The sequence below is a fragment of the Carlito syrichta genome, unplaced genomic scaffold, assembly GCF_000164805.1.
Source record: "Carlito syrichta isolate Samal-C Ts95f unplaced genomic scaffold, Tarsius_syrichta-2.0.1 Scaffold311995, whole genome shotgun sequence".
Lineage (NCBI taxonomy): Eukaryota > Metazoa > Chordata > Mammalia > Primates > Tarsiidae > Carlito > Carlito syrichta.
In genome coordinates this window covers 316,267-388,355 of record NW_007256091.1, presented here as the reverse complement: position 1 = coordinate 388,355, position 72,089 = coordinate 316,267, and positions in this window count along the sequence as shown.

Below are 72,089 nucleotides of genomic sequence, written 5' to 3'. Positions count from 1 at the left end.
TATTTAGAACCTACATTTGAAACCCCTGTTTGGCAAGTAGAGGTGTTGAATGGGATACGTGGTTAAATGAGCCAGAAATTCTGGGAATGCATTGGGACTGGACAGAAAAAATCAGGATACCATCGCCATATGGATTACTTACATCTGTGAGAGTGAATGAGTTTACTCGGGTGAGTGTAAATAATGAGGGGAGACTCCAGGGCTGGACACTGAAACACTCCCAAATTTAAAAATAAGCAGGAAAAGGAAGCATCAGCAAAGGAGACAAGAGAAGCAGAGGCCAATCATGGAGGAGGAAAATCAGAAGAGTGTGTGTCCCAGAAGCCAGACGAAGAACAAGTTCCAAAAAGAGCAAAGTGATGACCTGTGTCTGACACTGCTGATAGGGCTACTGAGGATGTGACCTGAAATCTGACATTGGATTTAGCACTGACGTGGCCACTGGAGACTCCAACAAGATCAGTTTTACTGGAGGGAGAAGGACCCATGAATATTTCATGGCCATTCTGGTGAAGTGTCCCAGTTCATTTGGGGCTTTGGATTTTCTCCCTATTATTATTAATAGTACCACAAAAATAGCTCACTGGAAAGAAAACTCAATCTTTCAGATTGCAGGTTTCTGTCCTCTGTAAAAGAAGTCCATCCAGTTTTAATTATTGTGCCTTTTTTTATTAGATGTTTGTGTTTGTGTTCGTGTGTTCCTGCGTATACATGCATATGTGTGTTTTCTTTTCCAAGCCAGAGCTGCTTTGATCCTAGGAAGCAGTATACTCAGCATTCCATCCCGATGAGGACTGCTGCTAAGTCCCATATTTGCTTTTCTCCTCCCCTGCTAGCTCAAATTCTAGGGAGGCCAATTAAACAGCCTACACCAGCATCAAACACAACATACACTATCTCGACACATAGGTGATTATAAACACCCGACGATGTTTTAGAATAAGTACTGAGCTGTGCATGGGGTGTTTTCACTTTACATGAACTGTCTTTTGAGTAGAAACACATTGTAACTTGCAGTGCACTCATTCTCAGGGGTCTTGCCGTTAACTACAGGAAGACACCTGCACTGAGCTTCCTCCTCATAATTAGTGAGGTCAAATCATTCTCATTGTATGAGTTTTTCAGTTCTTGTCCATTTTCTGAGGCTCGATGATTAAGTTTGATGCATGACTCATTCACTAAAGTCATTATAAGAAAAGTAAATAAAACATTTTAGCAATGCCTGAAAACTCAGAGGAAAGCAATTCCTGCTAGGGGGAAAAATTAAGGCAAGAAAGCTCTTAAGAGAATGGTTGTATACCTCACAGGAATACTTGTCTCAACCTAGTCTGAACAAACATATTGAAAAATTATGTTTTCATTGAAAAATTGCCTCTATTTAAAATGCTGAAAATGACTAGTGTGTTAAATAAGAAAATCATATTATTCCCAAGTTAATAAATCTGCATTACTTTTTTCCTTTGTGATTTAGAAAAAAAAATATGTTGACCTGATATATATGCAAAAATTGGCATGAAGGAATTCGAAAAGCATGCTAGTAACTAACCAGGAGACAATAACAGACTGAGGCGATGCTGCTTATTTTCTCAGCCTGGTAATATATTTGTTAGTTGGGTCATGATAATAGAGTGCTGGTGGCCATAAAGAAAGCCAAACAGTCCTCTTTTCCCTACTTTTTGCAAGTGAAAATTAGATAATCTGATCAATTAGAAAGAGAAATCGTGTTAATGATGTGTTATTGGGTGATAATATGTGCTTCGAAGAAGGCTACAGCAACCTCAGATATTACCTCTAGTCCAGGCAACATAGTGCATTCAAACAATAGTTTCTTGAAGAATAGCTGCTCATTTATTGATTCCTTGGTTTATTTTCTTTCTCAACTCCTATGCACTGAACACTGCTATACACCAAGAACTGTATTTGTTTATCTCCAACAGAAGGAATAGAGACCGTTTCAGAGCAGACAGAATGGGGGAAGGTAGATGCCATGACAGGCCAGATGGGAGGGACAATTTAAACCCTTCCACTGTTTCCACTCACCATGGGCAGCCGTGGGGATACATGTATGCAGATCACAAACAAGTCCAGTTTTACCAGTTCTTACCCCAAATGTCACTTCTTCCCTAACACCCCTAAATTGTTTACCCTGATATTTCTTCTCGATTCTCTATAATGATCTTTCATAGAATTATCATATGCTATTACTTTTATATAATGTTGTACATTAATATGTTAAATCAGTGTCTCCCTAGAGGTTCACATCCATGAGGGTAGATAGCTAATGAGACTTGGTCACAACTATATATTCTGTACAAAGCATGGCGTTAGCATAGACGTTCAATTAACTGAATGTTCTTAACGAGTATTAGTCACAAATACAGCAAAATTCATTTCTAGGAATCACCTCTTGATTGCTAGAAAATTTTAAGTATCTTTATCTCCTATAGCTCCCCAAATCTATTTTCTATTCATTTGTTTTTTATTCTAAATAATTTGTATTGTCTTAATTTTTTTCTACTCCATCCAAATTTCCAATGCACTCCTGAGTTTAGATTTCTAGAGCTGGTTTTTGTTTGTTTGTTTGTTTGTTTTTGGTACTTCTTATTATATCCTGCTATAGTTCCAGGTGCAAAGTCTCTTAAATGTCTGAGTTAGGAAAATATGAGGTGGAAGTACCTTTATTTAAACTGTTCAGAACTGATATTTGTATCCTCATGCCATTAAACTTCTACACAGAGCAGAAGGTTTGATTCAAGTCACATCAGTACCTTTTATGCATCTTTCAGTTTTCTTCTCCCTACAAGAGCTTTGAGACCCAGCCTTACTTTGTTTTGCCTCATTACTATGTATCCTTTTTGCCATCCAAAGTTACATTATAACATCCCCCACTTTTATTTCACCTGCTGCTTGGCCGTCTTCTGAAATACAATGCCCAGTTGACTTGCTTTCCAATGATTCCCACTGGTCATTCTCATTTCACAATTCTTGCATACTAATGTTAAAATTCAAATGGCTGCAGGAAAAGTATACGTAACTAAATGTGTTTATTTGAATTTGATTCATGGTCAAATTAGATTTCTAACAGATGATGAGAACTGTATGCCATATATTAGCAAATTATGAACTCATTCAGTACCCTTTCAAAAATACTAGTTCTTTCTTATTACTTATTTGGACAACTGTAACTTATTATCACAGTAGTAACTGAGTATCTACTAGGTGCCAGGCACTAGAATAGACAGTTTAGGATTGATGCAATGAGTGGCAGCAATCGTCAGTTTTTCTGATACGTCACTGCCTTGGTCTTTCTCCTACTATTTGCTGCTTTCTATCTATTTTAACTGCCCTCTAAATATTTAGTAGTTTCGGGGTTGTCCCTATGCCCTCTTCTATATTTTTCTCTTTCCCCAGATGATTTCCATCAGACCAATGACTTTAAATTCAGTATAATGTCAAAGTATGTATCGTCAGCCCTTAAATCTAGACTTTGAGCTGCAACTGCCTAGAATGCTTCTCCAACTGTATATCCAATAAACATCTCAAAGTTATCATGACTGAACTGTTCTTTCCTTAGTATTTGCCATATCTCCTGAGGTATTACCAACCCTCCAGTAGGCTCAAACCAAAAATGTCCAAGCGATCTTCCTCCCTTTCCCTCACTTCCTGTACCTAGCCATTAGCAAATTTTATTTCAAATTGCGTCTTGAATGTGCCCACCTTCTCCAACTTACATCCAACCACCATAATATGCCTGGCCACTGTCTCAACTGTAATATCATGAAGTCTACCAAATTAGGCTCCTGTTTCCACTATTGGTCTCCAGAATCTATTCTCCATGCAGGTAGCTACATAGATCTTATTTAAAAAGAGAAAGCATATATTCCCTTGAATATGGCCCATCAGGTGCTCTCCATTTAAAAAAAAATTTAGATCTAAACACCTTGCTGAGGTTTACAAAGCACCAGGGGATCTGGCCCTTCCTGCATTCCTCACCTCACCTGCTATTCTCTCCCGACCTCACTGCACTCCGGGTCCCTGGCCTCACTCCAGTTCCTTGAGTATGTCAAGGTCTGTTCTCCTCTCAGGGTTGACAAGATGCTGAAGGTGAACAATTCAGTCTTGCTGTAGCAAAATGCCTCAAAGATTAAAACAGACTTAAACTTAGCGTTGAACTTGAAGGCCTGTTTCCTTAGCCTGTATATTTTTGTGTCTCATGTATAACAAGTATTTGCTTCTGTGTTTTCCTCTGATACCAGAGCTTCATCAGAGTCAGAATTTGTGTCTTCTTGCTCTCTATCCCCCAGTGGCACCTCGAAAGTTTATTAGATGAATGAGTAAACAAATAGTGAATGAATCAATACAGAGTGCCTAAGCACCCATTTATCAGGACTTTCCCTGCTCTTAAAGGAAATATAAGCATCATTTGCTATCCTTCCCCCACCACTCTTACTTAGTAGTACTGAAATAAGAATCATTAGACCTGGATTCTCGCTACTATCTTCATAATCTTAAAAGCTCCATCTCTTGAAGCCTTGAATCCTCAATTGTAAAATGAAGGATTTGGAGTAGATTGGTGGTTTTCCAACTTTCTAAATGAAAGAAAACTTAAAAATTAAATTATATAATGAGTTTTAAGTGCATGAATCATTTTTAAAAGATGCTGGGCCAGGCACGGTGGCTCATGTCTGTAATACCAGCTTCCTGGGAGATTGAGATGGGAGGATCAGTTGAAGACAGGAGCTCAAGGTGCAGTGTGCTATGATTGTGCCACTATACTCCAGCCTGGGTGTCAGAGCAAGACTTCATCTCTTAAAATAAAATAAAATAAAATAAAATAAGATAGAATAAGATAAAATAAAATAATGCAACACTGATGGAATGGGCTGGTGCTCTTGGAACTCTACCAATTAGCAAACCTATCTGTCCCTGCTTTTGGGGACCCCTGAGGCACCTCCATAGATTGCCAGGACTCTGCAAAGCCCAGTTCAAAAACCACTGGACTCAAAAGTCTCTACGGCCCCTGGTAGATCTAACATTTCATGATTCCAACTCTGAAATAAACAACAGATGTTGCCAACGAAAGCCGAATGAAATTTATTCATGTACTCCTTTAAAAATTAAATGGAAGACTTTTCTCCCCCTTAAAACCAAGCAAAATTCATTGCTTGGAATTCTGACAGAGTATACAAAGAGCCTTTTAAATACTAAAGAACATTCATAAATGACTTTGTCACAAAGTGTTATAAGATTTTGCAAAATTGAGCTTATGTAGTTTTTTTGCTGACTTGAAGTGTTATTGATTAGAAAATACCTTCTACCCTCGGGGCCATGTGTGCCTCAGAAGGTTTCAGATCCAGGAACTCGAGTCGGCTCACCTATGTACTGGAAAGGTCAACCCACCATGGAAACCCATTAAAACACACACGCACATTTGCTCAGCTTGGAGGTTCAGAGTGGCGGATCCAATCTCACCCAGAACCACATTGCAGCCTCCAGGAGGCTGATGTAATTCTCCTGCGAGTCTGTGGTTTAAATGGAATTGATTATTTAAAAATATTAGATATGGTATTGCTTGCTTTTTCACGTTGCATTAAGTCTTAGCATACATGGAACTAGAAACTAAGGAGACACATACAGTTGTGTATATTGTCTCCCTCTCATAAATATGTATGTGCACACACCTGCACATGGCTGCACATATATGAAGAGAAGATAACAATATTAATAGTTTGCATATGTGTAAGGATTTGCAATTATAAAGCACCTGAATACATAGAAGTTTATTCAGTTCTCCTAAGAACTCTGTAAGCAAGATGTTTTTAAAATTTTTATTAATATATAATAGTTTTATCTATTTGGGGGATGAATGTAGTATTTTAATATCTGCATATAATGTGTAAAGATCCGATCAGGGTATTTGGAACATCCGTCACATCAAATATTTTCTTTTTCTTTTTCTTTTTTTTTTTTTGAGTTGGGGCCTCACTCTTGTCGCCCAGATTGGAGAAGTGCAGTAGCACACTAACAGCCACCACAGCCTCAACCAGCTGGGCTCTGGTGATCCTTCCGCCTCACCCTTCCAAGTAGCTGGAACTACAAACACACGCCGCCATGCCCGGCTCCTTTTTGTGATTTATTGTAGAGACGAGGTCTCACCAAGTTGCCCAGGCTGCTCTTGAACCCACGGGCTCAGGCCATCCTCTCACTTCGGTCTCCCAAAGTGCTAGGATTACAGACTGAGCCATTGTGCCTGGCCAACATTTTATTTTTTGTTGTCGTTGTTTTAGAACCATACAGTTCTTTTCCTCTAGCTATTTTGAAAAGTGTGATAAATTATTGTTAACTATAATATGCTCACTCTATCAAAAACTAGCATTTATTCCTTCTATCTAACTGCACTTTTGAACTCCTATAAGCTAAGCATTTAAAATGAGCTACTAAGTAAAAAAATTGCACTAAATTATTTTCATGCATATATCTCATTTAATTTTCTCTATATTTCAAATGAGAACATGGGGGCTCTGAGAATTTAAGTAGCTCATTCAGTCTCATGATGTCAATGGGCAGATTTGTGAATGGAAGCTAGTATTATTGGTTGTTGAGGCAGCATCATTCCTCTATAACACAGTTGCAACTAATCCCAAAATAGAATGCAAGTTGTCTTTTGTATCAAAGTGTGCTTTGCCAGAGCCACTTCTGCTAAAACAAATATTCTGGATTTCTTTTCTAACATTAGAGCTAGATTTTTATAAATTCACACAAGTTCAATAGCCAGGATCTCTCTTGTGCCGGGCTTTACCAATTATGTCAAGCTGGATGGAGTCAGAGCTGTGAATTGGTCACCTAAGGTTCAACTTAGGGTCTTGACTTCCTTCATTCTAGTGTTAATTCATAGTAAGATGTTTTTGGTCAGAGATATATCACTGGAGCCATAGCATGCATTCTCCAAGCATCCCACCTTCTCAATAGGATGGCAACCTCAATTTCTTGCTTTCACCCCTTTTTTTTTCATTGCCAGTTACATTTTTTCCCCATCAGGGTGGTAGATATATGATCTACCATGTCTCTTTCATTTACAGCTGGCAGAATTAGCAGACTAGTTTTGTAAAAATGAGAAATGTGATGATTAGCTTTAGTGGTTTAGGAACTTTATGCTGCTGGGTCTCATTAACAGGACATCAGCCAAGAAATTTCATTCACATAGAGCTTAAGCATGTTGTGCAAAATCTCAAGAGCCTGCCACAACTGGAAGTTGTGCAAACGATCCTGGATTAAGCTGTTCAGTGAAGAAGGAATGAGAATAGCCTAAGATAAACTACCAGCCCTGTAACGAAATGGTACAGAGCTTCTAGGGGAGAAAAAAAGATAAATTATTTCCTTGATTACAAATCTCTTGCTTTTGCAGAAAGCATATTCCCAAACTCCAAGACCATGTTACTGGAGGAGCTCCATCTGCCACTGGCTCAATTCTAATGAAGAAAGAGTTCAATATAATAGTGATGGATTCTCTCAATGGCCCCATTCATCCTGGGGGAAGCCATTCTGACCAGTGCATGCAACTGCATCTCTGTCTCCCCCCTGCTACTGCTGTTGGTGTGTGAGAATGGTGATTTTTTTCCTTCAAAATAAGAGAAAGGAGGGAATCAAAAGATGTAATGCCTCCATTCGGCCATTAGCCTCACAACTTATTATGTAGCTCTTGAACATACCTATTCCCCTTCAGTCTCAATTTATCCATAAAGTTCACACTAGTCACCCAGCAGTTCTTGGTACAAAGTTTAATGTGTAGTGGCTACAAACACCTGTGCATTCCTAGAAGAATATAATACTATTATCGTAGTTCTCCCTAAGAAAGATGCCTTCTGGTATTCAATTCTTTTTGTTGAAAGAGAAGAATAAACACAGTATTGACTTCTAAAGGGAGTTTGAAACCTGCATTCATTACCTAGACAGGGACGCACACCTCGGTGGGATAACTACTGGGACGTACTTTCTAGGTGAATTTATACCTTGTACGCATGTCACTTACCATTGTTCACATTGTGTAGCTAACCCTTCTTTAGTAGCTCTAATACCTATAATTTCTCAGCCTAAGTCGTGAAGGTATCTAGCCAATTTCAGGTCATCATTTCAACAGAGGTAAGCAAAATCCTTGTAGTAGAAAAAGAAAGTGGTGACCAGAAAGTGCAAAAGCCGAGAAGGGGGAAAGGGGAAGCAAAGATTAAAGGTACCATGAGGGAGCAAGATTAAAGGTGCCGTGAAAACAGCAGAAACACCTTGAGAAAGAAAATTATGATTCATCTTTCTCCATTGGCCTGGAAACAAGCACATTCAATCATGGTTACGGCGAACACATTTTCCATACCAAAAACTGTTGGAACAAATAGTATGACCAGGAATCTTTGTGCCACTTATGAGAGTGAAATATGATATTAGATATACAATTTGAGTCCTGAAATATGAGTGTCCACAACACATCGATAGATTTGGAGTTAACAGTAGAGTAGACTTAAAAGCGACACTGTCCACAAAGAGATATATGTTCACTGAAGTCATGCTCTCAACATAAAATTACTATTTTTTTATCGATTCAGTAGTGGGTAGAACTGACTGAAAGACCTTGAACACTCAATCTCTCCAGGCATCAGCTTCCTCGAGTGTAAATTGAAAGGGTTGTATTAGGTAATCTCAAAGGCCCTTTCTGCACAAATATTCTATAATTATATAATGTATTCTCTCAGCTGTAAATGTCCTGCTTCAAAAACAGTGTGCACATTCATACACCTACACACACAGTCATTCACACAAGCTTAGCATTTGCCATTACTCACTAGTTTTCTCCCCCCCATTTGTTCTTTCAATCAGAAACATATCTACAGTTTTTTTTTCCCAATGAGATAATAACATGTAAATATTTGACAAATAACCAGGTTTACAGTCCCTTACAGTTCCCAGTTTCTCTGGTCATCACAATTCTCGTATTCCATGTCAGTTTCTAACCCCATCACAAAACAACAACAGCTGTTCTCAGCCAATGCCTGCTTACACCACCTTCTTCTCACTTTCTGGAAATGAGAAGAATAACAGTATCACATTTGGGGACCAATAAATTAATATCCAACAGCCAGATAGCTCTTCTTCAAGTTCCTTTACTTCTCTATACCTCAGTTCTCCAATTGTAAAAAGGTATAATAATAGTATCTACCTCATAAAAGTGTTGTGAGAAACAAATAAAATAATTAAGATAAAATATAGTATCTAGTGCAGACTTAATTCTCCTATGCTATAAATTAAGCCCAAGACTCTGAGAGCAGCCTCTGCTATCGAGAAGAGTTGACGTTCATATCAACTTATTCTCAGTCAGTCTCTGGCTACCTATTCTTGAATGCCCTGGTTCCATGCCAATTAGGAACTCATGACTGTGTAGAAAATGGCTTAAGTAGAGAAAGATAGAATAAAGCTGTCATGAATGGAATTTATACCACAGATATAGATCATTTCAGATGTCACAGTGTCTTCATAGCTAGTATATATATTTTTGATAACTGAACCAGTGATTCCGCTTCTCGTAATGTAATAAAATCATCAAATATGTGGATAGGGAACTGTTTACCTGGACAAATGTTGGCATTTATTTCAAATATAAAAACCAGGATATAGGACAACTTATAAGAAATGTGATTGTTGTTTTTATATGTCAACTTGGCTAGGCAATTATGCTTAGTTACTTGGTCTAACATCAGGCTAGATGTTACAGTGATCTATTTCTTAGACGTGATTAACACTTAAATCACTAGACTTTGAGTCCAGATTACCCTCCAAAATATAGATGTGCTTCATCCAACTAGTTAAAGTCCATAGAAGCAAAAGCTGGGGTTGATTGAAGAAGAAGCAATTCTGTCTCAAGAGTGCAACATAGAAACCTTGTAGACTTTGGACTTAAGACTACAACATCAACTCTTCTTGAATTTCCAGTTCTAAGATTTTACACTCACTATCCCCCACAATACATGAGTCAATTCCTTAGTCTGTCTCTCTCACTTTCTCTCCATACACACACACACACACAGACACACACACACACACGCATACATTTATGTATATACAGATGTGTGCACATGCACATATGTGTGTGTGTGTGTGTGTGTGTATATATATATATATATATGGAAATGGATATGGATCTATCTCCTATTAGTTCCTAATACAAGAAATGATCATGAATATAAGGTTGAACTATATAAAATTGCTGTCTTTATAGCTCAAAAAGCAATTGGCTACTTGTATTTCACGTAGTTTGACTAATAAACACACCTACACATAAATGCTAAAGTTAAAAAAATTGAGTTGTTTACATTCAATTTGTGAGATTATTAGTGATTTTTTAAATAATTTTCTTCATTTTTTAATTGCCTGAAATTAGTATGTAACATTTTTAAATCAAAGGAATAAATTTAAATAGTCACACTAAAATCACTTCTTCCCCAGGGCCATAAAGCCCAAAATAATTTAAGCCATCCTAAATTTTGAAAGACCTCATCCTAAAGATGACTGCAATATGGTAGCCATTTTATTTATTAACACCTTTGTAAAACCACACACTTTCAGGAATGTGAGAATATGAGACAGACTAGAAAACATTAGTGAGTAAAGAAATGGTGAAAAACTATCCTGAGAATAACATTTTTCCTTGAGGAAGGCAGTTTTAGGAAGGCATTGCAGTAGAACATGCAGAAAAGGAATGTGCAGGTCTACAAGGAGAGGGTAAGAAGAAAGAAGACGTGGCACTGGAAGGAAGACAGATTTGAAATACCATACTGCCTAGAAAAAGCCATGCCCTGGTGGCAAACATAATGTGGTTCTGGTGTCAGATTCCCAGGAAACAAAGGCAGCAGATAATAACTTCCCTCAAACTCACCTGACTTGGTTTGATTTGGTTTGGTTTTCTAAACAGAACAAACCCCAAAACCAATGTGAGGAAAAGAAAAATAACACTTTCAACAGAATTCTTAAAAGTCAATTAATTATTGCAGTTTTTGCTAGGCATTACAGTGTTATGTCAATAATAGCAAACATTTGCCTAGATTTTAAAACTACCGTAATTTCTCTACAATGATAAAAATACATGAAGATTTTTGTTCTTAATGGAAACATCTGTCAAAAGCTATGAATGTTTATTGTATATCATAAGAACTATAATTCTGGGAGATTATGAGAAATGGTCAAATGATTTGGTTTAAGGTATTCTGTCATAAGACCTTACAATTTCTTTAGCTTCTAATTACTGCTTCTTGTCTCTACCACCTCTCTTATATGAAGCCATCCACTGAAGTACCCTTTCACGCCTGTCTTGCTTTGTATGGACTAGCTGCATTTATAGTCCCAAGGTTGCACATTTCCCTTTGCAGTGCTCTTTTGGACTTGGCCATGAGACTCACCCTGACCAACAGGATATCTGTAAACTTGATACAAAGACTTACATATCCTTGTTTCTTATATTTTGCATCTCTATATTCATCTTGAGATCATGTTGAAGGAGAAGATACATAGAATAAACACACGTCTCATTCTTGCTGAAGGAGAAGATACATGTAATAAACACGTTTCATTCCTCCTAGCTTAGGTACAGACATAAGAAAGAGGACAGACAAGGTCAACAAAGTCATCTAACCACCTGTAGTCTTGGGAGCAAAAATAAATAACTATAGTTCATTCCCACTGGAGTGTTGTGGTTGTTGGTTATGCAGCATTATTGTGGCCTTAGAAAACGGATACATCAAGGCCTAAGTAAGACCGTATGCTTAGTCTTTTCCTAGTTCCTTACTTCTCACCCAGACCTACCAGTTTTAAGCTTTGTTCTGTCAAAGTCTGGCTTGATATGAGGTAATTTATATTGTGCATGTGTGTGTGTTAAGAGTAGATAAAGTTATGCCATTTTTAGTTGCTTTATTAGGAATTTCAGTAACATCAGGAGGACAGAATGTTTTTCACTTGTGACATATTAATACAGGAGTTGGTAGGTAGAAAGAATTCCCACCCCACCCCCGACAAAAGAAGTGGCCCAGTTAAGCTTTTGAGGGTCACGTCTCAGATAAGAGCTGGTGTCAGGGAGGCCAACCTGGAGGGACAGGTGTCCTGAGAGGTAAACGTGTACTGTATAGTTCCAAGATCTAAGTGCAAACTATCTCCACAGTTCTGAGGTTGACAGCATCACAAAGAATGAAAAGAAGTAAAGAGACTGTTTTTCCAGAAATACTGTCCCAAATAAAAGCACGTTCTAATCACCAATTGCAAAGAGATCAGATACAGAGACTCAGTTTTTAAGGCTACAAAAGAGGGAAAATTTAGCTTTAATGGGAATCTTATTAGCATCAAGGCAGAAACTAACTAATTATAAAACTAATGAAAAAGCTGTCTGGCCAGAGAGAAAGAGTTGGACAGAGAGAGAGAGAAAGAGAGAAAGAGACCAACAGAGAGACAGACAGAGAGACAGAGAGAGAGAAAGATAGAATAAGGTAGATTTAATGCAGAGCATTGCGAGTATTGAAATCAAGTGACTTCTCTTTATTTTGCCTTTGTAAGCTTTGAGGCATTAAAAAAATTATAGAAACTTAGGTTTCTTGTCCTGGACTTAAAAATGTAAATCAGTATGCAAGTCCAGTATGATTTAGATAATAAATCTATCTTTTAACATTAAATACTATTTATTCTAAATGCCTACCAGATTTGTAAGCAAAATTAAATCTGCATGCGAATTAAAACATTTTCTAAATTGTATGTAACTTAAAATGGTACTTATACAGGCAAAGTGTGAAGAAAGTTAAAACAATTATTCAGAAAATTCAGACTCTTAAAAAAACTTTAATTAATTAAAATGAAGTTATGTTTTGGCCTGAATTCTTCCAGAATGAGTCTATAATGATCAAATTCGTCAATCATTGTTCAACTTTATACTTCATTTTGCCTATGTACAACCAAAATCTTCCTAATGGTTACTCTAATTATAGGCAATGTGCTTTAAAAACTAGCTCTAAAGTCTTGGCACGCAGATCTTAATCATTTAATACCCTCAAGCCTTCCAAAAGTGGAGGCAAATTTAAATCTAAAGTAAAAGCATAGCTCCCAGTAGACTTCAACTGCCAGACCAGTGTGTATGCGTATGTGTTGTTGTGTGTGCCTGCTCTAATGCAATTTATTACAATAGGTATAGACAGTATACTTTGCATAAAAATTCCCTGAAAACCATACATCTGATTTGTAATTAGTTTTCCTTCCCAAACCAGGTTGTAGATTAATCTAATTATATTGCCATGCATTTGGATATTAGCCTTTATTTGCTTCTGTTTGTTTTACTCCAAAGTCTCAAACACATTTGTCAGCTTTATCTGCTGCAGCCAGGTAGAACTTGAGGCAATCACTCAGCGGTTTAGAATGCAAGAGAAGCCAAGCCTAAGCTTACTAATATAGATGAGAGTAACAAAATCAGAGAAAGTTTTCTTCATTCCATAGGAAAAATTATATTTGAGCTTCCCTTGCATTTTTTAGGCCAATATTTTTTTTTCTATGAAATTATAGGAAGGCTCAAGGAGAATCTAATGCCATATGTTCTAGAATGGACAACATGGAATCCGGAGAATCACTTCTTCCATTGAAATTTGTAGTGAAGGATTTTTGTTGTTGTTGCTCTTACCTTTCATGTAGGCAGATTGAGTGTACATTAGTGGAACAAATATTATTTGGGCTAGGTAAATTAAATTCAGTTGTTCATTAAATAAAATTTCTGTGGTAACACATAATATTCATATGTGGTATAGGCAAAATCAGCCTCGTCCATAGTTATACTCTTGTGTCCAATGCCCCTTGTGCCTTAAGAAGCCATACCACCGAAAAACTTCCAAGCTGCTGATGATCTCAACTTCCATTTTCACCTGCAGTTCTAAAGTCATGCTGTGGTCAGCCTTCTTCAGCTTGGACTTTTGCATTTTGTATCTGGTGATACCTTCCTGGACATGGACTGAATGAGCTGGCTCTTTGTTATTAAATTTTGACTACCAACTCACAAAGCCTGTGCTTGGGCTTTTTAAATTTTCACTTTCCCCATGCTAACTCCCTTTTAACTATCAACATACAATGCTACCAACATCATTTAGGGAACTGTTCTGATTGCTTCATAGGAATCAAAGCTAGCAGGTGTCTGGAACCTTGAGCAAGACACAGTTTGAAACAACACCAAACCCCCAAAATATTTACAACTGAGAAATCAAGTCTGAATGGAGTGAAGGAAAAGTAAGGAAAAAATGACAAAATAATCACACAATACCCAGGACAGTCAGAGGTGGGTGTGTGTTGTGGTGTGTGTGTGTGTGAAGGCAGTGGGGCAATATACCACATTTGCCTTAGAGACTACAGCATATGATATGTCTATATGAATCAAGAGACTCTACAGAAGTCATTTAAAAACTCATATCCCAAAGCAATTAGTCACATCTAAAATTTCGTGAAGGAGCTGGGCTCGGTGGCTCAGCCTGTAATCCCGCGCCTTTGGGAGGCTGAGGTGAGTGGATGGCCTGAGCCCGCGGGTTCGAGACCCGCCTGGGCAGCAAGACCTCACCTCTACAATAAATCAAAAAATCAGCCGGGCGTGGTAGCGCATGCCTGTAATTCCAGCTACGTGGAAGGCTGAGGCGGAAGGATCGCCGGAGCCCAGCAGGCGAGGCTGCGGTGGCCGGGAGCGGCCACTGCACTCCAGTCTGGGCGACCAAGTGAGACTCCGACTCAAAAAAAAAAAAAAAAATTTCGTGAAGGTGTCACAATTGCAACCCAGCATTTTGCAAAAGGTGGCACATAGTATATGCCCAATAAATATTTGTTGAATTAGTCTTTCCCTTTAGAAGAACCATCATCATCAACTGATATATACATGTCTTTTGAGCTTGATAGGTTTTTTTCTGTGCACTCTTTGGAACTAAAGTCTACTGTTTTGTTTTTCTTATTAGAAAAGTAGTGTCACTTTATTACCATACACTTACCAAAAAAAAAAAAAGGTAAACATCAAAAAGTACATCCCTGTATATTGCCTAATTTTTCACTAATACATCATCAACATCATGCCATGCCATTTTCTACTGTGCTGCTACTGACTATAGAGTACTCCAGTCCATGAACTATCATTGGTATTTTAGTAAACCTACCACGATGAGTGGGTAAAACAATATATGACTCAGAGCACTAGTTCAATGTGTGTCTCTGAATGAAGAAGTGAATTAGTTAATAGGCCTTTAGGTTTCTTTCCCATTTTTCTCTGTTAAAAATAACACTGCCACGAACATGTCTGTGGTTAAACCTTTGTTCACCTACATAATCCATCCAAAGGATGAAGTTAAAATGCTGGTCAAAGAGGACAAATATGCTGAGTTTGAATCCCATCACTAGAAAATTTTCTAGAGACTTGCTCAGGCATCACACAGAGAAATGGTTTGCATTACTCAAAGTTGACGATGGTTTGCTTCTCCAAGTTTAGCCTTTCACCTTACAAAAAGAAATCTGGGGCCCTCTCCTCCATTCCACAAGAAAAACCTTGGCCATGTGCATTACAAGGGCATCTATCTATTAGGTGTGAAATAAAATGGGTCTAGAACAAAAAAATCCTTGAGTTTGATTCACCCGAGACCAAATAGGAATGATTACAGGGTATGCAGTAACTGCCCAGTCACATAGCGACTAAATTGGATGCTAATAAATGTTCTGCCTTGGTGTAATTTGGCCATCTGGCCAGTGGTTTGTTTCAGCTTCTGCCAAAAAAGATTGACTCTAAATGCAATGTCAACATCATCCTTTGATTCACAGGCTGCCAGGAACCAGAGAACATCATCTACATCACCCGCCTGCCTTCAGACAGGACTGCATTTAAAATTTGCTGAACAAAACCAAACCTGCTTTAAAATACTTTCTTGCAAGGAGTTGCAAGGGACCCCTCCCATAACCATCAACTGAAAGACAGTGTACAAACTGAGAAGCACTTAAATGACCTAAATATTACTGAGTCATATTTGCAAACATGATGTTTAATTGCAAGCTTTTACTTTTGTGTGGTATTTACATAATTTAAAAATACAATCCTAAACACCTGGAAACACCATTAGCAAAGTAGGTCAAAATACCCTAGAAAATCTCTGTTATTAATTCAGGTTCAAGTGGATTTTTTAAAAATACATTTAGAAAGTATTTCGATTGAGTAAACGAGCTGCTATTTAATATTATTGTTTTCTAAACTTGCAGCATGACCGCTAAGATTATTCACTTCAATTAGACACTTGTACAATAGATTCTTTAATACACATAAAAAGTGATTGTTTTCAACTTACATTATCAAGACTGTGCATTTAGGAACATGAGCTGAAACTCACAGCAGCCAGAACACAAGGTAATTTAACACATTGTCCTTCCTCCCTCACTTTTATCATACTGCTACTGTGGCACTCAATGACTTGTTGACCTAGAATTATTATTTCTTTTCAGTACAAAAAAATCTTAACAACAAAAATAATGATTCTAAAATTACCAAATGTAATTATGAAAACTATTTGATCTTACCATGGGAGAGGCACATCAAAGGATGACAGTCCAAGCTTCACACAGTGTAGCGACTTCTGGGAACAATTATTTCACTTGCTAAAAATGAGGAGAAGGTATTTGGCAAATTGTAAAAAAAAAAGGAGAGCTCAGAAAAGAATGATCTCTGTTTCTCTTTCAATCATATGTTATCCATAACTGATTGTCTGCATGGAAAGATATTTTTAAATGTTCAAAACTTTATAACTACAAGGACCTTCTATCATTTAATAAATCGGATGTGATAAATATGGTCAATCATTAAAAAATATCTATGACTACAATGGAAGTCAGCGTGTTGTTATTCAAATGCTACAAGATGGCGATTGTAGATTGTACATTTCATCAAGGAAATAGCCACATTGTCAATGGAAATGTGACCTTTATTTCTTTCAAATTTGTAAATGCCCTCTTTTGACCTATAAATGTGTTGTCAAACAAACCAGTTCAGAAGACAGGATACATTAAAAATCAAAATCAAACAGATTTATGCTTAGTTTTTTTATAAATCCAATAAGTGTCATCAACCATAATTTCCAGAAAGAAAACTGAGGCACTACACAACTAAATAAGTTGCCCAAAGTGGTGAAGAAAGATTTACACCTAAGCTATGGGATTCCTAATCAACTGACAATTATAACAAAAACTGATTTGCAATGTCTTATTGTTTTCCTATTAGCTAATTGCTAAATGAAATCTCTCTTATTTGTTAACAAAGTTTAAAACTGCCATTGTGACTTTGGGCAAATTCCATTACCTCCCTGAGTGTCAATCATCTTATTTTTAAATAAAAGTTTTAGATATCTAGGTATTAGGACTCCCAGATGGTCTTAAAATCATTTCTCAGGTCTGTAATTCTCTGTTTTATAATAATAAAATGTATTAATTATTTGAATGATCATTTTATACAGCTGAACCATTGAGTCAGTATGTAACAATATGGTTTTTTTCATCACGTTGGTCTATGATTTCAAATAATATAAAGTTTTACAGATTAACATTAGTTACTGTCACAACAAAGTATTGGTATGTAGTATCATCTTTTGGAGATGCCAAATTAAGTCAAAAATGAGAATTTGAGCCACAGTGAGAGAAATCATTACATATAGATAGCCTAAAATATAGCCCAGTGATTATAGATTTATCTCAAAGTGAAATTATGTAATTTATAAAACTCTATAAAGTGACCTCTAAAATATGATGAAAGATTTTTTTACCCAAAATTATCTTGTGAAATATTTTCTAATTAAAAGCATTATTGTATCAGTCTGTTTCATATGGATTGTTTTCCTATGAAAGTAGGTGAAGCCAAAGGAAAATAATATTAATTCTCCAAAGCTGGGGCCCATTTTCCAACTGTCCCCTCCAAGGGGAAGAAGATCAGAAAGAGAGAGATCAATTTCATTATCTAATGCTTTGTCAAATACCCCATGGCACATTAGTGAGAAAATCTAGAAATAGAATTCTGGAAGCTTTTACTCTATCTCAGCAAATATAATCATCACCAGTAATATTTTTCCCAGTTACTTTTCAAGAATAGATAACTTTTACACGCTATCACTATCACCTACACTACCCTCATTAAGAAATGCATTTCTTTATACACTGGTTAAAAATATAAAGTTTTGAAACTAACAAAAGTTTTCATGTATTAAACAATTGTGTAGGTCAACTGAAGATTTCAGTTAAGTTGCAGCAACATGAAATGACCTTCCAATTCTTTTGGAGGTGGTTTCCTCTCATCAATTCCATGTCTGAGAAGACTCATTATTTTACTACTGCTTTAACTTCCCTTCCTGTCCCCCTCTTATTCACTGGAATTGGCCAACAAGGGTGAAAAGGCAGAAAACAAAGGATCAGAAAAAAGTCGATTAACCCTGCAGTTTTGTTTTGTTTTGTTTTTTCCCCAAGTCAAGACTATCATTGTGAAGCCATCATGGATAGAAACTATATTAGGATTTGCTAGAAAGACAGACCAATAGGATACAGATATAAAAAGGGGGATTGATTACGAGAATTAGTTCATGCAACTGAGAGGCCAACAAGTCCCATAGTGTGCTGTCTGCAAGCTGGAGAACCACAAAAGCTGGTGGTATAATTTAGCCTGAGTCCAAAGGCCTAAAAATCAGGGAAGCCAACTGTGTAACTCTCAGCCTAAAGCTAAAGATCTGATTATTGAAGAGGGCTGCTAGTGTAAGTCTGAAGCCCAAATGTCCAGGAGCTCTAGTGTCCAAGGGCAAGAGAAAGCAAATGTTTCATCCCAGGAAGAGAAAGCCAATTTATCCTCTCTCTGCCTTTTTTGCTCTATGGCAACTCTTAGCAGATTGGCTGATGCCCACCCACACTAATTAAGATAATCTTTTTTACTCCTCAGTCTACTGGATCAAATACTAACCTTTTCTGAAAACCTTTTTGCAAATACACCCAGAAATAATGTCTTACCAGCTATCTGGTCATCCCTTAGAGCCGTCATGTTGACAAAATTATCCATCACAAGTCTATCTCATGAATCAGACTGACCCTTGAATTCTGGTTTTCCACTGCCTCTTCTCCCAGCTATGCAGTCCTACATAAAATTTTTAACTTCTGTAAGCCTCATCGTCCTTATTTGTGAAAAAGAAACAATTACAGAATGCTGGTTTGATCTAAGGATAAATTAAGATAACATATCTAAAAGCTAACACAGTGTCGGGCACAGAAGCCATAGATATTACTAATGAAGTTGCTTAATATTTCATATTGCCATAAGTGCTCTGGGTCATTGTTCATTTGATTCCTTTTGATTACACATCAGTGACTGAGATTAAAGAGATTTGTCTAGAAGGCCAGTTACCCTCTATAAAGAATTAATGTTAAAGACCTGCCTTGTATTAGCTCTTTAATATAGTATCTGTATTAATTTCCTAGTGCTGTCAAAACAATGTATCATGAACTGACTTAAAACAGAAATTTATCCTCATTTAGTTATAGAAACTAGAAGTTTGAAATCAAGGCACCAGAAAACCATGGTCCCTTGAGGCTCTGAGTGGAATTCTCCCTTGCCTCTTCTAGCTTCTGGTGTTGTGGACAGTGCTAGTATTTCATGGCTTATAGTTATATTACTCCAAAATCTGCATGTATCACGTGGTGTCCTTGGCCCTGTGACTCTTTGTTCCTTTTCTTATAAGGACACCAATCATATTGGACTGGGGACACACCCAATTCCAATAGGACCTCATCTTGACTTAATTAATTGCATCTGCAATGTCTTTATTTTTTTTTAAAAAAGTCTCATTTTGAAATACTGGGACATAGACACAATTTAACCCAACACAATATATCCCACCTGGATCACTGCAATGTCTTCTTCAAAGACTTTCCTTCCTCACTCCACACCCCTGTCCCCATGAACACACACATAAACCTATATTCTCTAGTCTAAGTGTAATAGCAGGAGAGAACTCTTTAAAACAATGTGTATTATAGCAGGTACTGTAAAGCCGTTTTTAAATACTCTTAAAAGGAATTTAATTTAGTCAAGTTAAATTTAGCCATTTGAGGCTTTTCTCTTGGTTGTGTTAATGATTTAGTTGTCTGTCAACATGTTTTGACTGATTCATTTGACAACAGACTCCTAATTCATTTTTGAAGCAAATAAGATAACAAACCCTTACCAAAACTTATACTTTATCTATGATCATTTGTGGGGCCCAATATCTTCCATAATAGGGACTTTTACCAATTTTGATATTTTGAAAACACATGGAAATTCCTATGATATTTTCATATATTTAAAATTCATAAGGAGAACAAATTATTTGGCAACTGAATAAATACACAAGGCCCTGAAATACTGGGTCTCTTTAGCTGAAATGTGTCAAACTAAAATAATAACAGAGCGAGTGGCTCTGAAAATAAGTGAATTTAATCACTTTGGGATAGGCTGGCATAGTGTGCCTCCAAATGTGATGTACAGAGAACAACACAGCATCATCTCTTTGGCATTCCTACCCTGGATGCATGGCTTGGGTCTGGTCATGAGGAATTAGTGGGTAAACTAGGTTTGGAATCTTCTTACAGAATAAAAGATCTGCATTCTTTGGACTGGCAAAGACAAGTGAGTCAGGAAAACACTAAATAATTTTTCCAGATTGAAGGACAATGATGAAACACAACAAATGAAACAATGTGTGTTTGCAGGTAGAATACTAGACTACAAAGGAAAAAGAGCTATTATTAAGATAGATGGCAACTTTTGGATGGTGTCTGAGTATTGGATGGTAATGTCATATCAGTGTTTATTTTCTGACTAGAAGGAGTGTATGGTAGTGACATAAGAAAGCACCCTTATTTTGTTGGGGGGATATATACTGCAGCATTTAAAGGTGATGGGTCAACACATCTCTCCCTCTCTCTAAAGAAAGAAAGATGGAGAAAGGGAGCACATATAGTAAAATTTAACAATTGAGGAATCTGTATGAAGGGCATGCAGGAGTTCTTTGTACTTTTCTTGAAACTTTTTTGAAGGCTTATAACTATTTCAAAATAAAAATATGTGTGCATATAAAAATAATTTAAAATTTTAAGAAATTGTTTTGTTTTGTTTTAAATGGTTTATTTGAAAATGAATGAGAGACTGCAATCTGAGAAGATGCATGCTCTGGCATCCCATAATGAGCCAAAGGTGTACCCAGGGAGACACAGGAAGCAAAGGTTTTTAAAGGCAAAATGAGGAAGGTTACAAAAGTTGTTTTGAAGTTATTATCCTAGGCAATAAGGATTAATAGCAAGGGTGGCTTCAGTCCAAGTTTGAAGAGGGAGTTGCTGGGCCGATGTCCTCACAGAAGTATTCTTTGTGCAAGGTTGTGGTTTTCAGAGTTCTTATAATAGTTTTTACAACGGGCATATGTGTGAGAGTCTCTCCTTTATGGAACCTCCCAACTCCATTTTGTTAAGGTTTGGTATAAGTGATAACTTACACCATTTTGAAACTGACTTTTCCATTTTGATCAAGACCTTTTACAGAAAGTATCACTGATCAATTATCTCATCCTTCTTTTTTTGCTGTCCCCCATTGCCAAGATATACTTGTCTTGGTTGTCTGGTCCCACATTAGGGGGAAGTGATTGACCACTAGAACTCAGTGTCAAATCCTTTTAGCCACAGTTGAGCAGCAAGGAGTTTTAGAAGGAATGAATATCAGGCTAAGTCTGCTTGGCGTTCATTGTTATGTTTAATTTTGCCCATTTCTTAGACGGTGAAAGTGTTCCTTTAAAGCACTGGACCAGCATCATTCTGTTAAGTGCTGTACTTCTATAGAAATTTGACAGGCAACAGATACAAAGTTTTAAAAGGACCATGCAGAGTAAAAATAGCAGCAATATGATAACTTCAGTTTATATAATGATTCTGACATGGACAAAGGCCTGGGGTTAACCAACTAAACAAATCAAAAGACAATGAGGAAAATTTGGTTGGAAGATCCTAGAAGAATCTAGGATTCAATCCTGATTGTGCATAAATAATAACTTAAAAACAATAATTTAATAGAAGGCATACTACATTCTTCCTGTAAAAATATAATGTTTTCCTACAGTTATGTCTATTTTTACCAAAGATAACTACAGTAACAATAATTTGTTCCTAAAATGAGTTTACCTTCATCAGACTTGGCCTGATTATTTACCTAAGTACAGCACGAATGGTGACTGACTACATAGGAATCTCAGATTTAAAACCTTGAGGATATGAAGACGAACCAAGGTTGACTTTAGATTTTGCTCTAATGCCTATAGACAATTTAAATACAGTATGATATCCTGGTTAAAATTTCAGAAATATAAACAGTTTTATCATGTTATAAAAATAACAGACAGTGTTTTTGTACAGCTTGCATACAAAATTACATATATTAATAAAAATGTTCAACTCTTAGTAACTTTAATTTCTAATGAAAACCTAGGAAGTAGAGCAAATGTATTTTCATTGTGCATTCTGCTTAGATTGAATTTACAGTTCTGTTATTTTAAAACATATAACAGAGACTAACATAAAACTTTCTGACCAACAAATCCAGGTTTTAAAAAAAAGGTGTGCTGACAATCCTGAAGGTATTTTTTATTTTATTTTTGTCAACAATTTGAAAGCCAGCTTCTCTCTCAAAGATCTACCCAAGTCACATAAACTTGAAATGCATCTGAGTTAATTACCATGTTTCTAGTATTTTAGGTATGGTCATTTATTTCTAAGTCAATTTGAGTAAAGCATTTTACCAATATTAGTAGAAAAGACATTTAAGATTTCTCATTTATTCGATCTTCTAGTCAAAATGATACCAATAGAAAAGCAGGAGACAGAGGGGGTAGAGCATACAGTTGGCAGAGGTTTGAGGAAAAGGGTTTCCGTTGACAAAGAAGTTCTCATGAGAGAAGCAGGATCCTGTACAGAAGCAAAGAGGCCTTAAAAAATTACAGCCAAAATATCAACTGATTTCTGATCGCAGAACAATTAAAAAATTCTTCTCAAATATCTCTGTATCAGGTTTCAGCCAGGGCAAATATCAGATATTTCTGGCAGTATAAAACTTCTTTTTAAAAGTCATTTCTTCTCATAGGCACCAATAGGACAATTCTTTAGGATGAGATTACTCTAAAAATAAATGTTTTTAGATGAAAATTTCCCAGCCCAATCTCCAAAGGTATACCTACTTTAATCGTAATTCAAAACCAGTACACCTTCTGTCGCTTAATCATTGATGCAAGTAACATCCCCAAGAAGGTGCAAAAGACATTGTTCCTCTCAAGACCCAAAGTTTCTTCCACAGATATCCCAAAAAAGTAAAGACCCTCATTGCTAACATGCCAACAAAGGTTGAGAAAATGAAGATCATTTCTCCCTGTAGTAAATTATATGAAAGACAGAAACAAGAAAGACAAGAACTATTTCTGGGAGGCTGTGGCTCAATAATAACCAATAAACAACTATAGCCAAATTTAGAAGAGTCACAATTCAAATAATATATTTTTTTCCCACATCTTTAAAATAAAATATTATAAATGGTTTTCCCACCAACACAAATTTAGAAAAATAAGAAGGAGCAAAGAAAACATTTTTTTATCTTTCTCTCTCAAAAAAACATAAGAGAGAAAGTTCTGGGAGAGTTGACCTTGGTAAAAATTTCTACCTTCTACCAACTTTTCTCAGCATCCCACCAGCAGGCTCCAAAGTGAGTGTGGTGTCCCAGTCTTTAGGGCCTTGACTAGGTCTGTGAATTAAATTAACATAAAACAACATAACAGGAGAAATGCATAAAACAAGTGTTACTTGGCATGGGAATCCCCATAGGGATGTGAAGACACCAAATGAGACTGCAATGGACTGTGCATTCTCTGATCACAGATTCAAGAATGAAGCATACAGATTCTGTAAGAGAAAAGACCCACAATGTTAAAAAAAAATGCTATCCAAAATCCATAGATAAGAAGTTTACAAGCTGTTACAGTCTCAGGGTACTTCGATTTGTAACATGTCGGCAAAATTCAACAATTGTTCCACATTAAGCAATCTAAAGTCCCCCTCAGAGTAGCAAAGGAGCTCCTAAATATTGGCAAATGAAAAGGTGATGCCTTTTAAATTTTTTTCTCACAAGGCTCAATCATGAAGTAATTAATGAATACATAATAGGAATGTTAATTTTTACAGGCTCACACTTGATACTTTGTGTTGGAAATGGACAATTTCATGTCTATATTGAAATCATCTCATGGGGTCAAGCCAAGATCTTTTGGTAATATCTTTTTTTTTTTTTTTTTTGCATTGGAGTCTCACTCTGTTGCCCAGGCCGGAGTGCCCTGGCATGCTCACAGCCACCACAGCCTCAACCTGCTGGGCTTAGGTGATCCTTCCGCCTCAGCCTTCCAAGTAGCTGGAACTATAGGCATGCGTCACCACGTCCAGCTAAGTTTTTTTTTTTATTTATTTATCGTAGCAACAAGGTCTCGCCAAGTTGGTCAGGCTGGTCTCAAATCCCTGGGATTAGGCAAACCTCGTGCTCGGCCTCCCAAAGTGCTGGGATTATAGGCTTGAACCACCGTGCCTGGCCTTTCTTGGTAATATCAGTAACGCTACCACTATAAATATGTGGCATGCATTAGGTCCTTGGTATTTGCTATTCCATATTCTTTACAAGGGATTCATCATTTAATCCTTAAAACAACATAATGAGGTAGGTATTCTTATTATCTTCATTTTATTGATGAACTTATTTTTATAGCATTCTGGCTACCAAATCTATATACTCTAAGCACTTGCTGCCTTTAAGAATTATTTGTCATGGCATTTCTACATTTACAATATCTAACAGGCACACATAGTGGCTGACCTCAGCTGAAATCTTCCAACGGTCCCCTCTACCTCCATTGTAATGATTGACTTCTCTGTGCCCCTACTGAAATCAAAACCTTCTCTTGTTCCCTGGGTGTCATTCCCCTTAGCTCACTCAGAGGTCTTATCCTGTAATTGTCCTCTCTTATAGATCATCATTTATTCATACTCATTATATTAATTACTGTTTCCTAGTTACTTTCTAATTTCTCTTTCTTTTATTTTCATGAAACTTATAATATCTAAAGTGCAATTACATAAATATTTAACAGCTTGCTTATTGTTTGCCTTCTTCTCTAGATAATAACCTTCATGAAACAAAGCCTCTGCTGCTCTGAGTTATTTCCTGAATGTTTAGAACAATATCTTGTATACAGTAGGCACGAATAAGCATCTTTGAATGAATTTCCTGAAATATTTCTATTATTTTCTTGTTATTACTATAAAAATACTAATCACCTGAGAGAAGAGCCCAGACTTAAGCACATTTTTTGGACTCTGCATTTACTATTCTTATTTTAATGCATATGTTTTAGTACATTCTATTAGTTTGTTAGACAACATAACAGCTATATGTGCTTACTATTTAATATAAATGCACCATCAACTCTGAATTGTATTATTCCACTTATCCCATGAATTATTCACTTTATGTCCAAATAATTAGATCCATTGTCTCCAATTTCTGCAATCAATTGATCAACACCTTGGTTTTCTTGCACTCCCTCCATTCCCTCTGAAACCACTTTCAGATTCAAGTTTTATTATTTACATTGCTGCCAAGCAAATTCATATATTTAAATACATGTACTATCCCTTTTTAAAAATTGTACTATTCCTTGGTATAATGGATACTGGAGACGCACAAGGGGAAGGAGGTAAGGGACAGAGGGACAAAAAAATTCACTTGGGTACAATGTGCACAAGTGAGGGTGCCAGGTACTCTTTTTTTAATTTTTTTTTTTTTTTAGAAAGCAGGATTTATTAAGAGGACAGAAAAGTTCCCACCACGAGAGGGAACCCTAGGGGGTTGTCTGGTGGGTACTCTTAAAGTTCAGACCAAAAACTATTTACCTCCCCCAAAGCTAGTAAAATAAAAAAGGGGACACAAAGAAAATCCTACTCTTCTTAACCTTCCAAATCTGCTTAAGAATTAGACACATCTCTAAATGTAGCTTAGTGCCCCTTTCTTCCTCAGACTACAAAAGCAATTATGCTTTTAAAACTCTAATGCAAAAAACGAATCACAGTAAACCTAATGAAATGTCATTCGGAACAGCAGACTTCCCAAGCTGCCAGGACCGAGCTTTTGGAAACATCAGTATTCACAAGACAAACCCCAATTTGCTGAGTCAACCAACAAGTGGCATGTTTCTCTCTACAGTGTTGACAAATATCCTTGCTGAGGCCACTGTGCAATAATAATGAAAGCTTGAAAGGAGGCCGGGTGAAGACCTGTAATGATAGTATTTGGAATTTATTGCTTTCCAATAAAAATAATCTCTGGCTCTGCCTGCAAAGTCACAGCTGACAAAGCCATGCTGCCCCACAGGGCTTTTCTCTGTGAAGCCTCATTGAGTGTCATCCTGAGAGTGGTGGAGAATATGGCCGTTCTTTCCAGTTCTATAGAAAAACGGTGTCCTGATTTATCACTCAAGTTAAAAAAAAAAAAAAAAACTTGACTGGTTAGGTGGCTCAGTCTGTAATCCCTGCACATAGGGAGGCCAAGATGAGTGGATTGCCTGAGACCTTGGGTTCGAGATCATCCCAGGGAACTTGGCAAGACCTCATCTCTACAGTAAATAAAAAATTAGCCCGGTTTGGTAAGCGTGTGCCTGTTGTTCCAGTTATTTGGAAGGCTGTGGCAGAAGGATCACCGAAGCCCAGCAGGTTGAGGCTGCGGGGGCCAGGAGTGTGCCACTGCACTCTAGCCTGGGTGACAGAGTGAGACTCCAACTCAATAAAAAAAAAAGAAAGAAAATATTAAATGAAAAATTCCAAAAATAAACTATTCATAACTTTTAATTGCCTCTGTACTGAGCAGCATGATAAAATTTCACACTGTACCGCTCTGTCCCACAATGGATGTGAACCCTCCATTTGTTCAACTGATCCACACAGTCTGTGCTCCTCACCCATGAGTCACTAACTAGACATCTTGGTGATCAGATCAACTGTTTATGTGTCACAGTGCTTGTACTCAAGTCACCTTATTTTACTTCCTAATGACTGCAAAGCAGAAGAGTAGTGATGTTGGCAATTTGGACACACTAAAAAAGAAGCCCTAAAGTGCTTCCCTTAAGTGAAAAGGTAGAAGTTCTTGACTTAGTAAGGACATGTTCTATCTTTGAAATTGTGAAAAAGGAAAAAGAAGTTGGTGCTAGTTTTGCTGTCACACCTCAAATGCAAAAGTTATGGTCGCAGTGTGTGGTAAGTGCTTGGTTAAGATGGAAAAGACATTCAATTTGTGGATGGAGGACATGAACAAAAAGTGTGCTCCAACTGGTGGCAATGTGTTGTGCCAGAAAGCAATAAGCCTATACAAAGACTTCAGCAAGAGATTTCCTGAAAAGGTCACCAAGTCATTTACTGTGTGTAAGGGGGTTGTTACACGAATTCCAAAATATAGACAGTCAGTAGTAGCCTCACACATTGTCACAACGTCTACATTGTCTGCCTCACTTCATCACATCATGTAGGTATTGTATCACCTCACATTATCACAAGAAAAAGGGTGAGTACAGTACAGTAAGATAATTAGTGAAAACTTTTGTCACAAAGCTTTTCTTGCAGTACATGGTTATAATTGTACTATTTTATTATTAGTTGTTGTTAACCATTTATGTGCCTAATTTATAATTTAGACTTTATCACAGGTAAGTAAGTAGAAGAGAAAGCACAGTATGTATAGGGTTTGGTACTATATGCAGTTTCAGGCATTCACTGGGGGTCTTGGAACACATTCTCCCATGGATAAGGGGGCCAGCCATACAGTATTGTGCTGCTGTTTTGATGTGAAAACCACCATCTAGTGATTTGTGCAAGTACTAGTAAAATCTTAGCTCCTTATACATACAGTACCTTGTTTACTTCAGGGAGTTATGTGGAGATGAATATATTTAGATTTATACACAAAAGTGAGATCCTAAAAGGAAAACAGTATTAAAAATACGTGTTTCATTTTTTTTTTTTTTTTAGTTTATTATAAAGATGCGGGATACAAGTCAGGATTAGGTACGTAAGTGATGTATGTACAGGTAAAGATGGGCGTCCAATTGTTTCTCACATTCCCTGCTTTAGGATCAAGTAACCTTTGTGTTGTTAAATGCTCACCCCCATCCCCCACTTCCTTCCTCCCCTGGCAGTTTTCAACACAGATAAATCAGTAGCAACCAAGATGAGAATCAAATCAAAAACTCAATTTCATTTTCAATAGCAGCCAAAAAGCTAAATTACCTAGGAATATATATTAACCAAGGGGGTGAACAATCTCTACAAGGAGAACTACAAAACTCTGATGAAAGAAATTGCAGAGAACACAAACAAAAGGAGAAAATCTCCATGCTTATGAACTGGAAGAATCAACATTATTAAAATAACCATATTGCCCAAAGTAATCAACAGATTCAATGCCATTCTTATCAAACTACCAACATCATTTTTCACAGAATTAGAAAAAACAAATCCTAAAATTCATAAGGAACCAAAAAAGAGCCAGAAGAGCCAAAGCAATCCTAAGCAAAAAGAACAAAGCTGGAGACATCACATTACTTGACTTCAAATTATACTACAAGGCTGTAGTTACCAAAACAGCCTAGCACTGATACAAGAGTAGACATATTGACAAACAGAACAGAATAGAAAACCCAGAAGTAAACTCAAATATCTACAGCCAACTGATCTTTGACAAAACAGACAAAAACATACACTGGGGAAACGACACCCTACCCATCAAATGGTGCTGGGAAAATTGGATAGCTACATGCAGAAAAATGAAACTTGATTCCCTGTCCCTCCCTATATAGAATAATTAACTCAAGATAGATTAAAGTTAAATGTAAGACGTGAAGTCATACAAATCCTAGAAGATAATCTAGGAAAAAGTCTTAAGGACATTGGCCTAGACAAAGAACTTATGGCTAAAACCCCCAAAACAAGTGCAACTAAAACAAAAATAAACAAGTGGGACTTAAACTAAAAGGTTACTGCACAGCAAAATAATCAACAGAGCAAACAAGCAACCTACAGAATGGGAGAAGATATTCACAGACTACACATCTGACAAAGGACTAAGATCCAGAATCTACAAAGAACTAAAACAGATCAGCAAGATAAAAAGCAAACAACTCCATTAAAAAGTGGGCAAAAGACATGAACAGACATTTCTTGAAAGAAGGTATACAAATGACCAACAAGCATATGAAAAATTGTTCAATGGGTTCAGGCAATCCTCTTGTCTCAGCCTCCCAAAGTGCCATGTTGCCCAGGCTGATCTCGAACAACTGGGTTCAGGCAATCCTCTTGTCTCAGCCTCTCGAGTGCTGGGCTTACAGGCATGAGCCACTGTGCCTAGCTGAGGTTCAAGTTCTTATTGCATTTTGCTGGTTACCTAGAAATAGTTCCTGTGATGTTTTTGGAGGACAGAGTAATCAGCTCATCCTTGAAACTAGCTACATTGCTTTAAAGGGACTAAGCTAATATGATTAAAAATCCAAATCTCTTATTAACACATAAAGACAAGTCTTAGACTTAAAGCTATTGGATCAGAATCTTTATGTTCAGTTCTCCACTGGGCCATATTCTAAAACAGGTTTTGCTATGGTTTGAACGTGTCACCCAAAAGTTCATGTGTTGGCATCATGGTCCCCAATGCCAATGTTGAGAGATGGAAACTTTGGGAGGTTATTGGATCATGAGGGCTCATAAAGTAGTAGATTAGTGGGTTAGTTATTGTGAAAGAGTGGTTCCATAAACTCTCAGTCAAAGAAAATGTAGCTCTCTGCTTTCTGCTACAGAATGAACAGGCCTGTTTCACATTGGCTGAAGTATATTATGGCAGAGAAATTCCTTTCAGTAGAAGAACTCAGGTTCCTCTGACAGCCTTCAGTGGTAAGGGGTAATAGTGTTCGATAGTTGGTGTAGGTGGAATGAGAGGTGAATGGGGATGCTGACAGGGGATTCTGGTTGGACAACATTAGGATGCAAAGGAGATAATATTATTGGACATTAAGGATGAAAGCTGGAAAAGTTTTACTAATGTAATACATTTATAGGCAAATAGCTCAAACTTTCACAACCTTGAGAAAGTCATTTTTGTATCTACTATACCTAGCATAAAACTGCAAAAGATATTTGTTATTTTTTAAATTCTTTATTTTATTTTAAAGCTGCGGGGTTCAATTCAGGATTAGGTATACAAGTGGTCATTGTGCAGGTAAAGTTTTGGCCTCCCTTTGGTCCCCACTTTGCCTGGTTTGAGATCAGTTACCCTTGTTGATGTTATGTGCTTCTCTGCCTTCCTCCTCTGGCAGTTTCTGGCTACTGCCAATCTCTTTATTACAATATTATAATAAATGTTCGGGGTCTGTTTATGAGTGAGAACATGTGGTACTCAGTTTTTTGTTTCTGTGATAGATCACTAAGTACGATGGACTCTAGGTCCATCCACATGGTTGCAAAGTGCATGATTTTCTCCTTCTTTGTGACTGTGTAACATTCCATCATGTATAGGTACCACATTTTTAAAAATCCAGTCCAGTATTGGTGGGCAGCACTGTTGGCCCATGTTTTTGCTATTGTGAATAGTGCTATAATAGACATGTGTGTGCAGGTAAAAAAAGAAAAAAAGAAAAAAGAAAAATTGTTCAACACCACTCATCATCAGAGAAATACAAATTAAAACCACAGTGAGATAACACCTTACACCAGTCAGAATGGCCATTATTAAAAAATCAAAAAACAATACATACTGGTATGGATGTGAAGAAAAGGGAACACTTATACACCATTGGTGGGAGTGTAAATTAGTAAAACCTCTATGGATATTTCCCAAAGAAATAAAAGTAAATCCACCATTTCATCCAGAAATCTCACTACTAGGTATCTACCCTAAGGAACAGAGTCATTGTATAACAAAGATACCTGCACCTACATGTTCATTGCAACACAATCCACAATTGCAAAGATGTAGGCTCAACCTAAGTGGCCATCCACCAATCAGTGGATGCTGCCCATCAAAGCTGGACTGGATTTCAAAAATGTGGTACACATACACAATGGAATATTATGCAGCCACAAAGAAGGACAAACATATGGACTTCACAGCAACTTGGGTGGATTTAGAGTCTATCATACTCAGTGATCTATCACAGAAACAAAGAAAAGAATACCATACGTTCTCACTCATAAGTGAACGTTGAACAAAGAAAGGAATTAGCAGTAGTGGGAAACTGCCAGGGGAAGGGATGTGGGATTGGCAGTTGAGGGAAACTGCCAGGGGAAGAAGGGGCACACCTCATCCACAAGAGTACCTGCTTAATGAACATTTTATACTGAACCCTGAATTGTACCCCTCATCTTCAAAAAAAAAAAAAAGAAAAGGTGGTATATATACACCATTGAATACTACACAACCATAAAAAAGAATGAAGTCATGTTCTTTGCAGCAACATGGATGGAGATAGAGATCATCATCAAGTAAACTGCCTGAGAAACAGAAAGCCAAACACTGCATGTTCTCACTCATATGTGGACGCTAAATGGCCACAAGGATGGAAATAATAGACAATAGGGACACTAATAAGGGCTGAGAGAGGTATGGTTATGGAGGCTAGGGTTCAGAAACTACTGATAGGGCAAAATTTTCACTATCTGGGGAATGGGACACCTGAGACCCGATCCCCACCGCTACACAATATGTCCATGTAACAAATATGCATCTGTACTCCCTGAATCTAAAATAAAATTTTAGACAATATGTGTATATGATTTTTGTTATGTAAGATGCTGTGTTTTGTTATTGTGCTAAATATATGGTTAGAATAAAATAAAGACAATCCAAATACTTGGGACAGAGTGGGTTATCTTAGACACCAACTCTGGAGAGAAGGGATGAATTTGATTGGTGGCATGTCACCTATCAGCATGTCAATTACCTGGTTAGGAAGCAGAAAGGAGCTGATGGTCTGTTCAGTTATCTCCAAGCCAAGCACGTTACAGTTGGTTATCTCCTCACTGCAAGAAGGGGCCGTCCAGAACCACAGTTTTGTCTCCCCAGTCCTTATCCCTGTGGGTTCCCCAAACACAGCTGACCACTCCCTTCCCTTCTTAGATTAGCACCATTTTCCATTTCTCAACCTTCTTGTTCCTATACTTCATTCAAGCCTCTATTACTGACTCTTTTTCCTGCTGACTCTAAAAGATGGTGCTGTTTGCAGGGGTAGAAAAGGTGAACAGGGTTAAAGCAGGGATTCTATTTACCTGGAACTGTAACTGAGACCCCGGAGGAAAGTACCAAGGCCTTAACCAGAGACATGGGTCCAACTGGGGAGCTAGAAGTCTGCCTGTAAGGACAGGGAAGGATCTCGAACAAAACGAGAGCTAGGGGAAAAAAGCCGGGACCGTGAAAACTTGTGAAAACGAGAGTATTCCTCAGGGTTCTCCAGAGAACCAGAAGAACATATTTTCTACCCCCTCCCCTCCATTTCTCCCACATTTCTAGTCTGTAAGCTAGACACCTGAGAGTCATCCTTGGTGTTTCCCGCTATCTTAAAACTCAAATTCAATTGATTGCTAAATCCTGTCCTGGATTTTATCCTCCAAATATCTCCAATTCTATCACTCTCCTCAGGGTCTGCTATGAGTGTTTAATTCTAATTTCTTACTTCTTGTCTCAGCTGTTAAAAGAGCCTCCTAGCTTATTCCATCTCTCCCTTTAATTCATCTGTTTCTTTTCCACCAAATGTTTCACCTATCTTTCATATTGCTGCCTCAATTCATATTGGCCCAAAATTCTTTTGTAGCCACCAAGATAAACTCTAAACCCTTTCCATGGCACAGTGAGCCCTCTGGGATCAGGACCCTTGGTCTCATCCCCATGTGATATCACGCATCTTAGTATCCCAAATATACACCTGGTTTTCAACCCACCATGGTGATCCACATGCTTGTCCCTTTGCCTAGGCTATGCCATTCCCTCTAGCAACGCTCCCCTGTACCCCTCACCCTGGTCCACCTGCATTAGTCCTACGAATTCTGTAAGAGCCAGTTTAAGCAGCATCCCATCCAACAAAACTGATCTTCCTGTTTATCCTACTCTTATCCCTAATGCATGTCTCTCTTAGAGCACTTATCTCATTTTCATCACACTTTTATGTGTATCTTACGTCCTTGCCAGTAAGCACTTTGCGGCAATCCCTGTCACGAAGTACATGTTCATTAACTACACGCTGATTTAATAAATTGGCTAATGAACTAATCAGTGATAGTATCCCAAAGCACATCCATGATATCTTTAAATTGATGTGTAATGAAACTTTGTTCACTGTTAAATTGTTAATAGAAGGGTTTAATTATTTTGAAATGGCTTGGTACCTTAAATATCTTTTCCTCATCTTATGTTTCATGTTTTTACATCTGTAGGTAGAATGCAGTCTCAATCTGCTTTATATATTCACTAAACTATTAATTCATCTCACTTGATTAGTATATCAGATGTAAAAATATTATTGCTATGTTTATTATTTGAAAACAAACTGCACAATATTTGGGGAAACTTAGTTATAAATATAGTACGCCCTTCTCTGCACAAGTGCTTTTTTTTTTAGTTTACATATATTTTACTTTTTAACTTAAATTTTTTATTTTAAAGATGTGGGGTACAATTCAGGGTTAGGTATACAAATGTTCATTATGCAGGTACCCTAGTTGATGAGGTATGCCCCGCCTTCTCCAGGCAAGCTCCGCACTCCCCGGCAGTTCAACTTTCTAAATTGTCTATAAGACTTGGTAAAAAGCATCAGGCAACAACTTGGATTGTGAAATTTATCTGCTTATTCTTCTGCAACAGAGGTCGACAAACTTTTTTGTAATGCACTATATAAAAATATTTTAGATTTTATAGACCTTATTACATATTACCCTGTTGCATATTCTGTATGTGTGTGTGTGCACTGCACATACTTAAGCCTCACTCCACTTTAAAAAACGTAAAACTCTTTCTTAAAAGACTATTAAGACCCTTATTAACCAAAAAGCATTTTGCCCACAAGGCATGGTTTGCTGATTTATAACAGCTGTTTGTATTCTATTATTTTAATTTGTTATCAAGTTACTTATTGAGTGAGTATGAGATAGTTTATCCTTATGTGTACATCAAGTAATGTGAATTTAGCTAAATTTTTTGAGTCCCAACAGTCATTAATTGATGTGCAACTTTCTATATTTATCTTACTTTTAAAATCTTCAAAAGGTAAAATCAATAAGACACCGGCCAATTATCATGTGGTGAGATAAAAGATGTCGATTCAAATGACCTCAGGTTTCACATATAGGGTATTTGGTAAAAAGATGAGTAATATATCCCAAGTGGTAGGCACACATTGCTAACTTAGCATAATGCATCTTTAACTTTCTTCCTAAATGTTCCTCAGTTATATTAAACTGTACTGAAATTGGGAAAAAACGGAAGAAAATGAAGTTTTCTGGAGAGGAGAGAATGCATATGAGATTCCTATGACACGTGGTGGAGGTATGCAGGTGATAGATGCATGTCACAGTCTTTAGACAGAAGAGAGGTATAACTGCAGATGTAATCTGGAATCATAAGCACATAGGTGGTATTTTAAACCAAGAGTAGATAAAATTACTCAGAAACGGGGTTTAAAAGGTGAAGGAAAATAATCTCTAGGCCTAAGGACAATCCTGGCAGAACATGTGAGTGTTCTATTCTTGGTACCACCACATAAGATGTCACCTAGGTGTCACCTAGAATACAATAAGACAGTCGTGGGGCAATGACTTGCTCTTCACAGTTAAGGAAAGCTTAACTGGTCCATGTGTCCCTAGCATACGTTTTAAAAGGCTGATTAGTAATGGGAAGATAAAAGTAGAAGCAAGACAATTCAACATTTGCTCATTGAAATCCCACTGGTGTTTAAGAAAGTTGAATGAAATGACAACTGCTATACTCTGTGGGTACCATTTTCAAAAAAGTTTCAACTTGTCTAGATAGACTGTCACTGGGTAAAGGAATTATTTGGCCCACACATTTAGTATCTACCTGCAACTAGCTCTGTATACAACATGTATAATAAACATTCATTGAATGAGAACAATGCCATTTTTCCACTGGTACTGTGAAAACTGATTCAACTCTTGCTTCTGTTTTTGTTTTATTGTTACTATATAAATATACAATATAAATACACAAGTAGTCCTCAAGTAACTTCCATTTAGATTCTTTACACAGTGTTTATTTTTTCCCAAGTGAACACTTCATTATCAATTATTGTTAATGACTGTTACTCTAGAGTTAGGTGTTCTCTAGAGTTAGGTGTTCTCTAGAGTTAAATGCTAACTTTCAGTAAGTTAATAAACACAATCCAAAAATATAATATATGGAGTATATTTTTTAAAAAATAATTGCTTAATGGGTGATTATTTAAACAGATTTTTCTATAAACTCACACCTTCTTCACCAACAATGTATATTACTCAGTCCTAAAAGAATGTTTCAGGTTAAGATGGAATGAAAATATAAGAGGTGATTAGATTCATGCTCATCTTTGGCCAAAGCTGATAATTTCAGAATTAAAACTTGAATCTGTCTTTGCTCTCAAGTTTGGTCCTAATGCTGCATAATTTTGTAGACTAGCTTTTCCCTACCTTTCAAACTACAAAACGGAATGTTGGCACGCAAAGGTCACCTCAGCCAGCCAGTTTTTCACAAAACATGGCGCAGTGACATTTGAATTCAACCTTATGTCTACCGAACTGCTCACTAGACTTACTTTGACAGATCTGAGTATGATGGATGCAGATTTCCATCCAAAAGGTTTGGCTAGGCCTCAGCAGTAATATAACCTTTCTTAAAGGTTATTTTTAACCACTTGCTAAAAATTCCTGGAGGAAAAAAAAGTGACGTGCCCTTTAGTAAAATGAATACAATAATATACCTTCAATTGATACTACTGCAGTCGAGTTTGGCCAATTGCCCAAGTGAGAATCTACTCCTTAATGACCAGGGGCTGTCCAGTTCTGGCCCAGCACCTTGAGTGGGGACCTAGCCTACAGATTATGCAGAAATGGAGCCTAATTCTAATTCTGAAACAAAGAGAAACGAGAAAGAAAAAAAAACGCACACTAAAAAACCTCCACTAAGGTTGTTCTTGCAAACCCTCTATTATACTGTCAATTAACTTTGATATTGTTTTTATAAAGTCAAACCAAATATAATGCAATGGATTTATTCATTAGGAATCTCATTGACTCGGTGAAGGTTAATTTAACAGTTAAACAATGCTCAGTTTTATTTTAAAAATTTTAATGACTCCATTTCTGAGAGATAAAGTAGAAGTAAGAAGTATTGCAATCAGCAAATTGACTGGACCAACAAAATTATCAGCACTCCATTTGAGATAATAACCCCAAATTATTTCCCAAATAAGACTCATGTACTTTTACAATTTGTTAGTGACTGGTTAAGAGGGGAAAAAAAAGGTTGTACAAATATAATTAATCTTCTGGCTCACAGAATTTTGGTAACGTAGATTTCATTCTGACAGCATCAAAGCCAATATATTGCCATTTTGAATCCACAATGAAAAAATATATTATTACAGAGTTTCTCCAGTTACTAAGGTAATAAGAGTAATCAGCAACACCAGGATGGGTACACATGATTTGGACTGTGTGTTTCTGGGTTTGGGTGAATGGGTGGCACTGATCAAAGCCTTTTCCATGAATCTCTGTTCCCTCTCAATGTGGCATCTATGGATTCTGAGAGTTCCCGAAGACTACTCTGAGAAAGACATAAATATCCTGGGAAGATTTCCCCCACTCTTTCATAGTGGAATTCAAAAATTGAAGTTATGACCCTGTGGCAATGCTCAGAGAGGGATGTAAACATTGCAAAGAAAAAGAAAGAGCTACTGAATGTTGTTATCCTTTTCTGAGATCAAGGTAATGCTTTTGTCTAAATTTCACTTAATCTTTTCAATATTTCATCTCAAAAAAAGTAAACCTCTCCTTTTCATTTTTGTAAAACATTAGGTATGATTCATTTGTTATTTTCCTCAACAGGATCTTTCTTTAAGGCATTTAACAAGCATAAGAACCTAAGGGAAAATGCCCATATTTTTAGATGTCCAGCACTCATGAAAACCCTCTAACACCCTTTTGTTTAAGCTACCTATGTAAATACTAATATTTAAATAAATCCATTCACTATTGGTGTTCATAAGCACTCGAAGCTTAGGGCCACCTCAGGAAAATTGACATTGTGAAACACATGATGTGTGAAAATCTAATTAATATTTTACTTCTAAAATCAGTGCTCTCAGCTTTATTGACTAAACAATGATGACTAAAAGAAAAAATATATAATGGCAGAAGCTTCTCACCGGAGATTTTTGAGAGTGTTTCCTGTCTCATGCTTTAGCTGCATGAATGCAGAACACTCAAAGAGTGGGGTAAAACAATCAGGATAGGAGGCTTGATGTATTTTAACACATAGAGATGCAGTGTGAGTAAGGATCCCATTTTGTGAACTTTTCTAAAAAGCAAATCTCTAAGCATTAAACTCTGTCAACATGACTCTGTGGTGACAATCCCACTGGCACACATGCTTTGACTTTTGAGATATGTGGTGAGCTCCCATGTGCTTGGCATTGACAAAGAACACAAACACCCTGGATCCAAATCATTACATTCTAAATGGATAGGTAGGTCCTCTGTCTACCAGCTATAACAATTATTTTAGGTCCATAGCTCCCAGGCACTAAGGAAATTGAGTTGGATTTAAACAATGCTTCTAAAAAGTAATATTTAGTAAATGCTACACTTAAAAATTTAGGGGTATAGTTTTGTAGACTTTGATGTAGTATAAAACGACATATTTTGTAAATTTAAATTTCTCCATTTGACATTTGACTATATAGGATATATTGATACTCTATAGATAAGGATAAGAGAGATATGGATAAGTGGACGGACGGATGGATGGATGGATGAATGGATGGATGGATGGATGGATGGTAGATACCTCATATAAGGAAGGTGGGCTAAGAGAACACTGAATAAAGCAGAAATGCTAGATCCATCCTCTCAGATGTGAAATTTGAAATAACAGGAGAAAGAAGAAAGTAGAGACCCTTCCTCTTAAGAAGTAATCTTACAACTTCAATCATTTGTTAGAAGAGACCTTTCTTAATCATGGTCTTTGGCCAGTGAAGAATTCTAGACAAAAGGATCTAAAATACAGGATGATATTAAAAATTAAAATGCATTGAGGAAAGGTAGGAAATGTTTTTGGAGAATGGGAACAGGCCCAAATCTTTAAATCTCTTATACAGCTAGTTTGAACTTTGTAATTCAGCCATCAGGAGAAAATAGGAATTTGTGAGGGGGGACCATATTTGCATTGCAGAAAGTTAATTTTAGCAGTGTTAGAAGGAGAAAATAATTTAGGTTAAAAACACTGAAACGTTATGCAGAGGTGCTTACAGTGGGAATGGAGAGTAAGTGTAGGACCCAAGGGACATTTCTTAAGTCCATAAGAAATGCTTGAGGAACAATCAAAGGGAAAGGATGTAGGGGGAGGAAGGCGTCAACAAGAACTAGCACATCTGGCTTGATCAGCTAGGTGTGTAATGAGGTCATCGACTGAGGGAATTTCAGAGAAAGACAGTTTAGTTGGTGGGAGGCAGTTAGTATAATCTTTAAAGTGTCAATGTTGAAGTATCTATGAAACATTCAAGAATTAAAATATCTTTTTTTATGAGATCATCTTTTTTATTTAATTAGTTTATTTATTATAAAGATGTGGGGGTATAATTCAGGGTTAGGTATACAAACATTGATCATGCAGGTACCCTTGCTGATGAGGTATGCCCCTCCCTCCCCTAGCAGTTTTCCTCGACTGCTAGTCCCACCCCCCCTTCCCCTGATAGTTTTCTACTACTGCCAATCGCTTTCTTATAGCATTATAATTCTTCAAGGTCATCTTATGAGTGAGAACATATGGAACTCAGTTCTTTGTTTCTGTGATAAATCACTGAGTATGATCAACTCCAAATCCATCCAATTTGCTGGAAAGTCCATATATTTGTCCTTCTTTATGGCTGCATAATATTCCACTGTGTATATGTACCACATTTTTTTCTCAAAAGAAGATATACGGGCAGACAACAGACACATGAAAAAGTACTCAATCTCACTCATCATCAGAGAAATGCAAATCAAAACCACATTGAGATGCCACCTAACCTCTGTAAGAATGACCATCATTAATAAAACAAACAACAACAGATGCTGGCGAGGATGCAGAGAAAAGGGAATACTTCTACACTGCTGCTGGGAGTGCAGACTAGTACAACCTCTTTGGAAGACAGTGTGGTGATTTCTGAAAGAACTAGAAATTGACCTTCCATATGTCCCAGCAATTCCCTTATTGGGAATATACCCTGAGGAACTCAAATCATTCTACAAAAGATACCTGCACACGTATGTTTGTTGCAGCTCTATTCACAATAGCAAAAATATGGAATCAACCATGTTGCCCATCGAAGCTGGACTGAATTTTAAAAAGAATTGAAATATCTTATAAATTTTGGGAAATGCAGGTCTCCATTCCAGAGAGAGGCTGCTGTTATATATTTTGAGGCATCCGCAAAGTCAACAGCCTGAAGAATGAGTGAAGAGAAGAGAAAAAGGGACCATTAATATTTAAAGTATCTGTGAGGGAGGAAGAAAGATCCAAAGAAGGGGAGCAAAAAGAATTGTCAGAGTCCTACTAGAAACCTATTAGAAGAATCAGGATAGGCTGGTGTTCTAGAAACCAAGGGAAAAGTGTTTGTTTTTCTGTTTCGTTTTGTTTTTTGGTGTTTGTTTGTTTGTTTGTTTTTAAATAGGAGATAAACCATTGGGACAAATGCTATAAAAAAATGTTTAGTGCAACCCATAAAAGCAACATACAATTTGCTAAACAGAAAGTTTGTGCTATTAAATAAGGCAGTTTCAGTATGTTTCTGGAGGAAAATTTGATTGTAGCATGCTAGATAGTGAACATAAGTAGAAGTTGAGAGAGTAACTTCTGTTAATTCATTCATTCATTCAGTCATTCCCCAGATATTTACTTACCACCTACTGCATGTCATGCACTGTTAAAGACGTTGGGGATTATTTCAGTGGATAAAATTAACCCTCTGACTTATATTCTAGTGGAGGAAATCTTAAATTGAAGTGTGTGGAGAGAATATATTTTCATGAGTTTTAGCATAAGAGAAAAGAAGATTGAGCTATTTGAGTAGCGAGGCATGATGCAGGGAGGATTTTTAAGGAAATGAGCTCATTAATGGCCTCATTAATGGAAGAATAAATGAAAGGTAGAGGAGATCTTTAAGAAACCTAAGAATAAACGGACTAAGGGAATGATTGCTACCCTCACAGCAAAGGTTCACATAGCCCTGATAATACTCTACCTATGGTCGTGGAAATTTCCAAAGCCAGATACAAAGGGGACATTATAACTTCCATAATCCTAACATTGCTAAGTGGAGTAGTCAGCTGGTAAGATACTAGGAATCTGTGTGATGGGTTGCCATATAAACCTCCAGAGAGAGGGTACTTTATACCTAGAGAACTCACGAGTCCTGCCTGAGTTGACCCTGGTATTCACCAAATACCATCGCAGGGCCCAGAATCTCACATTGAAGGAAATCAAATCCCAGGAGTATCTGTGCTTTAATTTTAAAGCCTCTGATTCGACTTTCTAACACAGAGTTTAGCACATGGAAGACAACAAAATTTTGAACTGATTTGAATGCACTAGAAAAATTTGATTCGTGGTAGCCACTATACAAGCAGAAGATGAGAGAGTTAGCCAGATCATACATGAACTACTTTTTCTAGCACCTTACCATAAACAACAGATATTTTTGTTTTTCTCAGGTACAGTAGCTGAGTTAATTATGCTCCCTAGTACACAGTGCATTATGTTCATCAATGGTTGTTAGATTCCTTCTTCTTGTTTAGCTTTGTTTTTGTTCTCTTATCTGCTGTGTCTTCATCTCAATTTCCCTCCCTCCCAGTAGACACCTAACTCCTCTGGTGTGTTTGAAATATGTTGTGTTTTAAATTTACATAAGTAGTATTGTGCAATAAATTCCCTGCTGTTTCTTACCTTTTCATCCCAGCATTATGTTTTTAAAATCCATCCATGTTGCTGAAGGTACAATCTGTCACTACAATGCAAATTAGCTCATATACAAATGATAAAGAGGGGAATGATGTCAGGATAACAAAGAAGTTACATTGCTTCACAAGCATTTTTCCCAGCTTTCTCATGTTCATGACTACCAAATAAGAGCGGCTGATCACAAACCACACAAATCCAGCTGAAAGAAGCAAGCACAGAGGACTTCAGTGGTGTTCACGATGTTCATATACCTCACGTGCTGTCTTGTCTTGGCTTGACTACCTATGTGGGTCTCTCCAATTTTTGTGACTTTTTCTCTCAACTCTAAATTCAGTGTACTAAACATTTCCTCACCTTTCTTTCCAACATTCTACCTTCACAGTTAAGTCTTTATATGTACTTTAGTATTTTCATGTATTAGAAACGTGATTTCTAATCCTTTTTAACTGCCAACACATCTAACAAACTATTGTCCCTTATAGTATTTTTAGATAGTGATAATATGTAAGTTTAGAGTGACTTGCCCCAACCTTATTTTTCCCATAAGCTCTGCTAATTTTGCATCATGATTTTATTGGACATGAGATTTAGAGGATTCAAATCTCATTTAGAACAAAAAAATCTGTACAACTAAATCATTATATCTAGGTTGCACAGAGAGTTAATTGTGCATCTTCATAGCTATCTTCAGTATTGACTTGCCTTGCCTGCTACCCAAGTAATGTATATTTAGATGTTCTCCAAATTCCTAAATATTCAGTAAATGATTAAGGGTAAATTCTAATAGAAGACCATGCTATGTCTTACGGCTTATTCAGTTAAAGAGAGATTATATTCATAAAAAGGTGAATAATGATAAGAATAACTATGTAAGCTAACTCCAGGTAAGTGGTACAGCAAATCAGTGGAAAGTTTAAAAACATATATGAATGTTATTAGGAAAATTGGCTCTTTCTGGTAGATTTCATAATTGTTGAGATATTTACTGCCCTTTCTGAAAGCATTTCTGCCAGGTCCATTTCTGAAGAAGGCTAATATTTTCCACTCACGGTCATTAGTGTTGGTCACATGATTTGCTTTGTGGAATAAAATTTAGTGGAAGTGATTATACCACATCTGAGCAGAAGGATTAATAGCCAAAGTACAAATCTACCATTGCTTTTTTCCTCTGCCAGCATGTCCCAGAAAAAGACTAATCCTTAAGCATCTAGAATAAAGAAGACTTGGAACACAGTCTCAGACAACCTGAGAAGTTGTGAGCCACTGGATTTGGGGTTGTTACTACAGCTTAAACTAGCCTAAACTAGTAACTTAGGACACAGAGGGAGAAGAAAGTTAACACATTCCTTTTAGCTATAAAGTTTTCAATCGGGTGAAAATTATAAAAGCATTAGAAAAAGTAGGATGTTTTCTTATGTGTCTACACATAAAAGCTTTTCTAAATAAATTACAAAATCCAGTGCCATAAAAATTTTTTTGAGATTTGGGGCTACATTAGCATACAACAAACAATACATACAATTATGAAAACTGAGGGGGAGGGGAAATCTGCAATATACATAAAAAGCAAATGATTTTAAGCAACGTGAATATGGATTTTAATCCAGGGATTAATATGGAAAAAAATAAACAGAAAAATGAACTAAAGGAACTAACAAGCAATACAGAAGGAGTAAATAAAAATGACCAGAGAACATATGGAAACAGCCCAAACTCACTAACAATGAAAGAGGAGCAAATTAAAACAAAAAGAGCGCTTCCAGCCTTCAGGTGGCCCAAATTTTAATAGTGGTTACCTGTAAGGAGGAAAGTCAGAAAAGACATAACTATGGATCATGAATCTCTTATCTTTATTGTCTATAGTTTTCTATTGCTTCATATATTTGTCATAAGCAATTGAGTTTTAAAATATTAATTTAGTGGAAAAGTCACCATGAGCTAGTATGTATGATCAAAAAGGCTTCATAATGTAGGTGTGTCTTGCACTTAAGGGATAAAAAGGACTTCCTGTAATAGTTCTTAATGGGAGTCAATTAGCTCCTATAAGACATTTGGAGGTATTTTTGGTTACTACAAAAGAGGGGTGCTACTGGTATTTCAAGAATGGGAAGATCAGGAAAACCACTAAAACTTGTACAGTGCACAGGACAGTCACCACATGAGAAACCATCTGCTCCATAATATCAATAGTCTGTGGTTGAAAACTTAGTGTTTGTTTGTTTGCTCATTTGTTTGTTTTTGAGTTGGGATCTCACTCTGTTGCCCAGGCTGCAGTGCAATGGCACAATCAGTGTTCACTGCAGCCTTGACTTCTGGACCCAGGCAGTCCTTCTGCCTCAGCCTTTGCATAGCTGAGACTATAGGTGCAGGCTACCACAGTTGGCTAATTTGGGGGGGGGTTTGGTTTTGTTGTGGATTTTTGTTATTGTTGTTGTTGTTTTGGTAAAGACAAGGTCTTGCTATGTTACCTAGGTAGATCTCCAACTCCCGAGCTAAAACAAGTCTCTCATTTCAGCCTCCCAAAGTGCTGGAATTACATGCATGAGCCACTGTGCCCAGTCAAGAACCCTTTGGCAAAAGGAAAAGGATGCATATCTCAAACAGAGAAGTCCTGAGCAGAAGCAGTGAGGAGAGAATGCTGCCAGTGTGAATAGTCAACAGCGATTACACCAGTCGCTCTGGAGAGGAGGGCTCAGGTGTTCTCAGAGGGCCACTCAGCACTCCATCAATACACTCCAAAAAATTTTATACCCTTCAGGGAATGAAGCAGAGGGAAATGAGAAAAACAGTGTTAAAGCTGTCTTGGTTGACTTGTATTACTTCAGACTTATTCCATTTAATTTTATACCCTGTGATTATTTAAAAGGTTTTCATTTTAATCAAGAGTATTTGCTGTATTTTAGAAGTCTGTTCTGCATAAAATAGTGTCATGTGTGTATAATGACATCTTGAAGGTCCAACTGATTTTTTTTAAATGGGTTTCACCAAAAAATGATTAGTAAATACTCAGTTCTATCTGTTAAGCCAGATCAGTGAGGCCTGGCATAAGGAAAAAATGATTAAATAGTAAAATATTAATTTCCAGTAAAATTCCTACCATAGAGTTTCCAAATAACCTCTGGCAAGTGAGTGATTTTCTTGCAAGAGGTGTACCTGGGAATCACTAGACCCAAAATTGTTAATCAGGATGATAAAATGCTCTCCTACTTAAACCCAAATAGATATTCCTACCATTGCAGCAGTTTTGTAAAATAAGGTTTTAGTCTAGACAGATGAACCAGGTTAACTGTAAAAAGGAAATGGATGCGACTTCCTCTGTCAAACATCTTCGCGGACCCTGCTGTACATGAATGATTTGGCAGTGAAAAAGTAATGCTCATACCACAGCCCCCATTTTTTTAATGATTTAACCTGGATTGTCAGTATACAGAGGATGGGATACAGCTGTCTGCATTTTACAAAGACATTTCTGGGCTGGATTGTGACACTCTTTCATAATTACCTAGCTTCCTAAAAATACTGTCAGAAAACTCTCTTTGATTTACCAGGGTAAGCCTGTACTTTGACAAAATGCACAAACAAATTTCATGTCTAGCCTAACCTGGCAGATACTCTACCCAAATGCAGCTCAATAGTCCAGTGGGACCATTTGAAACATTTTCAGTAACTGCAGAAAGAAGTAAGAGACATTCATCTCCCTTAGCCTGGGCAGCTACAAATGTGTGGGTTGCTAGCTAAGTTGAGGGGAGTATCATGTTAATGACACCAAGATAGTGGGTCTAATTCCTGTGTGGCCCACTTAATTCTCTTCTGTTACAAGACCACAGTATCTGTATAAGTAAAACTCCTTGTTCTCAAGGGGATCCAAAGGGAAATTGTCGATGAAACAAAATCAAAATATGACAAGGAAGATTACAATCTTTTCAGATGGGTTAGGAATGATGTATGAAGATGACTTCACTAACTAATCATTTTTACATGGCATGTCTTGAATGTTTTCCTACAACTCTACATTTCAAATGGTAAAAGAAATCACTTTGTTGAAAAAGGTGACACTTTTGTAAAAATGCACAATTGAATGGAAATTAAATGTCCAACTTATGTGGTGTCACATCAATAAATGACTTTTGAATCAATTTTTTAACTTCTCATCTTCTCTTCTTGTCTTCATAGACAGCCTGGAATGAAAAGTATAATTAGAAAGTAGTGTGAGATATTCGCAAAACTGTGCCTTATATGCCACATTTGTTGATCTTGATATTGACATGGTTAGTGGACACATTCAGTCACTCCCCCCAAAAATTCTTAAATAGCACCCTGATATTGTGCTTTTCAAAGTATGGTTCATGAATTAACATTACATGAGAACTTGTTAGAAATGCAGGGTCTCAGGCTACGCCCCAAACAAACTAGTTCAGAAATCTACATGCCCAGGTAACCCAGGTGATCCAGATGCCCAGGTGACCTAGGTAAATTAAAGTCTAAGCACTACTCTAAGTGAAATCTAGTGAATGCCTTGATCCATGCAATATCTTTAGGGTCACCTGTCCTCAATAACCATTCTTTGATGTGCCAGCCACCTGCTTTACAAAGTTGATAACACCCTGGTGCTGTTTTGTGGTTGACTTGTTTGATGAAGAGGTTCAGAGCTTATCAACATTTTACATGGTACCACAGTTATCAAGATGTCTAAACCATCAGCATGAGAGAGTAACCAACAAACATTTTTCAGTTTAACATGTTTCTTCACTTGTGAGTAAAAAATCAAAGATTGCCATTGAAAACAAATAAAACATACTATGAACTTGTTGGAAACCAGGTAAAATTTAATGACTTACGTGTAATATCATTTTAAGTGTTCACAGTCTATAAAAGTGCCATTTGGATATGTGGTACTGTGGACTGAAAAGTGGAAAACATCATTTTGTGAGTGTACTTGTTAGCTAATAAAAATGATAAATATTGGAAGGCTGTAGTTTTGATCAAAAACCCTTTTCAAAAGTTTGGAACCAATGATTTTCTATGGGATAGAGTCCATTGAATGTATTACCTTTTAAATAAACTAACATTTAAAGAACCTATCCAAAATAATGTACCAAATACTTTTGTTATACTGTATTACCCAAGAATGAGACAATTCTTAAGAAAGGGAGTAGAGGTCTTAGTTCAATATATCAAGAGCACTGAAAATAGAATTCTGTATTTACTATGCAGTATCTTTGTTTCAATGTTAAATGAAGTAAATGTATATAATTAGACTATTGCTGGTGTTCACTTGAGACACACTTTTACTTGAAATACTGACTGTGTAGTACTATTTTTTAACCTAAATTCGAACTCTTGTTGCTCTGTTGTCTAGTTTTCAGGAATTATCTGGTAACCTTAACAGAGTTATGCTGTGCTGACTTGTTAAAGGCAGACAAAATACAGAACCAAGACCATAAAAAGTAACAAGGGTGATTTCTTTGATCCAATAAAAATCAATCAAGCTGATTTTTGTTTGTCTTCTTGGGTGGTTGTCTATTGCAAACAGTCTCTTGTTGAGAAGACAGACTCCTCCTTGCCTGCTCTTCTATGACCAGGCTTATCTGTATCTTCTATCTACCTGTCTTCTGTCCAAACTGCTTGTGTACTGTGATATAGATATGTATGAGCTAATGCCACAAACTTCCAGGGCACGGATGGGTCCCTATGGTACCAGGGTGGAAGTACTTACTGAATAATAAGTCAGTTACCATGAAAGTAGGCTAACAGTTCAACTGGCAGGCTTAGAGTTCAGACCAGCCAGTCACACTCTGCACTACCTTCATCTTCCTTTGTCCCAGACCACCCCACACATTCCACTGTCATTTTCAAAAGCATTGTTAGAGCAGGCTTATGTCTCTTCTAAATTGTTAGACATACTGGGTATTTACCGCAATAAAAGAACATTGTCATTAAATCCACAAACAGCTGGAAGTTGGAAAAACAAATTGGAAATTGGAAATGTGTGACACTTTCTCATCACAAACATGAGAACTCTGACCACTTCTTTTAGGAAAATGAGAGGAAAGTTGAACGTGGACTGAGACTCCATATTGGTTACAACAAACTATGAAATCCGTGTGGATAAGAAGTCCTGAAAACAATCCCAGCAGATTCTGACTTCCTAGAGATAAACTCATTTATGTAACTTGAGTAAGGTTGATTTTTGGTCTTGGGCCTCCCATACAATTTAAATATCAGTTTTCTTAAATTGAAGGTTTCTCTATACATCCTGATCTAGACCTCATATCAGAAACGTGGAGGGCAAGTTTACATATCCCTGAAGTTCATCTCTTTTCAATATGCAGGCAAAAACTCTTATCAAGTTTGCCCACTGGAATTTATTATGACTGTTTATAATTTTAATAGCTACAGGTTATACAGAAGTTAACAACTGTAAAATCACCTTTCAGCAAGCTCTCAAAGAGCATTTACAAACTGAGTTAATATAATTGCTTAAGATAAATCTATTCCCCTGTCTTACTTTTCTCCCTGAAGTGTTAGAGCATTCCAAAGTTTGACCCCAGCATAAAGTCGATTGAAGGTGAAAACAGGAAAGTCAAGATAAAGTTTATAAAGTGCATCTTTTACAGTATTGGCATGGAAAGTACTTCCAAGAAAGAAATGAGGTACAATTAATACTGCTTCAGTTCTTCCAATTTTACCTTGAGGGAAAAAAAAGTGTTTAAAGACTTTTGATATCATCTCATTCAAGTCAGCCATGAACACAAATGAAGTTTGGTTAGAAAACCAACTCAAATCATAGGTGTCATCACCTGTAGAGTTCTTTGTACCTGATAACATCACCTAATATAGAATTACAATGAGTCAATGGATCCCACATATCGACTTTACCCAAGAGTGACAGTACAACTTTCACACATACATTTATTTCTTTACATTTATGTCACCAGATACTCTGGGCAAATATACAAACAGAAAGTTCATGCACTACCTTCCAACAGCTTTTTTTGTGACATTCCAGAAAGTACTGTGGTAAAACAGAGCCTTGTCAACATGCCGGAGCTTCAATGTTTAATTTACATCAAAACCATCCATTTTCACTTGGCTTCACATAATAGCATTTGCTAATCTTAGTAGATATTAACACAGTGTTCTAACAGCTAACTGTGGGAAGGAATTTACCCAACAATGTAGAAAACTCTAACATTTACTGTTATACACATTTAAATGTATGTATTATCTCAAACTACAGAACCAACAAAAGGCCTTCAATTCTACAATTAATATTTAAAATAATTATCTCATAAGTCATCTGTATTTAGAAACATGTATGTTATATAAATATAATGAATAAATTTCAGCAAGTTTTGTATACTATCCTCTTTGGCTTGATAAAATGTTGACCTATAATTTAAGCTATATGGTACAAATCATTATTGATTTTTTGGTATTAACCTGTCCTCTTACTTTAACAGGAAATGTTTAAATCAATCACCTTTCAATTATGATATAAACTTCAAAGATGATGTACCACGGAACAGATGTTTATGAAATGAAGCTTTATCTTTTAAACATCAATAAAAAGTAAATTTAAGGCTTCATTATATTTGTGATACATCAAAACATGGAATCATAAAATTTTAGAGCTACAAGAGATATTTGAGATTCATAGGCCAATCTCATCATTTTAAAAATGAGAAATCTGAGAGTTGGAAAGGTTAATTGACTTTCTCATTTTCAAGGTCACAGAAGTAGTTAGTGGCAGACTGGGATTTAAACATCCCAGCCAATCCACATGTTCTTTCCTTCACAAGTGGTTTGGCATTTGACTCTGATGCAATGATATTCTTAGAGATGCACACACCTGGCTCCAATTCCGTTCTTCTACAGAGAAGAAAATAAATTATATATTGTCCCTTTCACTGTTCCGGGTCTATGCTTTTCTGGCGTAACTTGGTGCCCCGTTAAACCATGTGAGCTAAACCAGCCAAAAAGTCACTCTTTTTTTTTTTTTTCTTTTTTTTGAGTTGGAGTCTCGTTCGGTGGCCCAGACTAGAGTGCAATGGCCGCTCCCGGCCACCACAGCCTCGACCTGCTGGGCTCCGGCGATCCTTCAGCCTCAGCCTTCCGCCTCAGCCTTCCGAGTAGCCAGAATTACAGGCATGCGCTACCACGCCCGGCTGATTTTTTGATTTATTGTAGAGATGAGGTCTCGCTGCCCAGGCGGGTCTCGAATCCACGGGCTCAGGCAATCCACTCACCTCAGCCTCCCAAAGGCGCGGGATTACAGGCTGAGCCACTGAGCCCAGCTTAAAAAGTCAGTCTTAATGTTGATTTGGAACTGCTTTAATGAAGTATTGATATATGAATCTCTTTCTGGGTAAATGTCAAAGAGGAATTGAGCTTCTCAGGTCTTCTAGTCCCATGGTGTTTGCAGAAACATCTCAGAATCTGGGAGTATTACAAGGTGATCCAGCAATATAGTTTAAAGGCAAATAATAATAATAAATTAGTTAATTCACCAACACTTTTAAATAAAAAGGAATTCCTCAAAAACCTCCTTTGGGACATCTCTATGTCTCCAGTATCTAAAATGATGCTTGATATTTACTAGGTTTATTAAACAAACTACTCATTGATGTTAACTGATGAATTAATAAACTCATATGTATGAGAAAATAGGCCCACACACTAACTTTCTGACACCAGTGTGACTTTAGGTTTCCAGGATCCACAGATCGATTTATCTTGGTAACTCACCTTAGATGAGAAAGCCCAGATCCAGGCACTGGTCAGCAGAATTAGAAGGCTGATTGGGATGTTTATATTCAGGAATCAACCTAAACAGAGCACCATTTATAATCTGAACACAGCTCAGAACCAGACCAAAAAAAAACAAAAAAAAAAAAACAAAGAAAGAACTTTCCGCCAACTGTTGCTGGCCTATGTAAAATGAACGAGTGCCTGGAGATCTCAACTGGTAGGAAATGAAACCATAAATCCTTTCAAAGTTCTGCAGAGACACAAGTGTTTAAAAATCATAGATGTGTTAAATGTTCTAGATGTTGCACTCTTTCTTTCTTGCCACTAAACTTAATACTGCTATAGCTACATTGTAATCTGTACAAATGATTAAATTTTTGTTCTGCTTCCAGGTATGGCATAAGAACAAGAAGACAGAAGATTGTCATGAATGAGAAGCAAAGCTTTAGTTCAAGTTTCCAAGACTTTGAGACATGAATCCTTTTGGCAGTCTACTGGACTCACTTCAGAATAATACTTTCAAATGTGTAAACTATAAATATAAAGTTAAACACAAAATATTAATATAAGGATAAAATAATTAAAATAAACATAACATATAAAATATAAAAATGAAATACAAAGGACTACAAAGCAAAAAAATTTATTGAAATACACATATCAATATATTTGAAATACACATAGCAGTATATTAAGGAGAGATACTACAATCTCCCAGTAATGATAAGTAAATGCTTTTTTAAGATATCTATAACTGTATCGAGATAGAAAAACATCTGTGATTTTCCTAGGTGGTAAAGTTCATGAATACTGCTGATATGTCTGTGGCAGATCATCATTCATAATTAAAGAAAATGTTCCATTTTGGTAAGAAGTAAATGAAAACAAACTTGTAAAATTTTTGCCATCCAAGTTCATGGAATCCCTTAATTATTTCCACAAACTCCCGAAGGAAGTGTGACTCTAGGTTAGGAATTCCTAATTTGGAGTAAGACCCCTACATCGGAATTCTAGCTCTACCACAAGTGATTTGGGTGGGTTGCTTACCTTCAATGAGCTCTGTATAATGGGAGGAAGAGTGACTATCTTATGGATTCGTTGAAGGGACTAAGGTATGTGTATGGTTAGCTCATCATCCAGCACATACTAAACTGTCAATGTACTATGCATATGGTTCCCAATGGGATGAATTTTTTTCCCCTTGATACGTCTGTCTTTTAGCATAATTTGTTTATCTTCCAAGTGAGCATGCAATAGTTCTTCTCTGTGGCTGAGGATTAGGTTTCTCTTCATTTTAGCAACTGAAGTCACAAAAACAAAATAAAACAAAAGTGCTAAGGGAATGGGTCACATGTGTTTCTATCAAAACCCCCATACAAACATTTCTTTTATTTTATTTTATTTATTATTATTATTTCTTGAGTTGGAGTCTCACGCTGTGGCCCAGAATGGAGTGCAGTGGCATACTCCTGGCCACAGCAGCCTCAACCTGCTGGGCTCCGACGATCCTTCCGCCCCAGCCTTCCAAGTAGCCGGAACTACAGGCACGCACTACCACGCCCAAATAATTTTTTATTTATTGTAGAAATGAGGTCTCGCCAAGTTGCCCGGGTGGGTCTCGTACCCACGGGCTCAGGCAATCCATTCGCCTCAGCCTCCCAAAGTGCTGGAATTACAGACTGAGCCACCGAGCCCGGCCCATACAAACATTTCTAACATGAAAATTAAGACATTTTCAGAAAATAAGCAAAATAGCCAAGTGTTTTCATACACTCAAACGCACATGACTGAAGAGGAGTTGCACATTGAATTTGAGGCCCTTAAGCCATTCGATCAATGAGAAAATAGTGCCTCCAACCTTAGATACCAAATGTGATGCTTCTATGCATAACAACTAAGTTTTTGTACTGATCCAAAATTTTTGGTTACAGAAAAACCAAACAGAATAAAATCTATGCACATGTGATTTAATCTTAGCACACCAAAAATCAGGTCCGACACACCCTCTGAAGCAGTCGAGAGGTTTTCTCTGGTAACTCCAGCAGGATGCTTGGGTGATTCATCCTCACCCCCATTTTGAAGCATTAATAACATTTTCACTCAACTTCCTTCACTGCAAAAAAAGAAGTTGATAAGCAGGTGTTACATTGGTTGGGAGGAAAATCAGAGGTTTCGAAAATATGATTTGCTGGCTTTTTACTTATTTAGGAGACAACTACATATCAAATTTATCAGACTGACTGGTATTTCATCAATACTCCATTTAGCTATCAACTCAGCTTTTAGCTACACAAGAGTGATTCAGCTCATTTAATCAAGCACATTTTGAGGACTATTATTTCAATCATTCATATTCAACAATGGTTTATTGGTGTCAGCCATGGCATTAGATCCTGGAAGCTCCAGCTATGGTCCCCTTAGCACTCTTGTCTCTATTTTAGGTAGCCTATAGTTTAATGTCCAAGATTATTAAGTATATTCAGGATTCTGAAAACGAGCCCTGGTTTACCTGCGACTGAGAGTACCTGTGCGTCCTCTTTAAAATAATAATAATATGTACCCCACAACATCATAATAAAAAATATTGATTATACAAATAAATAAATAAAATAAAATAATAATAATATTTATTTGTGTGAATGAGTGAAGAAGTAAATGCTAAAAGAGTATTCCCAGAGATGTGTGTGATTGAACATATTTATACTAAATAGATGTCTGGTAAAGTATACAAGGATCTTTCCTTGACTCCTGAGAAGTGTTCTCAATATCAAGGAATCATCCAAGACCAAAGAAAGGGAATACATTGATTAGTTGTCAGGAAAACATAAAAGCTATTTGCGAAGGAAAGTTTTATTTATTTATTTATTTTTAATTTAGAAGGCCTTTGGGAATTAAAATTCCCAGAAAGAAACATAAACTTTACTTGGGAGAACTAAAACAAACAAGCAAACAGAATAAATAGCTTTTTTTTTTTTTTTAAGAGTTGAAATGAATTGCAGATACTGGCAATAAAAGGAAATAAAGGGGAGAATTTTGGTAACGTAAGAAGTGACCCATATCTCTGAAAACAAAATAGGAGAAGAGCACCAAAGAGCTTAGAGAAGGAAAGAATGGCACATGGTTCTAGCAGAGACTTCTGTCAAAAAAGTTGAAAAAAAATAGAAGCCTGAAACTGGTATGAAATATCAGAAAAAAGAACAGAGATATGTGATTACCCACCCAAAAAAGTAGACTGCTTAATGAGATAATAAATCTCATCTTTGAAAGCACTGAAACAGGAGATTAATAAACAGGGATAAGGTAGAGGTGATTCATTCATCAAGTGTGGGGCTGGACTCAGTCACATTTGAGCACCCGAAGTTTGTTCTAATACCTAGAAAAGTTTATGATCCTATGAATACTTTAAAACATAGAAAGTGTGATGGCCCATGTCAAAAACAAAAGAGAAGGAAAGTCTGAGAGGAGTACAGGAGACAGAGAAAGACAGACAGAGAGAGAGAGAGAGACAGAGAGAGAGAGAGGTGGGGAAGAGAAAGGAAGAGAAGAGAAAAGAGGCGGGTGAGAAAGGAAGAAGAGGAAAGGAGTGAGGAAGGGGGATGAAAGGGAAGGGTAGAAGAAAGAAAGGGAAGGAAAGGGAAGAAGAAACCTGTCATTCCAAGTTCTGAATGCCAGAGTAAACCCCAACTCCCTTTTGAAGACAGCTACGTGAAGTCAAGAAAATCACAAGTTGCAACAGCACTGCGAGGGAAATGGCCCGTCACCTACTCCGATGAAAACAAGTTCAGGGATGCAGAGAAAACTGTGGTTCTGATTATGCGACCGGAGCTGCAAGACAGCATCAGGAACAAATTGCCTCAAGAGCCCAGTCCTCAGGACGTGTAACACTGGTTCTCAACAAGGGGTTTATGAATCCCCCGGCAGCACACTAGTCATTCACACGGTACCCGTAACTAGTCCAATAAATGCCTTTCTTTTGCTTGAGAAATTCACTCCTGCTGGGGTTTGAACTATAGACCCTTAGATCCAGAGGAGCTAGAATCAAAATGGTGATGGCCAGCTCCAGAAACATTCATTTAATCAGCTCCCTGTTAACTCCCCATGTGTTTATTATAAGTTGCTAACTGGGAAAGATTCCTGCTCACTGAATGCACTGGTTTGAACTAACTGAATAAACCATCGCTTTGTGACTAAGGAACTAACAGCAGAGTCAAGGATTCTGGCTTTTCCCATTTTCCATTGTCCAGTTACTTCCTTCAGCAATGAGATTAGATGCAGGGACTTAATATTTTTATTTTTTCTTTCATGGAGAATTCAAATTTGAAGTTTCCTTATTCTCTGAAGTAATTATTCTTTCCAGCAAGGTAATTTGAAAAAACAAAAACAGTCTTTATTGTGAAAATTTTCTTTGGAAAATGGGTCTTTAATGTTTCAGAACTTCAGCAGTCATTTTTATCAAGAATTCAAGTTCCATTAAGAAATATCAACACTTGCAAAATTAACATTATAAATTACATAAAAAGAAACAGGCTTGACTCTCAACCAAGTAACATAGAAAGCCCTACTTCCTTATAAACTTCCATCATTTATTTTCTTTTCTCTAATTTTATTACTCTAAAGTTCACTTTAATGCAGTTGCATTAGAACTAAGAAAATTAATATTAAACTACTGGAAGTGAAAATCAAGGCACTTTTGATATAAGGATTTTTTTTTATTTAAATTTGTCTCTGAATCAATTTCCTGGCTGTTTTTGAGGTATCTTAACAAGAGCCAAACTTTTTTTTTAACCATTTATAGATAATGGTTGGAACTTGCCAAATGAGAATAAGGTTGGAACATGCCAAATGAGAATGATAATATCCTTAGCTAATACAATTTCTTCTACTTCCCCAGGCCCCACAATGTTTCAAAATATGTATTAATATAATGGCAAAATATTCAGTGTACAAGCCATTATAGTATACCATTCTCTTCAGTAACCAACACAGAAAGCATAATGTCCCCTGTAGTGTTACACACAACTGATACAAGTAAAATTTGCTCCCAGTCTTTCTCTTTTTGCTTTTTCCCGAGGTCTGACTGTCCTGCTAAGTCTAACACTGAAAACTTCATGTGTGTGACATTGTTTTGATTTTTAAGCAAGCTATAGCAAAAGAACTCAACCATTCGCAACCTGAATAAGTTACTGATATTAAAGGACACCAATTAGTATCCCTCACCTTTTTTGAGAATAAAGGCAGAAGTAGATTTCAAAAACTGACAATTTTTAATTAGTTTCCTTATCTGTGAAGGTTCTTTGTTTTGAAGCACAATAAAAGTACATTCAAGCACTATTTATGCCAAGAAGATCTAGGTAGATGTGGAAATAGCATCAACAAACAAATTGTGTATGTTATGTACATACTTCATTTACCTGGTCTTCTGCTAGATTTTTAAGAAAGAATTATACATTGAGGAGAGAATATAAAATTCATATAAATTTATTAAGATAAAAACTGTCAGAGGGCTCCAAAAAGATAGAACTTAAATTTGGGGAAATAAGCAGAAAAAGTTTTCCTGGGAAGATTTCCCTGGGTGAAGAAGGCAGGTATCTCAGGTGTGAAAGGCACAGAGGATGAGAAGGGAGTTTATACTAATCTTACGAATATAGTGAGAAAATGTAAGGGATCAGCCACCAGTGAACACTCAAAGAAGATTTGGGACCAAATAATAGGTTTCCCAATAAAGAAGATAACAAGTGTATGATAGTACTCTGAATGTAAAATGTCATAGTGCTCGATGGAAAGAGATTATTAAAAAGCAACTGATCCCATTAATCAGTCAGAGGTCAAAAGAAGTGCCCAATAAAGGAAATGCCCCTTGGAAAGAGGAATATTATTTTCTCTAAAAATTAAACTGTAAATATTAAATGCTCCAAGAGTATCCATATGCCAAAGTCATTGCAGGAGACCTATTATCTCAAAAGAATGCAAAATATATTTATATGAAATCAAGAGTTTCTGGTCATTTAAAGATAATTTCTAGAGTAAAATCAATAGAAGACAAAACCTCAGTAATGAAAATAATCCAATAAAAGACAGAACATGTGAGCAGAAGAACTGTCATTTTATGTGACAGAGAAAAGGGTTGTTCTGGGATCTTGGCAGATTTCGTCATACACAGACCAAAGAAGGGAGATTCTGGGCCCTTTGTCCAGAGGGCAGCATGATCCTTTAGGACAAGGATAATGTAAGTGTCCTGGCCAGGAAGAAATATACTTGAAATTCTCTACCTTCCTAGGTCAGATTGTATCCCTAGTTAATGTCTTTAATTCAATCTGGTTTCCTTGGAAAAAGATATTTAGATTGCAAGTAACAGTATCAATTTGCAAAGTCTCTCATTAAAAAATAATGAATTTGCATTCTAGTGTATTCATTAGTTTCTCATAAATGGTGTTGGTAATCCCTAAAGGCTGACCAACTCTTGAGACATCAAAAATTCAACCTGAGATTCTTGCTAAGGTATTTGTTCCTCCATGAGTTTTGTCTGGGTCACCAGTCACTCCAATCTCTACCACCTTTGTAATACCATCCTTTGACTTCAGCAAAGGCTTAGAGAGGCAAAGCCTATAAATGCTATATGCATGAGTAAAATGATGCACTAGGATGCTCCCCTTCCAACCTCTGGAGTATGTGATATGTTAGATTACATAACAAAGAGAAATTAAGGTTGCTAATCAGATGACCTAAAAATAAGTAGATTATCCGGGATTATCCATGTGGCCCAAGGTAATCTCAAACAACTTTAAAAGTGGAATAGAAAGGCAGATAAAAGGCCAGAAGATGTAGCAAGGAAAAGAGCATCAGAAAGATGCTATCTTGCTAAACTTTAAAGATGAAGTAAAGGGTCATGAGTCAAGGAATATGGCTGGCCTCCACAAGGTAAAAAATTCAGGGAAACAAATTCCCCACAAGAGACTCCAGAAGGAATAATGCAGACCTGGCCACCCTGGTTTTAGGCCAATAAGAATGCCTTCTGGCCTCCTGAAAGATACTAAGTTGCATTCTTCTACTGTACTATTTTTGTAGTGATTTGTCACAGCAGCAGCATGAAACTAATACAGAATGCATCCAAGTAAAATGACATCATGATTCAGTTGACCATGTAATGTAGGATCTAAAGAAATTGTTCTGTCTACCATAGTGATTAAGATATAGGTTTTGGAAGTAGATAAGCACAAATTCAAATTCTAATTTGGGTCATTTTATGATATTAAGATTAAATTATTTAACCTCACCAAGCCTCAACTTTATCATCCATTAAATTAAACAAGCATCAATCTCACAGACTATAGTGAGAATATACTAAGATAAAGTTGTCTAGTCCAGTAAAAATGTCTGTGAAGAACTCACCTGTGATCAAATGTTTGATAATGGGAAGTTATGAACAATTTAAAACACAAGTTAGAGTTGTTCTGCAACAATGAACAAGATAGACACTTAAAAATAATCACTTGGTCTTAAAATCCTACGGGAAGCCGAGCTTGGTGGCTCAGCCTGTAATCCCACGCTTTGGGAGACTGAGGTGAGTGGACTGCCTGAGCCCGCGGGTTCGAGACCCGCCCGGGCAACTAGGCGGGACCTCATCTCTACAATAAATCAAAAATTAGCCGGACGTGGTAGCACACGCCTGTAGTTCCAGCTACTTGGAAGGCTGAGGCGGAAGGATCGCCGGAGCCCAGCAGGTTGAGGCTGCGGTGGCCGGGAGTACCCACTGCACTCCAGTCTGGGCCACGGAGTGAAACTCCAACTCAAAAAAAATAATAATAATAATCCTACGGGAAACCTTTCCACATACATGGCACTTCAGTTGGATTTATGGGTCACAGAACCCTTCTTAGAGGGAGTAAATGCTAAATAGATGTCTAAAGGAGAAATAGGAAGTAGACAAAAATGGGTAGGTAGAGTGGAAGAACATCCTAGATGGGAGAACAGCATGATGTAGGGCATGGTAACCTGGCACTCAGGAAATTGAAAAATAATGGTGAAGGAGGTTCATTTTTAAGGAAGGCAGAGACAAACACGTGAAGTATCTTTTATACTGATGGCCATATGGGTTTCTTGCAATGCTTTAACTAAGCAAGAGACATTGATCATGCTTGTGTTCTAGAAAGATCATTCTAACCACAGTTCAGAAACAAATTTGAAAAGCTAAAAAGACATAAAGCAATAGAAGTTAGTTTGGAACCTGTTGTAACCATGCAGACTGACTACTATGATTATTTTTGTCATCAAGCATATGAGAAATAGCAATGAATATGAGAGAATGAAATAAGATGGATGCATTAAAAGTATATCTATCTACATGTGTTTTACCTCCAAAAATCGTTGTAGCAGCACAGAATAGCAAGTGTACAGAGACTAGGAAAAGAGAGTATCAGCCATTGACAGGCAAAAGGAAAAGGGCCACGACAAAATGCAGGATGTGGTGGAGGAAGACATCTCATACCCAACAAAATAAAAGACCATCCTAGGTAAAAGTTGACTCTGTGTCTCACATTACTGGGTTCTCCCAGGAGAATTCTAAATGGAATGTAGACAACTAAGTTGCAGGATATGACTTACCACAAGAACATTCCTGTAGAAATTTGGGCCTCGTAAGAAAAACCCATCTTAGAAAATACCACTCACTCAATCCCACAAATACCTCAAAATCCTGCTTCATTCTGAGCCAATGTGCAGGAGTGTAGGCTATGTCTCACTGGGCCTCTTCTCACCCAGGCAATCTGGGACCAACCGGGAAATGAGTGAGAGGAATGAAGGATCTAGGTGAGGCCACACAAGATGTGCAAGTCCAAGTGCCAAGGGGAACAGGAGCAGGAACAGATAGGAGCAGGTCATTGCCCATGACCACCCAGGGCTAGCCAAGCTTTAATATTCAGAGAATCTGGTAGAAAGTGTCCCCACAGGTCCAATAAGAAAACCTTACATGTCAAAGCAACCTTTCAACGTATGCAAATAAATCCCACAAGAAGCAGAAAATGAAAAAGAACTAGTTATTTAAGGAAAACCGCAAGCCAATCCTATAGAATATAGTATTTAGATAGAGATTAATTTTTATGAAAAGGATAAAATTGTGACTTTCATACAGATATGAAAGTGAATACATGTTAAAGATTTTACTTAGTCATGAATTAAGAAAGGGGTGAGGTGTTACCACCAGTTCAAAGGAGAAACAACAAAAAAAGACATTTATAGATTAGGAATATTAAAATGAATGTGCAAACAGAGGCAAAACTGTTCTCTTCCACAGGCAAGAAGAGGAACTTAATGGGACTGACTCCACTGGACAGAATTTGTATGCCTACAGACAGGAGTGGGGGCTGTTTTGCTCTCAGTTATCAACCCCATCCTACAGAGTTGCAATGTAACTACCATGGGATCAAAATCATGTGCTATAGGGAGTGCATAGTTTTTCACTGAAGCTTAAATTTTTCCTGAGAGTGCTTTGGTATTTGCCTACAGTAACTTACCAGAAGTATACTTGCAGATGGTCCTAGAGTTTACAAATGAGAAGCCTTCTCCAGGCCACATGCTGAGGGCAGTGAAAACAATAAGAAAGTACTAGGGGCTGAGGGATAACACCTAAAGTACTTTGCTTGGACATCTGATAGGGTTGTTTGCTTCCATGTCACTCTTCTGAAGATCTGTCCCTTAATATTCAATTACAGAACCCACCTATGAAAAGTTCTTTGTTTCTCACCTCATTGCTCCATACCACTTTAGCAGTCTCTAGACCTTAAGGAAGTCCAAACCTGATCTTTAGTCTTGACACTATTCAAACACTTAGCCTGGGTCTAGGAGGTTCCCAAACACTGAGATAAAATGTTAAAGATACAACCTTGTTCTTGTTTGTCTATAATACCCAACACTGGGTCCATGTGGCACTTCCAGGGACAATACCGAAGCCATCCCAATCTTACTGAGGTTAAAGATGTTAGCAGGATTTGAGTTTAAAGAAGTCTGACCACGGAAAAAAGAAAATGACTAGAACTGCTTTCAGACTGGAGTCACTGCAAACCTGCAGCATGAAGCAAGAAATTCATTCGGAGGCAGAAAGCAAGAAGCATGTGGGGGAGAAGAATTAAAACACTAACTTCCACATGAAGCTTATGAGAAGGCGTATATTTTAAAACTCCAGGGAACTCCCAGAATCTCAGATATGAACAAACAATCTGCCAGTATGTTGTTTCAAAGACAGAGGATTTAAGAAAAGAAAAACCTGTCAAGTCTAGGTTGAGAGGGAAATTTTGCCTCTAGATGCCAAAAGTAATTGTAACACAATATGGCATAAACATTAGGAAGCTCCCAGAAGCAATTTTACATATGCACGGTGGTCATTTCAAATCATGTAGATGGAATGACAACAAAAACGGCTGCAAGAAATAAGAATATAAAGTATCCAAACCAAGAGATTTTAGTATTCTCAGATGTTGATGGTTACTCATGAGTTTTTTAAAGTAGTTTTCTTATTTCTGTTAAGATTGTCTTGTAGTTGAAGTCAAACAAAATAAAGGCAAAAGTAATATGTGTCATAAAACCTTACAACAAAGGAATAGCTACCTGTGTTCTAGGTTGGAATCAGAACACCCTGTTTGTTCATGGAAAATTCATTACGGCATTTGGGGATAATGAATTGTGTTAAAACAGATGAGATTTCTTCCCATCTCACTGACATCACTCTCTCATAGTTAGTCCAGAAATTTTACAAATATCAACAGAGGCACATTGAAAGCTGACATGTCATTAAGTCATAAAGAGAAGGAAGAGAAACAAATAATTATCATCACTGTGTGTCAGGCACTCAGCTAAGTGTTCTCGCCCTTCTTTATCTTATTAAATATTGTCAACCACACTTTCAGATACAATCCTAGGTACAAATAGAGAAAGATATCTTTAAAAAAAAATGCAGATTCAAGCCTAAGTCATCAAACTTGCAATAAACTTTCAAACCATAGAGTTTGAATGCATGCAAACTCGATTCTGATTTGAGCACATTCACAGCCTGAGATAATGGGTGGAATGTGACTGGGTTATTTTGTAGGATTTTTTTTCCAGTGATACTACTCTATGATTAAACCAAGACATTCTAAAAAAAATTTTTTTACTATATTTGTTCAAAACTATTTTTCAGTGTCTACTTCATGCCAACATTGTTGTAAGCTCTGGAAACATATCAACGAACTGAGCAGAAAAGGGAGGAAGGAAGGAAGGAAGGAAGGAAGGAAGGAAGGAAGGAAGGAAGGAAGGAAGGAAGGAAGGAAGGAAAGAAGGAAGGAAGGAAGGAAGGAAGGAAGGAAGGAAGGGCAAAGGAAAGAAGGAAGGAAGGTAGGTTGGTTCAGTCCTTCTAGATTTAAGAATATTAAGACTATTAGGCATAAAAAGAAATGTTCAGTCCTTCTAGATTTAACAACATTAAGAATATTAGGCATAGGTCGGACAATATATCTTGAGAGAAATAAAACATTTTACTCTTTTTTTAAAATTAAGTTTCCTTGAACTTCCCAAAGGAAAGAAACTAAACCACCTAGCAATAGTATGATTTTTTCAAGCACAGTAAGATATCACCACACTTAGTAGCACTATTGTCCCAGTAAAATAGATGATTCCTTACATGACTTTAGTGTTTGTGATGCATTTCCACTGCCACATGATAAAAGAGCATACAGGAGAGGGGCAGGAGTCCTAGGCATGCATCCCAGTCCCAGCTCCACCACTTACTAGTCTTAGGCAAGTCATTTCAGTTCTTTGGAATTCCAGTATTTTCATCTGTAAAATGAGATGATAGCCTTCCTTCAGCACAATACCATTTACAATAGCCACACAAAAAAAAAAAGAAAAGAAATATCATGGCATTTTCCTAACCAAGGACGTGAAAGACCTACACAATGAAAACTACAAAACACTGCTAAAAGAAATCCAAGAAGACACAAACAAATGGAAAAATATTTCTTGCTCATGGATTGGTGGAATTAACGTTGTGAAGATGTCCATTCACCAAAGGCAATCTACAGATTTAACGCAATACTCATTAAATAAATAATATCATTCATCTCAGACCTGGAAACAACAAAACAGAAATTCATATGGAAACATAAAAGACCACAAACAATCAAAACAATCTTTAGCAAAAGCAAGAAAGCGGGAAGTATCACACTTCCAGACTTCAAACTCTACTATAAAGCTATAATAATCAAAATAGTCTAGTATTGGTACAAGCACAGTCATATAGACCAATGGAACAGGATAGAGATTCCGGAAGAAAAATTTCAATTCCTCAACCAACTTATCTTTGACAAAGCCTTCAACAACCAATGGGGAGAGGAAAACCTATTCAGTAAATGGTGCCGGGAAAACTGACTGACTACATGCAGAGGACTGAAACAGAACCCTACCTATCACCATACACAAAAATAAACACTAAATAGATCAAAGACCTAAATGTAAATCCTAAAACTATAAGAATCCTAGAAGAAAATGTGTGGAACACCCTTACAGAAATCGGAATAGGCAACCAAGTCCTGACCAACTCTCCAAAAGTGAATGCCATAAAAGATAAGACAGACAAGTGGAACCTCATCAAACTGAAAAGCTTCTGCAAAGTAAAAGAAACCATCAAGAGAGTGGGGAGATAGCCCACAGAATGGGAAAAAATATTTGCCAGCTCTAAATCCGACAAAGGCCTAACATCCAGGATCTACAAGGAACTCAAACGTGATGAAAGGGAAAAAAAACAACCCTATTTGAAAAATGAACAGACACTTCTCAGAAGAAGACACATGAGCAGCTAACAGATACATGAAAAAATGTTCAGCCTCACTAGTCATCAAAGAAATGCAAATTAAAACCACACTGAGATACCACCAAACTCCAGTCATCAAAAACAAAAAACAACAGATGCTGGAGAGGATGTGGTAGAAAGGGGACACTTTTACACTGTTGGTGGGAATGTAAACTAGTACAACCTCTGTGGAAAACAGTGTGGCAATTTCTGAAAATCGATCTTTCATATGACCCAGCAATCCCCCTTCTGGGAATATAATGGAGGAACTCAAATCACTCTATAATAAAGTTACCTGCACACGCATGTTTATTGCAGCATTATTCACAATAGCAAAAACATGGAACCAACCATGCTGACCATTGAATGTATACTGGATAAAGAAAATGTGGTACATTCACACAATGGAATATTATGTAGCCATAAAGAAAAACAAAATTATGAACTTTGCAGCAACCTGGATGGAATTAGAGTCTATGATACTCGGTGATTTATCACAGAAACAAAGATCTGAGTACCACATATACACACTCATAAGTGGACCCTGAACATTTATCATAATACTATAAGAAAGGATTGGCAGTAGTGGGATACTGGTGCCGAGGGCACATAACATCAATAAAGGTACCCACACTTTACCTGTATGATAACCACCTATGTACCCAACCCTTATCTGTACCCCACATTTTTAAAATAAAATAAAATAATTATTTTTAAAAATCTTCCTTCATAGGGTGGTTGAGAGAACTAAATGAGTTCGGGTAGAGACAGCCCTTGAGTTAGTACAAAACCCTTATCAGCTTTAATAAATATTATCAGGATGTAAACAAAAAAACAAGTTACTGCTACTATCCAATTTAGTTGTCTTTTAAAAAATCATCTATGCAATACTGCCATTGCTTACTACTGCTGTTAAACAGTTGTAAAGTACAGTCAGCTCTACTGGCCGTGTTGAAAGACAGAAATAGAGCTGCGTAGTACACACACACACAGGAAAGAAAAAGAAAATAATGTGCATACTTCACATCTCTAATTTCTAGTGTTTGCAGTAACTGTGTTTGGCCTATATGCTTCCTGCATTTCACAAAACAAGAGACAGAGGAGCTGGGGGAATTGATTAACGTAGGCAAGATCACACAACTCTTTAATGGTAAAAGGTAAATCCCAAACTTGTTCTTGTGGACACTGATACTGAGGTGTTTCCAGCTACACCATGCTTCTCTCCTATATACATAATTAATAACATTTAGCCCTTCAGTATTCTGGCACATTCATATTTGAAAATGTTGGGTTTTTTTTTTTTTTCATTACAGTCTGAGACTCCCCAATGCCTCAGTTTGAAAGTATTAAACCACTCCATGAAAATTATGTTCCCCATTAGTCCTTTATTAGCTAAGAATCCCCAAATCCTCACTCCATTTTGGACATTTATAATACCAACTCGGAGACCAATACAAGTCAGAATAAGAAGTGCTGTCTAAGCTCTCTAACCAATTTTGAGTCACAGAGTCTGCGGGACTCATCTGTGATTATCTGAGACCAGTCTGTAGATGAATAAGTGATTGCATCAATGGATGACTTACATGTGATTGGTTTAGAAATTATTGTCAACGCTTACTCCTGATACTCACATTCCTCTGATGCCCACTCTCTTGCTGCTCTCAGTCCCCACAGGTGGCTCATTCTCTGGACTTTGCACCAACAGATTAAAAACTGAAATGGCTACCTGTATCTCTTCTTTTGAGAAGTGTCTATTCATATCTTTTGACCACTTTTTAATGGGGCTGTTTTTCTCCTCTTGGCACATTTGAGTTTCTTGTAGATCCTTGATGTTAAGCCTTTGTCAGATATACAGTTGGCAAATATTTTTTCCCATTTTGTGTTCTGTCTCTCTTGATGGTTTCATTTGCTTTTCAGAAGCTCATTAGTTTGATGAGGTTCCACTTGTCTGTCTTATTTCTTAAGGTATGGGCATTTAGGGTTCTAAATAGGAATTGGTTGCCAGTTCCAATTTCCAAAAGGGTGTCTCCTGCGTTTTCTAAGATTCTTATAGTTTGAGGTTTTACGTTTAGGTCTTTGATCCATTTAGGGTTAATTTTTGGTTATGGTGATAGGTAGGCGTCCTGTTTCAATTTTCTGCATGTGATCAGCCAGTTTTCCAAGCACTATATACTGAATAGGTTCTCCCCGCCCCAGTGGTTGTTGTTGGAGGTACATACACACAAAGGAATATCATGCAGCCATAAAAAAGGCAAATATGTGGACTTTACAGCAACTTGGATGGATTTAGAGTCTATCATACTCAGTGATCTATCACAGAAACAAAGAACAGAGTACCATATGTTCTCACTCATAAACAGACCTTGAACAATTATAATACTATAAGAAAGCTATTTGCAGTAGTGGGAAACTGTCAGGGGAGGGGGTTGAGATTGGCAGTTGAGGGAAACTGCTAGGGGAGGGTGGGGCATACCTCATCAACAAGAGTACCTGCGTAATCAACATTTGTATACCTAACCCTGAATTATGCCCCACATCTTTATAATAAAAAATAATGAAAGTAAAAACTGAAATGGATTATAAACAGAATGAGTAAAGTAACAAAGTCCAAAAGATCTTTTAAACTAATGCATTACTAGTGGTCACACGGTTAAGTGCATGTGAGGAAACCTACTCTTCCCAGGTGAGGCCAGTTAAGTTTGTGTCTTTCTTTAGGAAGAGAGGGTGCTCTTTTTTTTTACTACACAAAATATAGTAAGGAAAGAGTCATGATCGTATGCAATTTCAAATACATTATTATCTGAACAACTCTACACGTAAGCATCTATTTTGTACACCAAACTGGAATTCAAGAAAGGTTTGCTTTGAGAATCATCATATCAACCTCTAGATGCGGTCATTTTCCAAGAAGCGCACACTCTTCACAGTTTGTATGCTTGTGATTCACCCTCTCTTCCCAAAGAAAGACACAATCATAACTGGCCATGCCTGGGGACAGTAGGTCCCCTCACATGCACTTAACCGTGTGACCACTAGTAATGCATTAGTCTAAAAGATCTTTTGAACTTCATCACTTTATCCATTCTGTTTATAATTCATTTCAGTTTTTAATTTGATTTTGAAGTTGTAGTTAATCAAAGATTTTTCTTCTTTTAGGACCACGTTTTCATTTCCGTCCAACCAACACTGCAATAACTGAAGTTTCAGCAGCTTATTCCTCATTAAATGCCCATTAGAAACACCTTCTCTTCTGTATGTTTTGGATGATAGCTTGTATTTCAGATTGCCTTTTTAGAGTTCTTACACTTTTTCACTGATAATTATACTTTGTTTCCTTTTCATATGAAAGTTGAATTTTTATTTTTCTCATTTTGTTTTTGTTGTCCGTATTCCAAATTGGGTTTTGTGTAAATGCTTCTTGGAAAATATATAAATATTACATCAATATCCAGAAGAAGGAAAATTTTATTCCAATAAAACAGTACTAATATATATAACATTCCGATTCACTTTTATTAGGCCTCAAGGCATACTAGAAAAAAAAAATTCCTGCTCCAAAATTGCCATAATCTATATAAGTTTAAAATATTAATAATTAATTTAGCCCAAAGGTCAACTTTTTAGTGGAAAATACTTGATGGTTCTTAATAAAATATTTAAAGAGTGAAAAATATCTGGAATAAAGCATTCTAAAAGAATTTGTGATAACTTTAAAGTAATCAGCATGGTGTTCTCCTTAGAGGCCAATATTCAGAAAAGGCAGTTCATTCGATTTTATTGACGATATAGGGATATTTGGCAGGTTGGGAATTTTTCCCCTTTTAAATTTTGTAAAATTTAGTATTGAAAACCTGCCAGGTTGGCAGCACTGGAAATGTAAGTTACTCCATGAACTGGCTCTCCATAAAACAGTACTCTTCAAGTTGGGGATGTAGGTTTTTGTGTGGGTTTTCCTTCTAACTTAATTACTTTCCCCCTATAGCACAGTCATTAATGAATCAGAGAAACCACTGGAGAAGTGATTGACCTACTTCATCCCTGGTGAGAAATAATACTGATTCCTTATTATTATGGGAGAAGAATTTAAACCAAGGGGGGGAAAAGAATTGAAGTCAAGGAAAAAAAGAGAAGATTCTTGTCTCTTTAGGAAAGGTTATAGATCATATAGTCCTGGTTGAGAATATCATTTAATGGGCTGTCTACATGGTTTCTAAACCTATCTGGGTAAGACACAGGAAATACCTGAGCCTCACCAAATATCTTTCTTATTCCCCTGCAGAAATGTTGACTGGAATGGTTAAAAAGACCCTTCAGCTGCAAAACAGCTCACAGCTATTGTTCTCATCTCTTCTAACACATGCGTCCCAGGTGATCAACTGTTCTTCCAGGGACAAGAAACTTTATATCCTCTAAGTAAGCTCATTGGTGAGATAAATATTCTTTTTAATGAGTTGAAATATCTTTTCTTCCTAATTCAGACCCTAAATGACATGGTAATCACTAGACCTCATTCTATCCCTTGGGCCTAGTACCTTGGAAACTTTTTTGTATTAGGTTTTAGACTGTCATTCTCTTTCTAGTCAAAGTTTAAAAAAAAAAAACTTGATAAATTATTGTTACTTCTGTCTCTAGGCTTACCTCTGAGGGACCCCAGACTAAAAGACAATTTTTCCTGTTGTGAAACGGACAATGTAGAAGGATACAAAATTCTGGATTTTGCAAGAAAGTGAGAAATCTTCGGTTTACAATTTTAAATGTATAAAATGCCAACATAACCCTGCTCTGAGAACTGTGGATCATAAGAAAACAGACTGAAGTCCTTGGTTGGAACAGAAAAGCCCCTTGTTCTAAAACTCAGATAGGCAACATCACGCAGAAACCACCTCAGACAACTTTGTTTTTCTTCTAGACATATGGTCAAACCAAAATAAGCGTATATATTAGCCAAGAAGAAATTAATAGAAACCATTGAAAATGGGTTTCTGTTTGTACTCAAGGGAGTTCACAGAAAGACGGAATGCATAGCCAATTAAGGACTCATTTTCTAGAGTCTCAACTGTTAACATTTACACTCTTTATAAAAAGTGTCATAGTCAGTAAACTACTGCAAAATGATATGCATGACAGTTGCACATTTTTGTCCTGTAATACATGTTGTTGGTGATTAAAAAATTCAGAGGAGTGACAAACATTAATGAATTCTGCATGCCATAAATAGTGAATTACCCTTCCTAGAACAAATGCCAAAAAGAACAGTAACAGAGAGTATGAGATGGGAATAGCATATTTAGAAAATGAATACAATAGGCTATCTCAATCTACTGAGGCAGACACCAACTGAAACCAGTTGCTTAACTGCAGACATGCCTGGGTATCTTCTATCCTCTGAAATAAAGCTTGCTAAAGAAATTTGTTATGATAGATTTCATTTCTCTACAGTGCAGAATGACTGACTCTCTTGAAGAATTCTAATACTATAAGAAAGCGATTCACAGTAATGGGAAACTGTCAAGGGAAGGGGGGTGGGATTGGCAGTTGAGGGAAACTGCTAGGGGAGGGAGGGCATACCTCATCAACAAGGGTGCCAGCATAATCAGTGTTTGTAGACTTAACCCTGAGTTGTACCCCATATCTCTACAATTTAAAAAAAAAAAAAAAACTCCAAAAAAAATGTTGGTAGGGAAACCATCTGAGTGAAAGAATCAGCTTCTGCAGCTTCCCCCGTAAAGGCACTTAATTCTATTCCACTCCACCTAAGAATATCTGCAAACATCTCTGAAACTCACACTTATGAAGTGGCTGGATTTCTGTTCCACCAGTCAGTGCTCCAAAGGTTACATCATTCAGGCTGTTTATCCGTGGTGTCAAGGTAAACCTCTGCATTTGAGAGATCACACACTTTAAGTGTTGGTCTGAACACTCCTGCATTTTTCAGAAGCACGCAGACCAGAATAAACACACATACAATAGCACTCCTTTTTATAATAAAGCATGTCAACTTCATTTCGCTAGAAAACAAATTTGTGACTCTATGTAACCCTTTAATTTTCTTGGGTTTATAAAATCTTTTGATCTGGTTGCTTTAAAAAATGCTGAATAAAACAAATATAAAACATTTTAGAATTCAATAGTTTCCAACCTTTTTCTGGCATTATGGACAGGAAGAGTTGCTATGAAAGTAACTCATTTTAATATGTTGTATGAAACGAAGCATGTGGGAGATTTTTATATTAAGAGAATTATGCAGTCTTTTTCATCTTTTTCAGGGTTGTTCTCTCTTGGGATTTTTCTCTCAATTCTCTACTTTTATCATGTTTGTTTTTATTATTTCTAAGCATTTGTTTTGTCTTATTTTTCCTTTTCCAGACAATATTTTGATGGCTATTAGTAAGTAATCTGCACCAGGGTCATATTAAAGTATGAGTATTTAAAACCTCACTCATCTACAAGTAGAATTTTTCTTAAGACCCAGTTTTTATTTCCTTCTCTAGAAGAAAATAAAAACATGATTAAAAATGCTACCGATATGTTTCTTTAAGAACATCTTATTTTTTCTCATAGAAGAAACAAATTCGCAGACAAAGATAAGTAAAAATAAGTTCCCATCTATGGAAGACCTCTGTGAGGAAGCCACTTCTATTGACATCTTTATAGGAGTAGTGTTTTAACTAAAACAAACTGAAGAGTTCTTGTGCCTCTTCCCTATATCCATATATCTTATTTTTCTAACTGGCAAGAAAAGTATCATAAATAGTATAAGTCAGGGAGAAAAACAAGTTCACTGATGGCTGGTCGGAAGTATTTTAATATAACCCTGATACAGATGACTTACTAAGAGCTGATCAAAATCTTGTCTGGAAAGGGTAAAATAAGACAAACAAAATGCTTAGAAATAAAACAAAAGCAAACATGACAAAAGTAGAGAATTGAGCTTCTGCAAAAATCCAATAAACCCCTCAAACACAGATAAACCAATCCCTTACTTCATCTGAAAGTTGTGCTTGCTTGTTCTATAGAGGCTGTGGAAGAGATAAGGATATTTACCATGATTCCCAAATGCCAAACATTTTTCCCCTTAAATTGAATCTTCTGAGTTCCCATTCCAAATGAAACTAGCATACAAAAAGTTAAAATTTACTTCTAAAGAGAAGCTGTGTTTAATATTCCATTTTAGTGACTGCATAAATCATACAAAATACAATGTCTTATAAACAAAACCAGTTTATTCCCAAGGAAGAGATTATAAAATATTACACTGTCTTTTGAGAAGCCACTTACCTGATTCAGACAACTTTCCCATAGCATTTACATCACTGTACCTTAAATGTCTTCCCTCGGTTTATGTTCAAACAGCCATCTGTTTTCCAAGTAACCAAGTGAACATAACTTGTTCATGTGGAAGCTATTGACTTATGTAGCTAATAAATATTACACAAACCAAGGAACAGTGGTAAGGTTATGAAAAATTGTATTCTGTTTTTTTTTTAGATGTGTTATGATATACCAAAATGATTGCCAATACCATACTTTAAGCACACAACAGTTGAGGATTTTTTAAACATTATTTTTGACTATATATATTATATTTATTTATTTATACCAAATACAGCATGTGGTAAATTGATTGTCTAGGAAATTTCTTCCATAAAAACTAGGGTAAGGGGGAAAAATCACCCTCATTAAAATGAAAAACTTAGGGGAGAAAAAAATACGTTAAAATGTATTTGAATTAGTAGCCTTTAAAAAAAAAAAGTGTCCAGTGTGAAATTCCAGGTTGGATTTAGAAATGTGTTTCCAAAGAACTATATCGATAATGTCAGGATGCCTGAACCATAACTAGAAAGTTTACAGCTCGTATCAATTATGAGTAATTGATTCTGTCCGTTGCATTGGCCAATGCTTGCGTGGGTTCATTATCAAAGATGTGAATAGCATGGTCTCTGTGTCTAATACAGACTAAAAGCTGCTCCTTAGACAGAGCCACTTGGATGACTATGCATGTGAGTGCAAGAACAATATTCCCATGTCAGGGTTTTGAGGAGTGGGACGTGTCGGTGGGGGTTGGCCATTGTGGCTGAGCTTATTTAGTAATGCTTACTATAGTGCTGACAAGGTGCCTTGACCAAAGTGTCGCAATCCATTCTCTTGGCTTTTCCCAAATTCCCAAGTTCACTTCTCTCTCTCCCAGAGAGATTGGCCGAGCAGTTCAAGATCATGCTTAATAGCCCTCTGATATAAGAAAAAGATTATATTTAATAGATTTGAATATCCTTTTCCCTATCATGCTTAGCATTTCACAATTCAGGAACTTAATTGGTTTGCAAAGTCACAGAAAAAGAAAAGGATTCTGGATTTTATATGTAGTACTTTCTTGCCCCCTACTGGAAAATTTGAACCTGGTATACTAAGAGTTCTAATTTTAAAGTGTTTTCTGATGGATCTTTCCTATAAGTCAGCTCACAAACCCATATCTACTTCAAACAAAAATAAAAGGTAGTAGGTGTAGAAAAATGTTAATACTATTAGCTATGCATTTTATTAAAAAATAATGAATTTAAGAAATCCAATTTATTTTTTTAAATACCCTCAGGAGTATAAAAGTCAATTTTCCAATTGCATAGTAAAAGTAAATCCATCATATCAAGGTGAAAACTGGTACAATTCCTTGTAAATAGAGCTTAAGGGGAGCTTAACATTCAACTGGATTTGCAAAGATTATAAAGAGAGTATGTTTTCTGCTTTTTAAATATTATTCATGACCTCTTGGGCATCAAAAATAATTCTATTAGAAAGGGCATTTCAATAATATCTTTATTTTTGAAGGTACACATACAGTTTTTCTTCAAGAATATTTTTAACACAGAGCATCTGGGGTTCCTGGATCAGTTTTTGATCATTTCTTCTCCAACAATAAATGATTAGTATCCTCTCTTTTTAGGACAATGACCATCACTGTTTCTTGGGCATGAGTTTTAGCTTTTGTGGTTCAAGACCTCTAGACACTTTTATACAAATGCAGCTAATCACAAACTGCAACCCATGCAATGATTTATGTTCTTCTTAGACAAACATTCTTTTGTCATCAAATTCCCGTTATTATGAGGTTGACAGTAAGTCTGACCAGCCCTCAAACAA